General features: G+C 39.8%; 2 protein-coding genes across 2 annotated transcripts; one reads left to right on the forward strand and one right to left on the reverse strand.

The window, feature by feature from the left end:
- Nucleotides 1-15,174: 15,174 nt before the first annotated feature.
- zic4 (zic family member 4) lies at nucleotides 15,175-19,766 on the reverse strand. The gene is made up of 2 exons (XM_030756638.1): nucleotides 18,596-19,766; nucleotides 15,175-16,509 (listed from the first exon to the last, which is right to left on the reverse strand). Exons 1-2 carry the CDS (start codon nucleotides 19,749-19,751, stop codon nucleotides 16,070-16,072), a joined length of 1,596 nt encoding a protein of 531 aa, XP_030612498.1. The 5' UTR covers nucleotides 19,752-19,766; the 3' UTR covers nucleotides 15,175-16,069.
- A 3,715-nt stretch (nucleotides 19,767-23,481) lies between these two features.
- Nucleotides 23,482-50,124, forward strand: zic1 (zic family member 1 (odd-paired homolog, Drosophila)). The gene is made up of 4 exons (XM_030757172.1): nucleotides 23,482-24,722; nucleotides 25,185-25,348; nucleotides 25,809-25,996; nucleotides 49,643-50,124. Exons 1-4 carry the CDS (start codon nucleotides 23,762-23,764, stop codon nucleotides 49,722-49,724), a joined length of 1,395 nt encoding a protein of 464 aa, XP_030613032.1. The 5' UTR covers nucleotides 23,482-23,761; the 3' UTR covers nucleotides 49,725-50,124.
- Nucleotides 50,125-72,089: the final 21,965 nt, after the last annotated feature.

Genomic DNA, 72,089 nt, shown 5'->3' on the forward strand with positions numbered 1-72,089 from the left:
GCCTCTTACAGACCAGGGAGCAGACCACCCTGTGCTGGTCAGCAACCCCTGCTTACACCTGCCATAAAACTTAAAAGCTATAGTCTCATCCCCCAGCTTTGAAGTGTTCAAAGCATAGTTTAGTGACCTTTGATGCGACTTTGGGTGCAACACATGTTTTGCACCCATGTATAAATGCAGGCCTCTCAGTAGACAAGGCAGGATTGTTTACCTACATGTGTGAAATGTAAGGGCCAATGCATGGCAACCATGCATGGAGCCTCTATTCCCCATGGTGGAAAACAGACAAGTCAAACCGGACACTGCCTTGAGCGAACCTATTCAAGCAGCATGTGTTCAGCATTACTTATAACCATCTTCTCTTGCACTCATAGTCCTCTTTAGACACAGTATTCTAAGACAGACACATGGAGTAGTTGACTAACTTGGACATTATGTGGCACATTCAGGGGCAAAAATAACCAAACATATTTCCTTCTCTATACTTTTGATTACTTTCAGTCAGTAATCAAACTTAGATTCTTGAGTCTAATATTCACTGTTTCAAATAACAATTTCACTCATTTTAGAGTCCTTTTCTTATTATTAAGGTTTGTGTTTGATTGCTTGCATATTGTTAGTATTTAACAGCGGTGGAATATGTAGCAAAAACATATCGTTAAAAAAAAGATAAATGTTTAAAATCCTTGCACTGAAAGTATAAGCCATTACCAAGATATACAAAAGTAAAAGTACCCTATATGGGTTAATCTTGAAGCAACATTTTACAGTTGCAGTTGTTCTAAGTGGGTATTTTTCAGTGATTTACATAAGAATTAGTAGTTTTGTCTATAGCAATACATCATTTTTTTATAGGCATCTTTCATGTTCATTGCAAAATTGTAATTTGTAATGTGCAGTAGTTACTGCAGCTGTCAAATGAATGTAGTGAAGCAGAAAGTACATTATTCCCTCTGAACTGTTCTCCTCAAATTACAACACTTTGGTAAACGTTCACAGTTACATTGTAAGTGCTGCATTTAATGGTTGAAACTTCTCATCACAGTTTTGATATTAGTAGTACTGAAAAAATAAGTGTCGTACTGACATTGTATCAAAAGAATATCCAGTGTTACTATACTCCCCTTTATATAATTAAGGTAACTGGACTTCATTTTGTTCAAATATTTTCTAAATGTGAAACTTAATATTTCTAGATCACTTGAATTAAAGCGCTGTGTTCTTTCAACTTTACGTCTGCACGGGAAAATAATGGTTCCTTTACCGATTAAAAAAAAAGTACATTAAAAACACAATACACTGATAAAATATACTGTAAAACAACAGATCCAGAAGGATCAGAAACAGTACACATACAGGAAATCATGAAGCTGTAACAGAACTGTATCGCATAACATGTTCTTTTGAGTTATTGTAAACTATATTGCAACAACTGAAGCTCTAACAGTGTTTGTTTTTTTTGTTTTTTTTTCTTTAATCTGGATTGCTGCTTTTTTTAAAAAGACACAGAGTATTTCTCCCACCACTCTGTGGACTATATGATTTTCAAATTCAATCACAGCAGCACCAGACTACAAACCCGTGTAAACGATACAAAATTGTGCTTTCTTTATATAAGTGCAGCATGCTTTGTTCCGCTGACTGCTGTAATGTATGGCTGTTGTTTTTTTGACTCCAAACTTAAGTGTTATGAGTTATTGGTGTCTGCTGGCATCTCAAGCACATACATAGAAACAATTATAATCATGTTTGCTGTGCATTTGTCAGGGATTATATTTTACCCTCTGCCTCTTTCTCTTCTACGTATAGCACTGCACTATTCACTGTACATTATACATAGCTGGCTGTTTTACAAGGCATTAAATATCTGACAGAACAGTAAGCTCATAATTGCACAAGACCATTTCTGCGTATAAATGTCAAACAAAGCAGGCTGATATATAGCCAGCTATGGGGTTTACATGCTTCACATGCTAGTGTCTGAATGACAAGGCTCATGATGTAATTATACCACAAGAGGCTGTGCAGAGTTAAGATAGCCTACACTTGAGTCTGAAATAACCTAGTAGCAAAAAACAGAGTCCCCTTTATTTACACAATGTGTGTGACACCCGTTGTATGCAGTTAAAGAGCAGCATCAATGGATCTCAGTTACACTTCAGCTGGAGCACACAGAATAAACTGAAACATAATCGGGCAGTGATTTCCGAAACAAGTTCCCTTCAGGGATTATTAAAGGTTTTCTGATTCGGATTCACTGGCTGAACTAATCAGAGAGCTGACTCTGCTGATGTCAGTTGTGTCCCTGCTCAGTGGAGCCAGAGGAGCTGGCCTTTTGCTAACTATAGACTGAAAAATCCCGAGCGCATTTCTTTTTGGCCTCAGGGCGGCTGTGCGGCCCACACAAATGTTGATGAGGATGAAACGGCTCGGCTGTGTGGTGTCTGCTCCGTGACCTATGGAATGTGCCTTCAAAGAGGATTCTCAGGCTGCGTGGATTTCTCAGAGGCTTTTTGGTCCCATGGTACTATGTAAAACCAGCATTTTTTTTTTTCATGTGTTTCTACCCTAGAATTTGCACTTGATCAGTGCTGCTTGATGCTTGATTCCCAGATCCAGTATCACTATCCCTTCACTGTCTACTGAGCCTCTCCCAGTCATCACTGACAGAACCACAGCCTGCCAACTAAAAGTCATTTCAAGTATTTGCTTTGAAAATGGAAACTTTTACACAGACAGGAAGTCAAACACGGCCAGCACTTAAACCATAATGCTCTTCAGTCCAAAATGCCACGGTGTGTACACAGTACAGTTGGTGCCATGACACCAACGTTAAAACAGTACGAGCCAGAAGCTGTCAAGTACGGCTGTCAACACCTCTATTTCAGCAGACATGACAGGCCCCTTAAACCTTGATGAGTATAAATCAGGAGGCCATTCTGAAACAACAGGGTCATATTCAATCCTTGTTGAAAGTGTGTGTGTCCACATAAACCCTGCCAGCATGGGATTCCCCCCGAGGACACACTTGCCTCTCATTCCCTTCTCTGCCAGGCCACACATCCACACATTTTGTCTAATTCTTCTAATAATTGCATCCAATAATACCAGGTAGTTCATATTTACAAAGGCTAGCCTTTACGTATATACAGAAAAATTAATTATTAGGGAGAAATGGAGAAGGGATGAGGTTTTTTTTATAGTTCCCTGATACAAGTGACCCAATGGCAACCAGGCATTTTGATCAAATATGATGCTAAAATAAAATTCGATTCTCTGTATCTGTGCCAGACTGAACGGCTCACCCAGCTGTTTTCTGCTTATTAAAAAGTGAGTAAACTGACTTTAAGTGGGTTTATCCATCCACTCCATCCCTAGTTAGGAGGGGAAATCAAGCACAACAACATAACTTCCGTTCTTTCTCTAAACCTCCCGACCCTCTTTCAGAAATTTCTAGCCCCTTCATTCCTTTCACTCCAATGGGACTCTACGCAGAGCCTTTGTACTCCGCAAATCAGGCTGTGTCCACTACTCCCACTCTTTTCAATAGAGTGTAAGAGGACTGCTAAGGGCTGAAACGACAGTGTTACCCATGCAAGCAGAACATCCCTCTCTTTTTGTGCAGTGGGATGGTGAGGGGGCAGTGGGAAGGATGCGGTCAGTCTGCTCCGCGATAATAGAGGGCTGGGCAGCTGCCTTTGGTACAACAAAGGAACTAGTCTCCTGTTAGTCCTGTTTATTTTAGTATTTTTTTCTATACCGCCTGCGTGTCAGGCTACCTGAAAGGGCGTATGGATCAAATGTGTGTAGGCCTTACAATTGAGACATTTCAGCCATCAGCTTCCCGGGCCCTGCCGGTTTTTTATAGGCAGGAAAAATACAAGTGTAGGAAGTTTAACATGACTTTATTTGTATTCCAGGTGTGCTGCGGCTATTTTCGTACCACGGAGTCTGAGTATATAAAAAGAAAGCAGTATTTTTTTTTTTTTTCGGATAAAATGAACTACCAGTGCGTCACCGATGCTTGTCTCAGGTTTCTTTATTTTGTGTTTATGGGGAGCAGAGAATACGCCTATTCTGCTGTGGGAGTTTTAACCCATTTGTTTTCAATCTTGTGCATTTTTTGTTAAAATAATAAGTGAGAGGAAATTAGTAAAAAAAAAAAAATCGGTTTAAAAGTATTAATATCTGCTAAAAAAAAAAAAAAAAAAAATACCGGAGAAGATTTATACACATTGGAATATTTAATCGGTTTCTTTGCTATTAATAAATTGAAATGATTTAAACGGCTTCTGAGTCTACTTTTTGAGAGGCAAGCAGCGGAAAACGGCTCCCAAAAAATCTTGCCAACACTAAAAAGTCAACATCGTCTCTCTTTTCTTCACGCAAAAAGCCTTCTCAGCCGAGCCTTTGATCCCTTTGATTTCCCCTCCCTTTTTACGCCAGATCTGTTATGCGCAAAAAATTCTTTGGTTTTCCATAGAAACGCGTCCTTTCCTCCGGGATATTGATGTTTTTTTCCTCGCAGGGGTTATGATATGGTGAATCAGAATTTCAAAGCCGGGGACAATACTTTCATTCATGCTTGTTTTTTTGTGTGTGTGCGCCTTTGTCGGGTTTTGTCTCCTTGTTCAAATCCTCATTTCTCAAATGAATACAAATATTTATTCTGTGAATGTCTGAGCTCCAGTCACTTCGGATGCTTTTCAGCTATTAAAGTCTTTGTTGGAGCAGCAGGTTGTAACGCCAAGACGCTCCGATGTGGAGACGCAAGGACAGGTCTCTCTCTAAGTCTCTTATATGCACTGTCAGGTTTGACTTGACGCTCCTTTTAGCCCACTTTTAATACAGTTTAACGCTCATGGCAAAGTTCCTGAATTTATTAAGAAGGCTTTGTGAGCCAAATGTCTCCAACAAATGCGCACTGGACTTTGGGGTGTTTTTTTAAATAATAACTTTTAAATATTAATCGTTCCTAGACGCGCAGCACAGGTCCTTGCTGAAGAATTCTGAAGAAAAAAAATCACTTGGGCCAAGCTAAAAGCTTCAAATTCCTCCAGTTGGGGTATTAAACAGACACCCAGGCCTTTCTCAGCCTCTCCTCCCTCTCCTTTCTGCGTGCTGACATGTCTGATAGACCACGCTTTCTCTCTGCATTGTCACCCTGTCATCTTAACAATGTACATCTTCGGGACACCAATTTTAGAGGCCTTTGATCTGCAGACCGAAAGGAACAAAGTTATGGAGAGAAGAAGATGATAGAGAGGGGGTTTTCCCTCCCCAATCTGCACTTTGAAAAAGCAGAAATATATAAAGAATAAATGTCACATTTGCAAGGACTCCTCCCACTGTCACCCTGCATTAAAAACTGGATTAAAAAAAAACAAAAAAAAAACATCTTGTATATTTAATGCACAAACAATTTTATCACAGCACAACTGTAATAGTCTGTGTTTACAGTATACTACTGAGTGCAACAACATGATCCCTTTATTTCCATGTCTTATACCAGACTAATGTAATCTTGTAATCATAGTGCAAAGTGCGAAAATTTAGTTAAATATTACTGAGAACGTGTGGGACTCGAGCAGTAACTCAATTTGCAGGTCTTTCTGCAGACTAAATTGTAAGCATATGAAATTCCACACATTCCCTTTGTGCCCTGAAGGCCGCCGGAGTCTACATTTCAAATATGACAAAAACATTAATTATGATATTCTGCAAGTCTCGTGAGAGCCTTAACATTTGACACAGTCAAGTGGGTAATCCTTGTTTTCACCCTCTGATCATCACCTCTGAGCAACACTAAGAAGACACAGAAGTGAATACCGGGTGCAAAAGGTGGTACCCAGAAATGTGTTACTGGCTGCTCTTGTAGAGCTGAATCAATGTATGTATTAGTAACAGTTTACTGGTGCCAAAATATTCAAGCCTCACCTTTTGAAGGCTTTGCATTAGTGGCAGAAAGGTAGCACATCAGATAATTTGATACATCCAGGTTCTAAACCCCATAAGCTCATTAACTAAAAGTTCAAATATAACTCTGTACACTCATTAGACCAAAGGTTGATGACAGTGTGGAGGTAGTGAGTAACAGTGTATACACTGGAAGCAGAAAAATAGGAGTAAGATGTTTTGTGGTTTGCCTTTAGAGACAGTTTGCCATTGGTCCACTATATATGTTTAATATTTTGAGTTATAGACTGTATCTTATTAATAATGCTTAATAAGATACAGTCTAAAGAAGTCAAGTCAAGTCAAGAAGAACATATCCGACTGTCAGAAGAAAACATTTTTTTAATCTCGCACTCATTATCAGTTTCCGAAATTCCAAACGAAAGTTGTCTGAATTTCATTCATGTGCATTCTACACCTTTAAATCACAAAGGTAAAAATTACCAGGCCATACACTTAAACTAGATTATTTATGTAAATATATGTATCACCAACCCACGCCCCTCTCCAAAAAAAAAAAAAAAAAAGGGCAGTATCTCCAGCACAGCAGTGCAATCATCACCCCGGAGTCATTGAATGCTGCTTTATGTAGGTTTATGATAAAGAAAGGGGGGGCTCTGCTGTCTCTCTTTTCCATGTCATCTCACACGCTGCCACTCGTGATAAATGAACACATTCTTGCTCCCCTATAGGCTGAGAGCGACGCATTCATGTCCCCTCTGCCATAAACAGCGGTCGTTTACTGACTCCGTTAGTATTTCTATCACTCCCAAGCAACTGCCCCGCAGTTTACTGAGTGCCGAGAGTAACTGCAACAGGGATGAACATAGAAATAAAGATACTGTGAAAACTGACAACTAGGGTATTACAACGTGTCAAAAGCCCGTTGGAAAGAGGGTCAGAACTACTGTGCTGTTAGTGGGTGGGTGTTGTTGGGGAGCTGAATGTGTCAAAAATAATTCTTTTAGTGATGCCACATATATCTGTGCGCCTGTATCACTGATCTTGCCGAAAGTATCTTGACCCACATTTTTGAATCAATCTTGCGTTGTAAAGTCCGGCAACTTGCTCTACGCACGTGCGCCCGCTTGGCGTTATAATCGCGGAGTTAAGAAAGTTGTTAATAGTTAATCCACTGCATTTTTTTTTTTCATTTCTAAATGATAAAAACTCAGAATTCTGTGGGAGCTAATCAGCGGTCAGAACTGAATTATGTTAATAAAATCAGCTTTATTTAGAAGGACTAAGGAACATTTTGTTTTAAAACTATACTTCTAAATACTGCCAATTGTAAATAGTCGCCTGGATGGAATCCACCCATGTAAAACTGTATGTAAACCAGTGTTTGTTTACAGCTAAGTCGTGGGAAGAAAAATGACAGGGACCTAGAGGAATCCACCTCTGAGAGCTCCACTGACCCGTATGTCCATCCAGCAGAGATGTAGGTAGACCTATGCGGTGACATGAATGGTAACAAGTTTATCCCTCCTGCAATATGAAGCACGTGCGCGTAGACTCTTCACAGGGGTCCCTAAATGCGTTTTAAACATGTTTACAGCGGGCACGAGCGAGAAATTAATCACCTATGGTCTAGTCATTTATCCACGGTGCATTTTAACAGTTTTCACCGGAGTCACTTTTTTTTTTTTGTATGTTTGTTTCCTTTTTTTTTCCACTAGAAAAAGTTTAAAAATACCTATGAGCCACTGAGGTCCCATCCGCTTTGTGCGCCTGCGAGCACCCATCCGCTCAATAGGACGTGTCACGGCTGCGCATGTCCGCGCACAAAAGACAATTGTGATTTAGACAAACATTGGGGAAAACATAAAGGCAAAGGTCAAGTCCTCTTTCAGTTCAAGTGTGCTCCGATTCACCTAAAACACAACGGGGACAAAGAAGTTGCAGCTACCTCCGTTTCTAAAGGGGCATGCGATTATCCGCCTTATGGAAGAGGAGGAAGATGTTGATTCTATACCTGATTCAGATGATAATAAGGAGAAGGAGATCCACAAATCAGAAACAAATAAGACAGCAGATTCTTCTCACAAAAAAAAGACATACACTAAACGTATATAATAATAATAATAATATTTGGGGCGAAATAAAAAAAATCTTAGACATTTAGTCGTGGCTGTTTTTCCTGCAAGTTCAATTATTTCTAGTACAGAGGGATTAGAGGAATAAGTAGTGTTAATTGCGCGGCAGGTATAACGAGCAGGTCTAATCCTTCTTCCCCCCTCTTTGTATTGAGTTTTTGTGGGCTTAATGAGTGGCAGGTAGGGCTGCTTCCTGCTTTCTCACATGCTCAAATAGGCCTCTCACTGCTTGCAGTCCTGGACCCTGGCTGTGTACAGGAAACAATTGATTTTGAGCATAAAGTTAATTATGGCTAGAAATTAGACAGCCTTAACGTCGGATAAGGACTCAGAGGTTGATTTCCTGACAGCTCTTAACACACTCTTACATATCATTCACGCATGTGCGTTTCTTTACTATAGACGGTGCCACAATGTGAGGGAAAACGCCACTTACCTCATCTGCTCCTGAACTGTTTATGCTTATTTTGTCCTTTTATACTCCTTAGAATAAAAGTAAGGAGGGAAAAAAGTGTAGATATTTGTTGACTTTTGAGAAGTAAATGGGCAAAAATCCTTGTGGGCTTGGTTCTGTTCTGGTCTGAGTAGTTTCCTAGGCTACACAAATCAGTATATGGAGATAGCTAAGGCTCAAAGAATGTCGCAGTGGTGGGTTTATTATTGAAACCAAGAAAAAAAAAATCTTATTGAAACTTTTTTTTTTTTTTTTTTTTGGTGAATTCGCTCATGGACAATGAGGATAAGCCTCGCATGGCGTCGTTTGAGCTTAAGTACGATTAGTAATGTAATAAAAGAACTCCTTTATGTTTCTACGGGCAGAATCAAGTTCGTTTAAATCACCAAGTTGCACAAAAAAATTCGTTTATGGAACATAAATTATTATTATTATTATTATTATTATTATTATTATTATTGTTATTATTATTGCTGACATGAACGATGCAATAAAGTTTTTGCGGACGGATAAAGCTCCGCTGTGAAGAGGACTTTAGTCCGGTTTAATGCGTCAAACTGAAATTGCCTGCCGCTGAAAGGGTTTTTTCTTTAATTCTATTACCGGACGTGGGCTTGCTTTGTTTCACTATACTGTCGTATCAAAATGATTGACAAAGTAATAAACGCGTCATGCTGCTGCATCTGATTATGCCGCGGCATTTGCATTGGACATTGAGGGGAATATGACAACCTTGACACACTGGGGATTTGCTCTGTCAAATAAACACGTCTCCAAGGATCTATATTGTTGTGCTGACAATACCTCCCCATTCAGTGCGTTTCAAAGTATTTCAAGCTCGTGTATCGCGTAGATCAGCGTAGGTTTTACTGTGTGCTGATGTGGGGCGTTAGCAAAGGTTGGGTCATAGAAAGAGGGGGAAAAATAATAATATGAACGAATGAATAAATGAAGGCTTGGCCAGAGCGGAAATGAACTCTACACGGGCGACACTCTTCCTTAATTAATATCTCCCCCGCCTTTCCACCTCCTCTTCCTGTGTTTCTCTTTCTTCGTTTCACAGGTTCAGTCCTCCAAGTGCCTCTTGACGTCGTACTGGTCACGCAAGCTGCGCGCACTGCAAAAAAAGTGCCTATTTTAACAAACCATGCATGGCAAAGCGCCTTGGTTTCCTAAAATGATAAGAATAAGAATATCTTAGAGGGGTGATTCTTACTATTAGCAGAATTTGCACAAAAATAAAACGCATATTTATATCTACTATTAAGAAAAGCCAAAACACAATATTAACATGTTTTTGTAAACTTTGAGGCAATGTGACGCTCGCAGAAAAATTTAACACTTAAAATGCACTTTTTTAAAAAAAATAACTGGCGTGAATTTAATACTTTGAAAGAGCCACACTGGCGTTCTGGATGGAGGTCATTTGTATCCCACGGCGTGCCCACCTACAGCAGGTGATCCTGGTGTCGTAACGTGTCAGCGGTGGCCTGACATAAGTATAATAATAGTTAATAGAGCGTGATAGCGAGAATGGCATTAAACGTAACAAAGATGTGTCAAAAGCCAAAAACTATGTCTTCATTAGCTTGATCTCCAAGGACCGTCGAACATTTCATTAGTGTGTAATTTATGAATGTTTGACAAATATTAAAGAGTATGTAAATATGAGAGGCATAATGTCTTTCCTGCGGGAGATGGCGAAATGACCCAAAGTCTTCGATACTGCTAGAGTGATCACATGCATTATGTTTCTTCTCAAACTGTGCATTTGCTTGTCTGTTTGGAACATATTTCCCATCTGACGTGTGAAATAGTGCAGATAAACCAATGATTCATAATGCTGGCAGCATTTGCATCTCCTAATACTCTGTGTTATTTTGATATATGATGATATACTATCTTTTTTATCGAGTGCATAAACGCACTTTTGCCATTATGGCTTTGGCTAAATCAGTAGGAGGGTTTTTTTGTCCTAAAACGGCCCATTTCCTTGTTTGTGAACCACTTCCAGCGCAGTGGCAGGAAAAATCGTTATTTTATTGTTATTTCTGCAGCACTGGCTATCTTAACTTCTCGAGCTGGGAGTCGCTTTGTTCAGAGCAGGATCTTCCCAAAAGTTGATGAATAAGGCCTCTGGGTCCTTAAAATTTAGGAGGATTTTGTGTGTGTGTGTGTGTGTGTGTGTGTGTGTGTGTGTGTGTGTGTGTGTGTGTGTGTGTGTGTGTGTGTGTGTGTGTGTGTGTGTGTGTGTGTGTGTGCGTGCGTGCGCGCGTTCACTTTCTATTTAATTTACACTAAACCTAACACATTTGTTTGCCATGACTAGTGACACTAAAATCTGACAAAATCAAACAGTGGGCTCACACGCACATAGATATGATAAATTGCTGCATGTATGTCAGATCGATTTATTCGCCAAAGGGTAAGTCTTCAAATTCATAATCACTTATGCAGCATGATGCATGGCCCTCTTTCATGAAAGTGAAGCTCGCAAATGTACAGCACAATTTCGATACGTGACTGCTGAACGCGTAATATTTGCATTCATCTTAGGTTTACAAATACTTGTCTTTACTTTAAAAAAAATTACTTCTGAAAACGGCCTATGTAAGCCTTTTAGAGATCATTATAAAGAGAATGTTTAATACGTGTCTGCAAGTGTAAAAAAAAAAAAAAGAACCCCAAGGTTTAATTTAATTCCCAATATGTTTTTCTTCCTCTTGCACGCAAAGTATCTGCACGAACTCCAACAATATCATCATATCCCAAATGATTGCTCACGTTACAGCAACAAGTTTGCACGCGTATATGAAACTCCATTAACAATAGAAGTCATCATAGCTCTCGCATGCTAATAGTCTCTGGTTCAAATTGCAAGATCAAATGAGAGAAGATCTTACATCAAAAGGAGACCAAACAAGCGGGTCGCTGATTCATTCGTGCAGCTGCATTGAGTCCAAGGCCAACAGGCGTATCATACATTGAAAGGGAGCTGCTATTCAGAGTGCAGGTGTGAAGTATGTGGCACATTCTGCCATATAATGTGGAGGTTGTTAGAAATCCGTGTTCGGCCCTATAGGCTACTGGGGGGGCTGATTCGCATTGGAAGAAGTAAGCTCATCTATGGAAGTAAAATAACTTAGTTTCCTGAAATCTGTGGATGACGGTAATCCCAAAACCTGGGGAGAGAGTGGAGAGGGGCCGGGAGGGGGGTCTTATTGGCACAGATCTTTTTTTTTTTTTTTCTTCAGGTTCTGTGGATTGTGACTTATGTTCAGTTTGCCTGCTATATACAAAAGCTACCGCAGGGGTGTAGCCTTAAACCTGCCTCGGCTCTGCTTGTACACCTCTTTATATGCGGAATACAGTTAATTTAGCTTTAAAGGCTGTCATAAATCTTTATGACGGAAGCTCGTGGTAGCCTATATATCACGGCCACGTGATCTTGTAAATCCCCTCGGAAAACTAACCTTGGATGGTATCGGAATAAAATATTCAATATTCATGACAGGCTTTATGGTTGTAGTTAACTTGTGGGTGTGCATAGTTTGCCTTTTGACCTCCCTTCTCCACACTTGATCAAAGTCCAAGAAATAAAGCGTAATGGTCCTTTACGAGGAAAAGCAGTGGAATATTCTTATAATAATATTATACAACAATAAAAGAGCAATGTTGTGGCCATTTTGACACATCAAAATATATATCTATAAAAATATACTTTTTATATATAAGAAATGATTAAATCAAACCATCTTTTCCTCAAATCAGTGTGTCCGGACTGGCAGCCTTATTGTAACAACTCTGTCCAGCTTTTCCGGTCTGTTTCTGGTTGGTCTATAGCACCTGTCTTTCTGTCTTTTTTTTTTTTTTTTTCATGCCAATTTCAGCCTCTTCATTCTTGATAATTATGACCTGGTTGGTGTTAGAGGTGATGATGGTGGAGTTGAAGCGTGAGGTGGGCGTGGAGGAAAGGGGGAGTGATGAGGGTGGTGTAGATGGGGGAAAGGGGGGTGGGGTGGGGGGGTAGTGAGCCTTTTACTCCAAGACTGCTAATCCCCCTATTAAAGGAGCTTTGTTCAATAATGCCGGACAGTTTCCGGAAGTAGGATTACCGCCTCCATTATTTTACAAAGAAATAATATTTCACACTCAAATGAGCCTTAGGATGCAGCCGTGATAGTGAGAGGGGCTTGTAAGAAATGAAATAGATTCATTTTCTTTTTTCTTTTCCTTTGTAGTGATTTGGAAGTTCAAAACCTCCCCCTTCTTTTCTCTTTAACCGTCTATTCTGTAATTAACGTGAATTTGTATTATCTGTTAAACTGCAGCGTCGCCAACAGTATCCTGTTTGGCTTCTTCAGCGGGCTTGCAATCATGTAGTGTTGCTGCTCAAGTGAAGACTCTCTCTCTCTCTCTCTCTCCCTCTTCTACATGTCCATCCCCCCATGCGCGCACACACAAATCACACACACACACACACACACACACACACACACACACACACACACACACACACACACACACACACACACACACACCTGTTCTTGATTCTTGACCCTAGAGATGATATCAGATCAGAGGTTGTCACTCAGCTGAAGGTGGGAAGCCCCCGATGAGTGAACCCAACGGGATCGGTTGTTAAAGAACTCTTAGAGTTCCAACTGCCTCTTTTATTCAGTGTCTGCACGCCTGGAATTTACCTTTTACAGTAAAAGCAAACAGTTTTCATATTTTATCTCTGCTATGGTAACTGTATGCGCGCCGGTTAAAACATTTTGCGCAAAGTCTTTGGATCCAAGCTGCTTCGCAGCCAAACCCGCACAAATTCTGACAAAGGACAGGATCCTTGTATTTGGTCAACATCATAAATTGTTTCGCATAAAGATTACTAAACTGCTGTGCAGCAGACTTGTACAGTCCTGCGGCACTTGGCTACGATCTTATTTTAATATACGACTTCGAAATTAATCCAGTTGCATATTTTTTCTTTCTAACGTGCCTGCAGTGAAGATCAGTTTCAGAAAAAAAAAAAGACTTAGAAATGCATAGTTGGCCACATGTAACCGAGACACGGACCCCATGTTTATAGTTCGTCTTTCCTTGCTCATTTTCTAATCAAACAACTTTCTGAATGTTGCTCGTCACTCTCTTTTTGCGTTGAATGGAACACGTTTTTTACGCGACTCAGTTAGTTTCTTGTCCATTTTGACGGCTGGAACTAAAAGCTTTAGTAGCCCCAATAGAGAGGAGCCCAACAAATCGGTGACAAAAGACATTCCGTTTCATCAACGTCGTTCAGACGACCTAAAAGAATCCCTCTGATATTAACTTCCACTTCAAAGACTCTCTCTTTCAATTGAGATCCAACTATCTTGTTTTTTTTTTTTTCTTCCCTTCCTTTCTTTTCACCCCCCGCACTTATTAGACCTGGTGCCAAAAGAGGCATGATCATCTTATTCTATTAGTGTTTTTCTTTGCTTTTAGTTGAGCCTGTATCACAGAGCAAACTCTATAAACGCAGAGAGAGTTGTAGCTGCGTGCTTTCCACCCACTTTTGCCTTAGTCAGCGCCAGAGTAAAATTTACTTCTCAGCCTGAAGTTGTCCCACTACAGCCAAGATCTTCAGGCTTTTAGTTAGCTGCAAATTTCCACTTTTTAATTACGCCGTTGGAAAGATTTCTGCCTGGGAAAAAAAAAAAAAAGGGGGGGGGGGTCTACAAAGTCTCAAATAATTAATTTGCATGTCTACCATTGAAACAGTTATCATTAAAAGACAGACTCTCTCTTATAGTTTTATGCATTTCGTGTGTAGAGTCTAAAATATGATTATGGTTACATTTATCCATTGAGCAGTTAGGCCCTTCAGTGGAAGTCTATTATGGTGTGGGACAACTGTGTTTTAGCGGCTTCTCCTTTGATTGTCGTAAAGTAGGGCCGGAGCAAAAGAATATATTTCTCTTCTTTATACTGCCCCAGTCTGCAGTATAAAGGACATAGATTACCGTTTCCTACCCCATGGGAAGCAAATATTACATTATTTAGAGCAGGCTTTTGAGTCCACGGACTTGGCCCCATATCATTTGAGTTTGACTTGGCTATTGCTATAGAAATCTTAATTCACCATGAGGATTCACCGTCGTGAAAAAATGGCTCTTTGTACGAAATGTTCTTTGAAGTCTGGATCAGAATATTGTAGCCTTTCATCAAACTCTGCCCCACGTCTGCATCAAGCCACAGCTCAGCTGAGTAAGTGAGATTTAACACAAGTGGAGCACATTTTAGACCGCCCCTTTCACTGGGGAAAAAAAAAAAAACTTTCGAAGATAAAAATTATAACTGCAATTTTCAGAAGACCTTTCCTTTGATTTTTACTTTGGAATTTGAAAAGCATTTTCTTGTGTGAGCGCAGGAAATGTTAGTGGAGCTGACCATCAAGCTATGCAGCAACAGATTGTTTAAGGAAAAAAAAAAAACATACAGGCATGTTAAGTGACAAAAAATCCTGTATATATCCCACCAAAAGTGATCATTTTCAAGATACCTCATAAATTCCATAGACCCGAACAGCGCAGGGGTTTAACTTTTGTCATACAAGATTTATTCAAAATACTCACAAATTACAAGGCAATTCGGTACGCATTTTGTGCCGCTGGATTTCAGATGTTCAAAAAGAAAAAAAGACAACAATGATACAAAAAATAAAGTTAAATTAAAAAAAAAATCACAAAATGCCCACTTTGATAAAACATTTATAATTTCACGGTCGTATATCAAATACTGCAGGCATATGAAACAGCTTAATTACTGACCCTCTGCACAAATGGGGGTAAAGAAATGATGTAAACATAAAATGTTTGTACAAATAGCCGCAGTATTCAGTGAGAAACTGCTCCGAGACAGATCCTTACAAAACTAACATCAACACATCGAAACTTACAAAATTTACAAATGTACATTTTTTTTTCCTCCTTTCCCCCCCTTTTTTTCCTTTGTTCTAATTCAAACATGCACTTTGGTTCGATAATACAAAATCCTTCAATATCAGATTGAAAAATAAATAAAAACATATTGAAGTCAAAACTCGAATTTACAAAATCATTTTACACCAACATGCCTACCCTACAATAATGTACCACATTGTCTAACAGATTTACAAGACTCTCTCCAGAAGTGGACCAGTGGGCCGTCAGGGCGTGTAGGCACGGAGCCAACCATTTTGAACAACTGAGTTCTGAAAATATATTCTTTTATTATGCCAGGAAATTAGCACGTCTTCAAGGTTTGCACATTTTGCTTCCAATGTAGTAAAACGCGTCTTTTGATTCTGGGTGTCTTTTTGGTGGCACTCAGAACCCCCACCCCACACACACACACACACACACACACACACACACACACACACACACACACACACACACACACACACACACACACAGAAAAAAGAAGGGTACCAGTGGTGCTGAACAGGCACATAGGCACCAAAGCCAAACCGCTTCTAAATAGTTAAACTTGTGGAAATGTGTTCTGTCACTGCTGGCACCTGTGTACGAGCTTAGCCGCGTTAAAAAGCGTCCCTCGGTTCCGGGTTTCTGTAAGGTGGCTCGTCTGTGGGGTCCGGTGTGGAGTGCCCGCTGGGTGGTGTTTGGGCGCCGCTGGCACCTGAACTGTGGCACACATACCATTCACTTAAATTCGCCGGCTGGGAGGCTCCCACCGGCTCTGAAAGGACCGAGGAGCCGCCTGGTTCCCGGCCCAAGTCTGAGGAAGGGGAGACCAGGGAGGGGGTTGACGACTCGTAGCCTGAACTGGGCGGAGGGGACTTGCAGTGCACCTTCATATGTTTCCTCAGGGAGCTGGGGTGTGTGTAGGACTTATCACAGCCTCTCACTTTGCAGTTGTAGGGCTTATCGCTGGTGTGGACGTGCGAGTGCTTTTTCCGGTCACTGCTGTTGGCGAAGCGTCTGTCGCAGCCGTCAAATTCACATTTGAAGGGTTTTTCACCTGTTTTTGAGACAAGATCGAATGCAAATGAGCGAATAAAGAATTTCAAATGTAACGTGATACTCACCCCGAGGCTCTAAGCTGCCTTTTTTATTAACATATGTATTTTTCTGCACGTCTTCACTCTTACATGAAATGCACAAACAATCTGGTTAAACTGAGCTTCTGGATGCATGAGTTGAAAATAAACTATCAAGTAAAACTGCATAAATGAGGCCAAAACCTGTTTGCTATTTAAGATGCCCAAGTGTATTATTTACACGTTTATCTTTATAATGCCATTTTATTTTTATTTTGTAGATTTACACTCCCCTCCCACTTGCACTGTAAAAAGTTTGACTGCTTGGACAGACCTGCCACAAGTCCCACTCTGCTGTATCCAGGAGGGTTGAACCCCCTCTGTCATGAGTCTATACCTAGTATATGCATGCATCGAGGCATCAGTCAAAACAGACAAGCTATGAGCACAGACATAGCAGGCCTAAAATGCCAGCTCAAAATAATGATGAATCAAAGTATTGCCACCGCCAGGCTTCACCTACTGTGTGATAACGCAGCCTGTATGTAATTTGAATCCTGCAAACGGTTGTGGACTGGCTCTAATTTTGCGCTTTAATAACAAGTATTTCTACCTGATTATGACAAGGCAAAAAAAAAAAAAAAAAAAAAAAAAGACAATCTGAATAAATTACACGGAAATCATCCACTGCTGATTTTTCTCCCCCGATTAAAGCTTTTGAGAATATGTAATTGCCTCTGTCTAATTACACTTGCGGGCTGAATATCAATTTGACCTTCAGCTGTTGGGTTGAGAGAGCCAATCAAGGATATTAGTGTAGTACAAGAAACCGTCGAGGAGCAGACCCCAGGGGCAGCCCCAGTCATAACTACACTTTCGGATAGGTTTTAAACATGATACCAAAGACCAGGCCCCTTGGGAGTCAACACACAGAAATAATTTAACAGATTTGTACTTAGGTAATGTGAGCAAATTATATGAATAATACATGGGGTGCAGAAATGAAACAGAGAGGTATTGCCATGCAACCAGCGATGAAAACAAAAGTAAAATAAAAATAAAAAGGAATCTAGTCATTGTACTAATTTACAAGTCTGACTCGACATTGTGAGGCTTCCTTTCTCTCCTACTTCCACAGCACGTCACTGGGTGGCAAGCAGCCATACTGCACCAGTATTTGTTTTTGCAGTTTAATCAGAGATGCTTGAAACTGCATTGCATGCACACCAATCATTATGCAGGTAGCCAGTCAGCTGTGCAAACGTGCCTGTTAGTAAACTGCTTTAGCCATCTCCACTTGTCAACTTGTTGATTGAGCTAAAGGCTGCAAAGGCTTGATCATGCAGAATACACCATTTCTGTGTGAACAGGTTACAGGCACAATAGTTTGCTGGAAAATACAGCTTCATGTATCCTACATAATTTTTTTTAAATAACAGCCACAACTGAAAGAATGACAAAAATCAAACATAATAATAATAATAATAATAATAATAATAATAATAATAATAATAATAATAATAATAATAATAATAATAATAATAATAATAATAATGAGGAAGTGCGTTTCATCATATCAGTTACTAAAAGTGAAGATGCACCTTTCCAGCTTTGTTGCCAGTCATGTCTAACATGCACTGAACTATTTGGACAGGACCTGACGTGGGCCTCAGTCTTTGTTCTGTAGTGTAAACAAGAGGTTGAACCGTCAAACGCCTGAGTGAGCTGTACCATAATCCCTAAACCCAACCTTTGTGAATCTTGCGAGCACTGATGCAACTCATAACAAACAGGTGGCCAGTAGCTGTTGCGTCCTGCTGTAGGCTATCAGCAGCAGCACGGACTGATTAATTGCCATGGGTCATAAGAGTGCGTTCAAATGCGTAAAATAAAATTACATTTTTAAAAAAAGAAAATTAAGGGGAAAAAAAATCACCTAACTTGCAAGTATAAACTGTGCAATCTCCCCAGCTGAATTTCAACATGCGACTTGATAGTTCTATTTCACCATTTAAAGTGCATTTCCACAATCACAACATTTCTTTTTAAGAATAATAAGCTACTGACCTGTGTGCGTCCTTTTGTGAATCTTTAGATTTTCGGATCTTGCAAACACTTTCCCACAGCCAGGGAACGGGCATGGAAACGGTTTCTCCCCGGTGTGCACTCGAATGTGATTTACAAGTTTGTATTTTGCTTTAAATGGTTTGCCTTCCCTGGGACACTCTTCCCAAAAACATATATGGTTCGCTTGCTCTGGTCCTCCAACGTGCTCTACCGTCACATGCGTTACGAGTTCGTGCATGGTGCTATAAGTTTTGGAGCAAAGTTTCTTCGGCGAGTGCTCCGGCTCCAGCCACTTGCAGATCAGCTCTTGCTTTATCGGCTGCCTCATGTAGCGGAAAAAGGCACCGGCTCCGTGGTGGTGATGAGCGCTGAGATTCATGTTCAGATTCAGACCACCGTAGCCATGCAAAGGCGAGGCAGAGAACGGATCAGCCCTGGAGCTTGCCACTTGACTCAAGTGATCAGACCTAACGTACATTTCTCCAGGTAGTCCTAACCTTATTTGTCCATTCAGTGTTTGGCCACCCGGTGATCCGCTAGAAGGCTGCTCGTGGTGGAGTCCGGAGAAGAGGGTATGGTTCCCAGCGTCAGGGTGATGACCATAGTGTCCGGGATAGCTACCTGTTGTTGAGACAAACATTCCGTGGTGAGAGGCTGAACCAGCAGTCTGGTCAGTCAGTACTGGCATGGCTTGAGCTGTCAGATCTCTCCGGATGAGGAAATCCCTACCTGCAGATAAAGCCTGGGCCGTGTGAGACATAGAATAGGGGACCGATGTCGCCTGAACCGGGCCAAAAGCTCCCGTTTGACTGGAGACCACTTCACTGTGGCCTGCCATATGATGATTGTGGTGGTGGTGATGGTGGTGGGGATAATGATGGGCTGGGCTGATTTTGAGGGCCGCGGAGTGCCCCATGTGTTCTGGCCCGAATGGACTCGGCCCCAGGCGGGGTTCCGCAGTAATCTCCCCAGGGTGCGAGTGAGCCATTGAGTGTGGATGGCTGCTGAACCCCGGGAAGCCTGTCACGCTCTGAGGGGTATGGTGGTGATGATGGTGATGGTGGTGAGCCCCTGCCAAGTCAACTAATCTCAGCGCCGTGTTCCGTTTGGAAAACGTAGGGTCCATCACGGGGCTTCCCAATGCATCCACGCTCATTACTTCCTAATTTTAGAATAACTTGACAGCAGGCAAAATAATAATGATGATGACAAATATATTTTAATCGCAATGAAAAAATAAAGAAAAAAAACTTTATAAAGTTAAGTCTATCTGCAGACTACATGGAATCCCATTCGGTTGAGAGGCAGCAGCAGGACGCTTTGATACTGAATAGAGATTCATGGTAGGCGCTGCAGCCCGTGGAGCTAAACAATCACCCTGCGCTCTAATTGGTCAGAGCTCTGTGATTGACGTCACCAGTGACAGTTTCCAACGTGAAGAAAAATGTCTTAGTGACAGCAAGTAGCCATCGCGCATGCGCAGTTCCTCGGGCAACGCTTGAAAAAAGAATAGTTATTATGCAAAGGTTATTGTACAATAAAACTCCTAAAAAGTTGATCCAGATATACAGTCGCCTTTCTTTTGTTGCTGCACACAAAGGCTGTGAGGCTATGAAATAGCAATTTCCCCACTTTGATTATGCCGTTACAAAACAGAGTGCTTCGCAAGAGTATGCATATTGTCACTATAAAAAGTTGTAAGGATCATAAATAATGCAGTGATATCTTTATTCTGCACTGCAGCGTATCAAGGACAAATTTACGCACAGATTACGCATAACTTTACGCACGTAAAAGATCGGTGTCAGCGGAGGAAAACTTGTGCAAAGGACAACTCCACGTGGGAGTTTAAAATAGTCCGGAGTACATTCCATTAATATTCGCTTTGATAAATGCACATATTTACATATCCAGCCGTTTGCCCTTCAGCGCATACTACAGAGCTGACTCCATGCTTTGCCTGGTGGGATCCGTGAGTGTAGGATGTGTGAATAGGGCGAGCTGCGGCCATTGTCCCGAGGAAAAAAAATGTAATGGACGGGACCTGTTGTTATGATCCGGGGTAATTTTGCTTTAGACCCAGGACGGCAGCAGATGAGGGTCACAGGAGGTGGTGCCGTTGCAGACTTAAGTTCAAAATAAAACGTTTCTTTAGCCTACTGTAAGTATCGATACAATCTTTAATCAGCAAAGGATTAAAGTCTTCATGCTTTTGTTTAAATGCTTAAGAGAAAGACATTAATAGCTATAGATCATAGCAAAATGCCGCACCGTTCTATAAATTGTCTTCCACTGAGATGGTTATTTTTTTTAATGGATTTTGTCTTTTTTTAAACCGTAAGCGGACTTAAAAAAAATCAAATGGTTAGTTATTAGAATGCTGACTAGTGTGTTTATATAACTGCACGCGGACTATAATTTTCAGCATGGTTGACTTTTCGGTGTAACAATTCTGCATGGCCGACACTGTAATAATTGTCGGGCATTATCGTAACTATGGAAGTTCGATTTGATTTTTTTTACCTTGTAACGTTTCCATTACTTAGACCTTTACTTATTTTTTTTTACATTTTTGTGTGTGTGTGTGTGTGTGTGTGTGTGTGTGTGTGGAGGGGTGTGTATTATATAGTGCAATTCGAAATGTATGGAGTATTTTTGACTGAACTTTTTCATCTGTAGTTGCAGAAAAAATGGTGAAAGTCACAAAGTACTGATCGATTTGATGTCAGATATGAAGTGTTTTAAAAGGTGTTTGTTTTCCACGCAGTTCATAAGTAATTTGTGTAGTTATGCATAACCCAAAAATTATTGTCAGAGTCGCTGGTCAGTATTTTCGTTGATGAGAAAAACAAGTGCACATGATATGAAGTTGTGTTTCGCGGTGACTGATTCATCATTTTTACATGTAGTAATTGAAATAAAGCCATTAACTGAATATTAACTGGCATTTAATTTTGCAAACCTTCTTTATGAGAAAACAAGTTGTAAACCTTTATCATTCTAGGTTATTTCTATGGATTGACTTGTCAAAACCTTTGCTGACAGCGTCACATCCAGCACATTAGAAACTGAGTCAATATTTTGAGACGTGGCGGATCCAAAAGATGTTTATTAAATGGCCTTTACGCATGTGGCTCATGAGGCTCACAGCTGCAGCCTTCAGAGGCATCACAGCTCCAGCGTAATGCAAAACTTTGAAGTGCTATTTCTGGTCCAAGTTGTGCATGCACTCACTCACTCACTCTTGGAGACAAGTAAGCTGGGGAGCTGTACGAGATCCCAAACCAAAGCTGAATAATGCAGCGAGGTCTCATAAAACGTCGCATTTGCTGCTTTGGCTTTCACTTTAAATCCTAAACAGCTCCTGGTTGTAATTTCAATTCTGTACATGTAGCAGAATATGGCATTTGAGCATTAGAACAAAATATGTTCACTTCATTTTGAGGCACGCAAGAATTTTGAATGCGCTACAATGTTATGTATTATTACAACAACTCTAATTTATCTTTGCTTGTTTGAGGTTTGTGTAGATTACCCCTTAATTTAGACTCTCATTTTTCAGTGGTATGTCAGCCTTACCGTTTCCCACCTGTTGAAAGATCCCTCCAAATTTTGTATAGCAGAATATGGTGACACCTAAAAAGGCGGATCAAGTCGTAGTGCTACTTGTTAAGTTGAGAACAACAAAACTTCCTCTCTTTCCTTGGTCTCCTAAGACTGACTGTGAGAATGGCTTGCAGAAACCAGTCTAGTAGCCAAGAAGATATTTTAATGGTTTGCATGGCACGTCTGTGCGTGTGGCTTTGAACTCTAGCAGCCGGAGGTTCCTGCAGAGAGCGCCGCAAATCCCACTTGATAACTTCGACAACCCACAACGTTTTACACACAGGTTATGCATTGCTGGCCTGCAAAGAAAAAAAAAATGAGTGAGTTGCACAAGCTCAGCCAAACCCTGATGGATACATTAGGCATAGTTGTAGATCCAAGTTAAATACTGGCCTATATATTCAAGGTAACCTTTGTGAACGTGGGGTGCTGGTGAGCATGATGTGGAAATCTAAAGCACAGATTTTCCACTCGTGTGCGCGCCAGTGGACGCTGAAACACAGTAGTGAAATGAGACAGAACTACAAAACTCAGAGTGCGCACACGAGGAAGAAAACAAAACGTTATGTGGACTCCTTTGAAGTGAAACGGATGAATTGATAATCCCGTGCCGTTTAAAAGAGAGATACCTGTGGGTGGACTTCAGACAGTTTTCGAATGAAATACATTAAAACCGTCTCTCTACACCTGTACCTGCCACAGGTAATGATGGTCCAGGTCAGAATGCTGTAAGGTCTCATGCTGCCCTGACAGCTGTCAGTGCATCCCAAGTGCAATAAATGAGAGAGGTGTCGGATAAAAATCGCTGAAAACAGACAAACGGATTAAAGTATCCGTCAGCCTGAACGCTTAATTGTACAAAACGTTACCAATTACACTACAAAAGGGCGTGCTTGGTAATCTGATGACCATGGTAACAAAGGCAGTATTTGGTTTATAACCTTACTGCACTTTGTGGCTGCAAAACGGGCTTTGACTTACTTTCTACGAGGCCAATTGCTGTCTTGTGTTTCCCAACTTTTGTTATGCTGTTATTCAGCCTTTTAACCAAATTCGCAGTCAGCATTCTCACAATATCTGGGATTGATGATGCAAAGAGGCCAATAGAAGTGAGGGCCCTGCACCGTGGATTGTTATTTGGTGAGTGGATGTTATTGGGGGGATAGGGGCTCAGCCAATAAACGAGCAGCTGCGGGGCCACGTGACTACCCCCCTCCTCTCCCATTCATCAGGGCTGGACTGTGTTGTCTTTTCAATTCATTTATCTGCAGGAATGATTGCGACTATCAGTCTAGAGCTCACCGCCTGACTGAGGAGGTGAAAGTTGCGCCACAGGAAGATAAACCGCAAAAGACAATATTGCATGTATACACGATTTTGCGTGTGCATCGGATGAGCGGTATAGGGGAATTCCTCGCGTCTTAAAAAGTAAACAGAAATTCGGTGGATTTGAGTTTGCTCAGTGTAGAGGTCCAACAGATACAGAGAGGGGGAGGAAGAATATCTGTGCGTGGTTTTTTGATTTCTGCTCTCAGTCGTCTCAGCGAGTCTAGACTGAAGATGCTCTTGGACGCAGGACCGCAGTATCCCACCATAGGAGTCACTACTTTCGGCTCCTCACGGCATCACTCAACAGGCGAAGTCACAGAGAGAGAAGTGGCGTTGGGGATAAATCCGTTCGCGGATGGGATGGGCGCCTTCAAAATAAACCACAGCTCCCACGATATTGGCTCCGGACAGACGGCGTTTTCCTCCCAGGCGCCCGGCTACGCAGCAGCTGCCTTGGGACACCATCACCACCCGACTCACGTTGGCTCTTACTCCACGGCGGCTTTCAACTCCACCAGGGACTTTCTCTTCAGAAATCGGGGTTTTGGGGATGCCACCGGGGCGCAGCACAGTCTGTTCGCCTCCGGAAGTTTCGCAGGGCCACATGGACACTCAGATGCAGCGGGGCACCTGCTCTTCCCAGGGCTCCACGAGCAAGCAGCAAGCCATGCATCTTCCAACGTGGTCAACAGCCAGATGCGGCTGGGCTTCTCGGGGGACATGTACGGACGGGCCGACCAGTATGGCCACGTTACGAGCCCAAGGTCTGACCACTATGCTTCAACCCAGTTGCACGGCTATGGCCCCATGAACATGAATATGGCCGCACACCACGGAGCAGGGGCCTTCTTTCGATACATGAGGCAGCCGATCAAACAAGAGCTTATCTGCAAGTGGATCGAACCGGAGCAACTAACGAATCCCAAAAAGTCGTGCAACAAAACTTTTAGCACGATGCACGAGCTTGTGACCCATCTAACGGTGGAGCATGTGGGGGGACCAGAGCAGACGAACCACATTTGCTTCTGGGAGGACTGCGCCAGAGAAGGAAAGCCATTCAAAGCCAAATACAAACTTGTAAATCATATCAGAGTACACACCGGTGAAAAACCCTTTCCGTGTCCGTTCCCCGGCTGTGGCAAAGTATTTGCTCGATCGGAAAATCTAAAAATTCACAAAAGGACTCACACCGGTAAGATCCGCACAGATTGACCGATTTTTTTTAGTGCCAAATCAGTGCTGAGAATGCCTCATCCAAAATATGCATGCAATCAGGGTTATTATTTATTAGGCAGCTGCAGTATCTTCACTGACATGTGATTCAGTGCAGCTGTCGACAGGAAATATTTTATAGGATTTTTTTTGTTTTGCTATTTCATATTAAATATAACCCATATTTAAAATGAATTTCCTCTGTATTTTACTGTAAATGAGCAGACTCAATTTTATTTAGACAAATCCTGTATGTCAAGAATAAAAACGAAAACAATTTAAAAACCAAACGACTTTTTTTTTAAATTATTCTTTACTGCGATCAAGTCATTCTATTACATGTTAAATTATTTAAACTAAAAAAGAAAAGAAAATGCATAATATTCATTTTAAAGCCCCACCGGTGTCAAATACTGCATTGTATTTTTCTTGCTTTATTTAGGTGAGAAGCCTTTTAAGTGTGAGTTTGAAGGCTGCGACAGGCGGTTCGCAAACAGCAGTGACCGCAAGAAACACATGCACGTCCACACATCGGACAAGCCCTATCTCTGCAAAATGTGCGACAAGTCATACACACACCCCAGCTCCCTCCGAAAACACATGAAGGTAAAAACCCGTTTTTTTGTCTTTTTTTTTTGTTTTGTTGTGTGTGTGTGTGTTTTTCTGGCTGCAACTGCAATACAGATGGCTTTTGCTGCTTGCAATTTTGACTGGAAACGAGGATAAAAATATTTCTGTTTTGTATGATATATTGTAACAAGATGTCCCAGTTTTAACCCCCCCCCCCCCCCCCCCCCCTTTTTTTTTTCCATGTAGTAACAGAAACACAAGTTAATTTGTCTTGACACTTTCTTTCTTTAACCGACAAATCAGATTAAGATCTTAATGGGAATAATTATGTTTTGGGTATGCTTTGTTTTAGAATTCTACACATGTCCAAAACAGTCAGATTAGGACTTTTAATTTGTTTTGATGAAATTCTTATGTCCTGTGTTTGAACAAAAACAAAACGAAGACAAACACCCTGTGCAGCACGATTCTCAAAACATGTTTCTCATCATTGCAGGTCCACGAATCCACTAATCCGGCACCGCAGCCATCTCCAGCGGCCAGTTCAGGGTACGAGTCCTCCACACCTCCCACCATAGTATCACCGTCCACAGAGAACCAGAGCAGCAGCTCCATATCACCAGCAGCCTCAGCAGTACACCACACAACCAGCCACAGCACGCTGTCGTCAAATTTCAATGAATGGTACGTGTAAATATTTTTGAGAAAAAAAGAAAGAAAGAAAGAAAGAAAAAAGACTGCAGAAATAATAATTAAAAAAAAGAACTGCTTGGAGTCAAAGACTTTATCAAGTCAGCCAGTGAAACGAGGACTGAGAAAACATGGGAGGCCCAAACGATCAATAAAAGGCTGCCTTAATGTCAGTGAAAGAGAATGCATGGACAAAAAGGAGGCGAGGACAGCCAGCGACTTAAACTTTTTTCCCCCTAAATATTTCTTTGAGTCTTTATTTTTACTGAGAGACTGCTCAAAAGAGATCTCAAAAAGCATGCTATCTGCGGGTAGAGGCCTGAATTTTTGTACATAAGGATTTCACCAAGTTGGAAAAAAAATGTAATATTTTATTTTGTAAATAGTTCTATCACAGTTTAAGGGAATTTGTGAAAATGTGGTCCCTAGATATATGGAAAAATGAGATGGTTTTAAGAATACTGCGATGAATAGACTTCATTGAAAAGAATGTTATAGTTGTGTACCAAATGTGAATTATTCAGTATTACTACAGTCTACACGTCGACCTAACCGACTCTTAGTATTAATGTGCTTTTGTAGCCTATTCAGTGCAACATTTTCGTCCAAGGTCCAGTTTGAGTAGCACAGTATCATTGTTGTTATTTAATGTCATGTCGATAAATCGTGTAGTGAAAGCCTGAAATTCCGTGTCAATCTGTTTATGTAGTGATAATTATAAAATCTCTGTCAATTGCTTTGTCTGAAAGGAAGTATTATGTAAGTAGCTCAATTTTCCATATTTATCCGCATGTAAAGGACCGGTAACATGTTAGAAATGATCGGTATTTATGGAGAAATGCGCTCGTATGTAAAATTTAGTTTACACAAAAATGTTTGGATACATTTCGTACTATATTAAAGGATTAAAAATACAATAATGCAATGCGTTGGAGGTTATTGGTTTCATTAGTGTTTGAGGTTGATCTCAACATGAGTGCTGTGTGAAACTAATGGGTTCTTTTTATAGGATGCATCACCAAAAAAAAACAGACCTTTTTCCACCATGATAATCCATTTAGTACAGTTTCGATGGAAGAATAATTGCACGGTTAGTTGCACAAATAATTTTAACTCCTTGGTGTGTGTGGGTGCTTTTGCAAGCGCGTGTGTGTACGTGTGTGTGAGGCACCAGCTCGTTTTGAACCTAAAGGTTTGCCGTGGTTTAAACACGCTGTCACAACTTCCCTGGCAGTCGATAATAAGTAAATTCACTCCCCAGTCTGCATCTTCTGTTTATCCAAAATTAACATCCAACACTTTGCCCTCCAGTAATGTGCAAATTAAATCGATTAATCACGGCGGTTGTTCCTCGGTGTAAACCGGAATATTTTTGCGTTACTTAATTGTTCGGGAATCTAATTTTCAAATCTAATTTTTCTTTTCTGCGTTTGTCGGATTTCATAGATTTAGGGAGCGCTGGTGTGTTAGTCTGGCCCCTCATTGTTCCTGGCTGCAGCTTGCTTGACCGCCCCATTAGGCAGAGATCACATCAGCAGCCGCCACTGATCATGGTTAACACTGCCAGTGTGCACGGAGCCACGATCTGTCAGTCTGCAGCCTTGTAAAGCCTGCCGCACATGCCCCGAAAAAGAGCCACATAGCAAATTTAACTTTAAAAATGTACACATAGCAAGCAGAGGAGGCGCGTGCGTGCGCGCGCGCGTGCGTCACACGTCTATATCAGCAAAAATAAAAAATAAAATCGACTCCCACCATCTTAGATGATTTGTTGAAATGTATTGAAATGTATTCATATTTTCTTTTCACGGACTATTAGATTTGGAGATAAATGAAGGATGGTAATAAAATGACTTTTTCGACTCTATTTAACACTATCTATCTGGTCCCAGTGCAGATGCTGCACTCATGCACCGCTATAGAAAAAGACGCACTCCACGCCCGTGCAGTGAATTCGTTTGCAGCTTTATAGAAAAATGTTCACATGCAACTTGAAATATAAATAGTTTAAAGTGGATGTGTTAAAACTGGCTCCTGTGGTTTCTGGGCTGGCAGATAGTCCACACGTGCATTTTATTTAAATATAAAGTTGATGCCAAATTGACAAATGTTTGAGATTAAAGCTCAATACCCCCCCCCCCCCAAAAAAAAAGAAACAAAAAGAAAAAAAAATGTTTATTTATCATTTGAGGGAAAAGCCTTTAAATATGAAATTATGTTTTGAGTCCAGACTAATAATAATGGAAAATGCTCATCGTGGAATAGATTTGAGCTTAGATTGGATTCACAGTTTTTGCCTCCTAACGGCCACAGGCTTGAGTTTACCCCCCGTCTTTTTTTTTTTTTAACATTTCTCTACAGATGCTTTCAGTGAAGAGTGAAACAAAAAAACCTTTGAGAAAAAAAGAAAGACAAAAAAACAGACGTTGGCTCTTTACTCTGCCAGTACAACTGAATGCAAAGCATGGGACTGTACTATTTAATTTTTACTTCATGGTTCTGTCGTATTACTTTACACTGAACCTACACACGGTGTCGAAAATGAAATGCTCGTAAAAGAAGAGTCGACGAGAGGCTGCAGGCGACTTCTATCAGGCTATAGGGCTGATGGTGACTCCAGATCAAATAGGAGCGTAGGAAAAACATCCACTTTAAATGTATTTACGCGCGAGTCTGGAAATGACAAACAGATATCTGGAAAGCGCAGGCGCCAGCGTCATGAATATTTATTACCCGTACTTGTGGCCAGTAAACCGAGCCTGACGTTTGTGTTACCAAGGTAGACCCGCTGCAGCTTATCTGCGCATCAGATATCAAACAGGACGGCCGTCCATCCTTTCTTTTTTTAAATGCATGTGCATTTAAAAACACGTTCCCATTTTGTAAGTTGTGGCTGCTCTTAATGACTTTTTGAACCTTTCTTTACTTTTTTAAAACAAAAGTTCCGAATTTTTTCCTTTTTTAAATTAAAAAAAAAAATTTAACAAGCAATTCACATTTCCAGATACATGCAGCTTACTCGGGAACTCTGCACCGACACGTGGAGTATAGTCCACTATTAGAAGAAAGCTATAATCCATGCTCCTTGATGGATGAGGTGCCCATGCTTCTGCCAGCGCTCTGATGTGCATGCCCAGCTGCCGTCACTCAATGAGAACTAAATCAATAAGTTAAACATTTGCAGTGGGGGTTTAACTATTAGGTTTCCGGTAGAGATTGACAAGTGATATAAATTTTTTTTTTTTTTTTACTGCTACAGAGTTTAAAAACTTAGGAGGCTACGCCCCAAGTTGCAAGTCGTGAAGTAACTTGCGACAACGGTATCCTACAGCCCCCATCTGCTGGGCTTAAGGGTTCTAATACAAAAAGGTCAAATTCAAGTCAAGGCCACTTTAGTCTACTGGCATGCAGACATTTCGAAACCTCCAAGAAACCCTGTCTTATTTGCAGCCATAAAACGACTTCAGTGCCAGAGTCTGGGTAATGGAGCAATCCATCCACACTGAACATTTAAGTTTGCACACAAACACAATCCAGACCTTGATTTACAGAAAAATTACAGTAAGTTATTTTTAATCTTCATGCATATTAAGTGTTTGGACGCTATACAGAGAGACAGTCGTTTATTTTGGTTTTATTTTTTGTGGGGTCGTGCCCTTTTGAAACTTGATGGTATAATTTATTATCGTTATTGTTATTCTTCTTATCCTTACTGGCTTTAGACAGAAGTTCGCTACCAAGAGAGAAAATGAAAACTGCGTTCATGTAAACATTTAATTTAGCATAGATGTTTGGCATTATCATCCCACAGCACAGTTTTAAACGCATTTGAATTCAAAAAGCTACCATCAGAACCTCGTTAAAAGCTGAATTTTGATTGGTTTGGTTGATTTGATTGGGGTGCTGAATCACTGTTGGATACTCTTGCTAAATCCTTGTTTCTTACAAAAAGCAGCTCTTACAAGTACTTTAAGCTGAGCTTCCACATGTGTAATCTGCTGGGACCAACGCTGCACTGGAGCAGCTCGCCGGTTTGTCCGTGACAGGCAGAGGAAATCTATCTTTACAAATGGAATGTCCAGCTGTTGTGAAAAGATGCCATATTCTAGACAAAAAACACAAATTTATATATATTTCCCCCCCCCCCCCCCTTTTGTGTAGTTGTTGTTTGGCTGTCTTGTGATAATCCAGACTGGAGCTCATATAGTTCGCAGCTCTTTTTTATTTAACCACATCACTGATTGGGACATTAATCTCCGCTTTGCCACCACAGTTCCCGCGTCGGGGTTGGAAAAGGTTCGTTATAGTGAAACATAGGCTCACGGTGACCCCTATTGCATCAGTTGTGATGTCTGACATGCTATTAAGTTTAGACCGTGCAGGAGATTTGTGGAGGCGCTGACACCGTGTTGTCGCGTCCCCTTTGACGTGCTGCTAAATGAGGCCACCCCAATTAGCGCTTTGCGGCGGGGTGAGACTGCTGCACACCTCAGCCTTCAGAAAAAAAAAAAAATACAAACAAAAAAGAAAAAACAAATAGTCACCGTCTGATGCCCCTTTTACTTTTTATTTATTTATTTTTTTGTTGTAAAAAGTCAAGTGAACGCGCCTCATTCACACATGCGCATATCAAATAGCCTGCTATTTGCTTGGCGATTGTGGATTTTTGTGGTAGTGCTCAAGGGCACTTCGGTGGTAGTAGTTAAGTGAATGTAGACCGCCTCTTTAATTCAGCAAACAGAACTGCAACTCGACAAAGTTCCGGTTCCAAAGCATCGCTTATTTAACCCTTCCTGAGTCGCAGAAGCAGTTAAAGGACCATTTCACTTTTTAAACGATTTACTTTATTTATAGCATGTTCCATGTCTTTTCTTTTAATTCTTAAATATGGGCATATTTTCCTCGTCTTCACAAATATTTGACAAGCATTTGTAAATCCTCTCAATCATCTCATTGCTGACATAACTCATATTTTGATTTTATGTGGCTGAAACAAAACCATTGGTACATATGGTACATCACTGCATTGTTCAGTGGAGAGGCCTTCTCACTTACAGGGCAGCTTGTCAACATCTGTTTATCTGATGAGTCTGATATTGACTCCTTATTTTGCAGTGTGGATTGACCAGCCAAAGATAATCACTGACAGCTTTCTCTCAATCCACTGCACATCACAGTGTTTGTACAAAAGTGCATCATAAGGTGGCCTGCAAAGAAAACATGGCTGTGAAATCATACCACTCCAAGGACTTAATAGTTTCTTGAAATATTAAATCTGATATGAACAGATGTTTTGGTTTCATCCTTTTGCATGCTCTTTTGTACTCCCCAGACTTTAACAATGGGTCCAAATTAACCCATTAGCTATTATTCTGAGTACATAGCATGTGGTGTCCTCCTGTTAACTGGTAACAGACCAGATACAGTATATTTGTTGCCATTTGGACATTAGGATGAAACCCCCCTTTCTGAGTTGTGAACATATTCTGTACAAATTATCTGTTGGATTACAGCTTTGTTGTGGGAACTTGATTTTCTAGCCTTTTAGCAGATTTCTTAATGTGCTTTTTTCCAGCAAATAAAAATCTTTCTAACATGTGCTCATAGCAAGTGAAAGGTCATAATGCGTGCTTTCAAAGTCCTCACAACGCACACAACGTAATGGAAGCTTGTGATACAAACGGCAGTCACAATTTAACAAGAACACAAAGATTAATTTTTAAAAATTGAATACCAACCAGGATTTGTTCTCATTAACGCCACCTCAGTGAATCCAGCAATCACACCACCCTCTGCACAACCACTTAATCTTTGGGTTGCCTGAAATTCTTTGTCGTTTTCCTGTTGGGCTGCTGCCTAAAACCTTCAAATATTTTTCAGAGACAAGGAGCAATAAATATAAGTTGTTTTGCTTGCCTGGTGTTTTGAGTGCAGATATTTTAAATAAAAATGGATCCCCCTTTCCCCCCCTCCTCCGAGTAAATCATTCCAAAGGAAAAGAAAAAAATGTGTGTGTGCAATGAAACAAACTGGAATCATAATTTCCCTGGTTAGTTGGCTTGTGCTTGCAGAATTGCTGCTATTTCCAATGCTATGTTAATATCAACCCTTTTTTTTTTTTTTTTTCAAACATTTGGTGCTTTGTAATTGTTCTGGCTCACTGTTGTTCAGTTTGATTCTGATAATGGAAGGACATCCATCATTAGAGTCCAGTGCACACTGTGGCTGTATATGTGTTTGCCATGAGAGCGTGTGCATCTGTAGACATTTTGCATTCATTATTATTCAAGCGTTTCTGACATCAAGCCTATTCAGAATGGCATAAAAATGCAGCAGTGTCATCAAGCCAAAACTCTAATCCCTGCATTAAAATGTTGCGACTCACAGGAAACAGAGCGATAAAAACATATTTTCATAGCACATTCGCGCTGACCTTAACAAAGACATTTAAGCCATTCTGGTATCTTCTCGTAGCCAGTTTCCAGAAGGCATCAACAGAACAATGCAGTCTAACAGCAGATTAACATCATCCTGTTGAAATGTGCTGATTGATGCAACACATCAGTCCTATTCCACCTCTCGGCACTGCATTCATTTATAATTATAGTAGCAACACAGAAAGAGAGTGATTAAAAGTAAAAATTGGCAAACAAAAATGTGGTATGTAAGGTATCATCATAACAGTGCGGCTGGCATGGAATATTTTTCACCAGCTGCCTCAGCAGGACACAGGTGGAAATGAAACTTGACTGGTGATGGGAGCCAAGAAAGACCTGGAAGCTGAATGTGTCTGTCTGTGTGGGAGTGTTTGTATGATGGTGTGCACGCACACACACACACACACACATATATATATATACACACCAAGTGCTGAACTCAAGAACGCAGGATATTAGCTGTCTAATGCTGTCAGAAGACAGAAAAAGAGGGCTGCACTATATGTGAGAAGGAATCCAGAGAACAGGCCACATGCTGCATGTTACTGAAACACATGATCAGACATGGAAACAAAAAGAACTCGAGTTATTTGAACAATAGCAAACCTGTTTAAAATTAAATGCAATGTTTTACTGAAAAAAAAAAAAAAGACATTAAGTGAGGTGTGCCAAATTCTTTCCTACAATTCCCTCAGTATAGGACCAACCTGTGCGCAGCACCTGGGGCCCGCAAGTATCTCACAGTTCGATTTTATGTCTGTGACTCCAGTGTTCCATGATGTCACACTTAACCGGATGGTACAATGTGGTTTAGGTGAGAATAGATGAAAAATCTGCGACGTTCAGTGTCACATTGCTTGCTGAAGCTACAGTGACCTCTGCGCTCTTTCGACAGGGATGTGAAGAAATGGTGAGAAAGCGCCTCTGATGATATTGAATACATCCAGGGCTTTTCTAATTATTTTAAGTCGGCATGGAGAGTTTAGCATGCAAAAGGGCGCCACCGAAAGGTAACACAATCAACATGTAACTGAAAACATGACATAATAAGTGAGAAGGAGGTTGAGTAAAGGGTTATTCTGTAAAACATCAAGTTTAAAGCTTGCTTTCATTTTTATGACGCCGAGTATAAGGGATCTGAAAAACAAACACAATTCTCTCTTTGTCTGTGGCAGCACAGCTCGGCCACAGTGTGGATTACTTCGTTTTATATAAACATGGTGGCAGGCAACAAATCCATTTATATCTAAGTGAGTGACCAACCGTTTGACAGGTGCAACTGTGATAATTCAATTTGTCTGCTAATAATAATTTCTAAATAAAATGTTACACAGTATAAGGCATGTGTATCCCATTTATTCCAGTTCGGTGTTGCTCACTCATGGTTTGATTGATAATGATTGGCCCAAATTTGCGTGGTCCAGGTGTTTGCCATTTATTATTTTTCCACCCCCTCCAATTAATCACTAATTGGTCTTTCCACCTGCAATGGAAAATATACCGCAACTGTGGCCAAAAACCTCACACTGCCACTTCCTGATGAAAATGTACTGAAATATTTTTTGGGTAAATGCTAAAGGTTTCAAGGTAAAAAACAAACAAACAAAAGAACACATTAAAACAACAATACTTCTTATGACTTCATTTCTGCAGTATTTGCATTTGTTTTATTTTTTATCTTTGCTGCCCCTGACACAGCCTGTGTTTAAAGGTTCAGATATTTTGACTAGCGACTGCTTCTGATTTTAATGTTTGCAGTGTCAGGATAGTCCTGTCTTGGCTGAGGTAAGGTCATTGTGTAAAATGTGGCATAACTGTATTTTATGTCTACATATGGAAACTCAGAGTGAAATGTATTTTAATCATGTTGCATCAATAAAGATTTTTTTTTTAAATCACAAAATGTGTCACAGTGAGAAAGTAATGTACTGTGTTTGTAGCAGCTCTGACTTACCTGGATGCTTTCTAATATCAAGACTACCTGTATTGCTTTAAACACCATGTACACTTCTGCCTTACACAGGTATGGCAAAACCACTCCAGTGAAAGGGCAAATAAAATGTTAGCACTCATGAAAGGTCAAGTCCCTCAGCGAGATCAAGTTCTGAAAAACAGCTAAGCTTTAAACGACTGACAACATCTAAATTTTTAGATGAAAGTTGTGGAGCGGAGAGGAAAGCGGCATCGCAGCTAAATGCGAGCCCACATCAGAGCAAAAAATGCTTGTATTGCACAAGTAATGTTGCATTGTGGGTTTGGAGCTTACTGAGAACTTTTCAGCAGCCTTTGCAACTAAGAAAAAAACCACGAATGATCGGGCTTTGCATGCACCGCAAATGCTCAAGATGGATCACCCATAGCAACATGACAATCCAGATGGTAATATCTTAATGCTTTCATTACAGCTAGTCTATGTTGTATATGGATTTTTTTTAAAGAAAGGGTCTATTTGCTCACATCAAAGCAAATAGCATGAACAGTGTTTAAGTGTCACATTCATTGCATGACTTGTCTGCAGCCACTTCAACCACTTTTTCAACTTTATGTTTTCTTTCTTTTTTATTTATTTATTTATTTATTTTAGTGTATGACAGCCCCCTGCCCGGCATCCACACTCAGCTATTTGTTATAAAGCCATGCACAGCAGTGGTTTGTGTCTAATGGAGACGTGTTGATAAGTCCTTTAAAAAAAGCATCCAGCTGAACTTCTCACTAAAGGTTGTTTCCAAACTTATATGATGTAAGTATCCATCTGTCATCACTCCACAGAAAACTGGAGCCCCGTCATCAAACAGATAAATGGCTGCATGTAGCTACCTAATGGTGAGTGCAGTGATTGTTTGAAAGCGGCCATTTCTGCAAATCATTTTAATATATTTTTTTTTATTTTAAATCACTCCTTATTTTGTTTGGATTTTCTTCTCTGAAAATAATTGGTTTACACTTAAAACCGCAATCTGTAATTGAGTGTCACTGTGGAGACTCTTACTGATGCACCACTGGCTTTGTTTATGTTTTTTTTTTTTTGTATTTATGTGATTTAACTTTTTTTTTAATATGACAAATTATGGCCTGAATGAGGTGCTGAACCGCAGTGAAACTTTTACAGTCTTTGCTTACTTTAAGTTTTATAACAATATTCTGGGTTTCAAGATAAATAAGTCATTTGCTGGCCTCGTAACTGAATGTTAAATTTGAACTTGAATCCAAACCATTAAAGATCAAATTCTGTTTCCATGAAAGCATTCAAGTCATAATAGCTTGTAATATTGAACTGATAATAAAAAGTATGAAGTACAAAAAGAGTGAGCACAAATAGCACTCAGGTGCTTTCTTTTTTCCCCTCCTCTTTGTGCTTTACACAGGAAGAGAGAGCGAATGAGGATTAGAGTCCTTAAAAATACATCTTTAAAATAGTGTTAGCTTCAAGCACTGCAAGTTAATTGCAACCAAAGGGAGTGTGTGTGTGTGTGTGGGGGGGGGGATTAGTGTTTTGATCCCTAGCCCTGTTAAACAAAATGGTGACGTACTGTAAGGTCTGAACAGTTTATCCCACCGGGTTGCAGGTTGATTCTCTGTACAAGTGCACTGCAGCTTCTGAGCCTTCAAGAGCAGAAAACATATCACATATCTGCTTTGTGAATCAGTGTTAAGTGTTATATTAATATGGAGAGGATTTAAAAAAAAAAAAGGGGTGGGGGGGTGCTGTGTTTTAGACTTTATAATTAAACTTCACCTTTGACCTAAACTGAAATGACAAATTGAGCTGAATGTTTTGACATGTGCACTTGTACAATAAGACATACAAAAGCAGAAAAGGGACATTTAGGATTATTTTCATGCCTACTTTTGGAGACCTATGACTGATGATCCATCACAGACTGTAAATAAATTTAAAGTTACATCACTTGGTGGCTTTGTACTGCCTCTGCTAGAACCCAACCCAACCCAACCATGGCTGCGTGCAGCGTTTCAGTAAATCACTCATTCCTGACACATTTGCTGATGGTGTTTGACTAATCTCAAACATCCATTAGAAAACTTTTTTTTTTTCCTTCCAAGCATATGTCTCAGAACATCCAAAATTAAATAATTTCTTGTATTTTCCACTTCTTAAAAGTGTTTTTCCCTTTGTCTGCAATTAAGTTTATTCAAGTTGAGTATTGTTGCATGTGCAGATGGTTTGGAGAAGCATCAATCTCTGTCAGCAGTGTAATAATGCAGACATTCCATACTGGGACACTTCATGAGCAGAGGAGGCTCATGAGAGGGGGAGTTCCCTAAATCAAATAAAGGCTTGTGTTCTGGCTGAAGTCTGAGAACCAGCACCCCAGTGAGGATGCAGTGGGAATGAAATTATATGTAGCCCCCTGGTTACACTGTCTGCATTTTTATATATTACAGTTCTAGAAATGCTGTTATGGTTTATCAAATAACTCTGCATGTAACATTTAATAAAATGCTAATCTGTGCAGTGTGAAGCTCTGACCTTGTTCGTGAATTAGAATCATAACGTACATAGGAAATGATTTAATTTTAACACTGAGCCCATTTTTTTACAAATACCTCTTATCCCGGTCAGATGTTCCTTGAATGTGCAGTAAGAATTTTATGCAATATGAATGCTATGAGAAAAAGGTGTTTTAAGTTTCACAAATCTTGCCAATCGTAGCCAAGCTGGTCTCACAAGCATTGAGATACATCTCGATTTATTCCATTTAAAGAGCTTTCTGGCGTCTATCTCTTACAGCAATCTTTCATCCATCTGAACATGGATTCCAAAGCCATAAAATGTTGGCAGCACTTCTGATTCAACTCCCAGTACCTCCCTTGACTTTGTGTCCTGGCTTGATGTTGACATCACATGTAGAAAATTCTTGGGCACACACTGGAATAACACATGGAAAGTGCTGGGGCTGTAAGGAGACATGGGATGGAGAATGATAAGACTGGATGCCCTTCATCTTTCTCTCTGAATACAGGCCTAAGTCAATTTTACTCTCAGCGTGAGACTTTCTCCAGCCCAAGTTTTGAGTAAATCCAATCAGCTGTCCACAGGATTGAGATGTAGCATGTCACTGATGACAGAGTTTGCTGTATGGCGAAGATGCAGTCTAGCAATTTTAATAAGACATTGCTCTATAAGCTCATCCTCAAGTAATAATTATCATTTAATAGGAATTATGCTTTAAGACTTTATGTAAATCTGCTAAAGTTTACTTTTGGTCTACACGGTTTGCTTTCCTAGAACAAAACTGGCAGGCAGCTGGTTATAAATTTCCATTTTGTATACCATTAATATTCCAGTATAATAAAATAAATCAAATCATGTCAAACCCTTTACCAAAATGTCATAACACCAAGCCAACAACGCAAACTTAAAGTTGTCTGAGACACGTTTAAATTGAATGCAGTTACTCTTAAAAAAAAAAAAAAAAAAGCTAATATTTATGGTTCCTCTTTCATGTTGTGTGGCAACCAGAGAAATAAGCTCTGAGTTCAGCATGGCATTGCTTGAGTGCTTTGGCATAGGAGCATAGCATGAAATCCCTCAGTCTGCCAGGTGCAAGCTCCCAAATTATACTTTCCCCAAATGCGCATCAACAGTTTTGACAGGCGGACTGTACAGTGGTATTCTACACTCAACAGTACTGCTGTTCCAGGAAGATGGAGCACACATACATCACATATGCACACAGCCCACCCCACACGTTTAACTTGATTTTTTTTTTTTGTGAGCACCTTCTCCTCTCCACCACTCACTTTTTTTCTCTTCTCTCTTTTTTTTTTTTTTTTGGATTGGCTTGATTCCATGCTCATTAGCATGTCCCATTATCTTTTGGAATATTCAGGGGAATGTTTCCAGTTGCTGCCATTCCAATTATTATAATATACAACATGGTTCATGACTTTCAAGTTTCTGGAAGTGCTTCAGCTTTTTGTCAAGGTCCTCAGTCACACGTGAGGGCTGTAGATTTTTCAAGGGCATCTGTTCCAAGCTGGCCCAGAAGAGAGACAACACAGCAAAGAGGGGGGGTGGGGAGGGGGCTCGGAGCAAGCTGGAATGATCCACCTAGAATTTGTTGAATCAAATCCTTGCACCTGGATATAATTGTCTTGCTGCTGTGCTGGGAGTTGCTACTGCCACAATGAGACCAAATTAGTGGCCTGAAAATGGCGACCTGTCAAGACACGGAGCCTCACCTGGTATCATATTTTACCAAGACAAAACACTTTCCTCACATTGCTGGTTAATGATTATTTTGTATATGAGCTTGGATAACTACACAACTCTGATTTTTATTTTTATTTTTTTCATTTATTTGAGCCTAGATGAAGTGCATAAAATCAAGCTGCACAACACCGAATAACACAGCGCAGTGTCACAGCTTCTCAAAGTGCTAAATGAATCATTTACATGTGCACAAAATCAAACGCAAATGGCGTTTTGAAGTATTTAAATCCTTTTTCTTTGTCTCGATTTAAGTTGTTTTTTTTTGTTTTGTTTTGTTTTGTTTTGTTTTTTTGGTTTATGTGCCTTTTAGAGAAAAGATCTATTGTGCAGCTCAGATTAGCCAACATCTGGTTTCATGGTGAACTGATGCACATGTATCATCTCTCTATTTCACCATATGGATACATGATAAATAAAGGATTTACATAAATACTCTATCATTTAAGAAATTAAGACATTGTAATAGCATACCAGGCTATTGCAACCACACTCTAATCACTTCTTACTTTAGGTCAGGGGAGTCATTTCATTTGTATTCATTCAAATCAATAACTTAGGCACACAATTACATGTGCAAACTCACTTAAGTGCAACTGTCTTGGGTCAGCCTGGAGCCTCTCTGATTGTGTGAAGGGAACAGAATTACATCTTCTCAACTAAATTATGCAGTTTACTGAGATGGCAAGGATAAAGAATTACAGCCATGGGGGGTCTGGACAATAACTACTAACACTGATGAATCTCGTGGAAGATAACACAAGGCCTAAGCATTCCTCTAAGAATATTAATAGTACGCCCTCTATTTATATTCCTGCATAAATTCTAGCTGTATATGAAGTTTATGGTATTCATTTTCCACTGTGACGAATTAATATTGTTAGATTATTAAAAAAAAAAAAAAAGCTTCCCGTGCATTTTTTAATTTCATTTTTAATCTTGGCAAGTTTTCAACTAAAGAAAAAAAAAAACATCATTTATTACAGTTTGCATTATAATCCAGGGATCTGCTAGTTTAAATCTTGTATGGATAAAAGATTACACAAGGCTTTAAACAAATTTTGATTCTTACATACTGTAATTAAAATCAGACTTGAAATTAAAAATGGTTCTGGTGTTTAGTTTTATGGATTGGAGCAGAGAAAGCATTTTATATTATGTTTCTTTGATTCATCAGTGAAGCGCTATTTTGGCTCGGACCTTGCAGCGTTTTAAAGCGATGTGGTCGGAGCTTAGTCATGTGTCTAATGGTTGCAGGGTGAAGCGATTTAAGCAATGCAGCAGCGTCATGGCCCCTGAATGTTTTCTGAAGGATGCGCTGTTGAGGCTTTGGATTGGAGACGATGCTAGAGATAAAATTCATAATCATGAAATAATGTTTCAACCAGTATAAAGACATTTTAGTCAGCTCATTGAACTCCAGTGTGTGCCCCCTAGTTAAAAACATTCCTAGAACCATTTAGTGTACCATGAAAACAAGACTTTTCTGTAACGCATGGAAAATACGCATCCAGTCGGCTCATTTACACACGATAAAAGAGTTTTTTGTGAGGAAGCAATTGCTAAATCTGGAGTAATCCATCACAGTTTTTCTGTTTCTGCACCTGCATGGTGAGGGAAATCCTCAGGGGTTTGGGGCCATAGACAGTGTGGTTCATAGTGTAATGGTTGGACCAGCTGGCAGGTGTGCCCCAGAAGTTTTTCTGCCACCTGCGTGCCGGACAGTCCATAAATGGTGTAACTGTTGTATTGCTTAGCTGGACAGAGAGATACACCTGAGCCAGAATGAATTAAATGCTTAATGGTTCTGTCTTTTTCTGCTAGAGAGAAGGAGAAAAATCATCCAATGGATCTCTGGAATCTCATTTTTTTCCCCAAGCCTCACATCGTACTTGATAAAGATGTAATAACATGAGGAAAATAGCTTGATTAAATCAATTTGTCACCTTGCTGTTTATAACTTAACTATAAACATTTTTTTTTATTTGTCTCCAGTATGGTTGGCAAGGACAACCTTGATAACATCTGGATCAAATGGATGGGCAAAAGAAGAACAGCAGAAGGCATAAATTACATTAACCGATGAGACACAAAGGATTTCACAATAGTCAGATATATATGTATATAAGAGTTTACACATTAAAACCATTGTAATAAATGAACTCGTCAAAGAACAATACAACATGTCAAATGCTGCCTTTTTGTCAGATGCTGAGTGCAGCTCCAAATTAGCCCAAAGGTGTCCTTTGGCAGAGAGTTATCAAACCTCCCTTTAAGAGCTACCAAGTCCATGTTAGGAGGTTGAATTGGTGGCCGTGGAGTAAGTTTGTCAGGTAGAAACTTTATTTTCACTACTTTTCACTTTTGAGTTCTCTTAATAGTTAATTTAGGCACCATCAACTACTTAGGAAAAGCCAGGAAAAAATCCTGGTTGGGTTAAAATAAGACCCTACACAGCATTATCCTTGCACTTTTAGAAACTAACACTTGTGCAATGCTTTTATGGGGGGGGCAAGGGGCCTTTCCAAGCGTCTAATTTATATGTGACTAGATTGGAGTGACAGACAGGTGCATCAAGGGACTCCAAAAGAATTTGTAGTTTGGAGTCACCAGTGGTATTTGAAACCTCAGGGATCAGAACAGGATGGATGTGCAGTTACATTTTAAAATCAAGTTACCTAAGTTGGTCATGGCCATGAGTAAAATGTACACTGGTGTTGTCATCTTTCAGTGTGGTAGACCTCAGAACCACGGTAACCTTAAAAAAAATGGACCTTTTGTTTAACACTGTAAAACGGTCTATTTTTTTTATACACCAATCTTTTCTCATAAGCATTAGCATCTAAATTTAACCAAACAGTATTGCTGGATAAACTTAACTGAGTGAGCAAAAAAGAAAGCTTAAATGATCCCACAAACACTTAAAGTTACTCTCCTGATTCAATCGATGTACCTCCAAAGCCAGACTTTGCAGCTCTTTCAAACTGAAAACTATCTTATGTGGCATTTTGGGAACGCTTACAATCAACCTCATACAGAGGACTTGTTAACCATTTAACACTGCTGGTGTCACTTGTAGCTAAGTTTGTAGGCTACTTTTAAGATGATGCTGTTATTTACAAAGTGCTTAGCATGAACAGTGGTGTGTGTGATCAGTTTTTGGTTTTGTTTTGGGGGGGGGGGGGGGGGGGGGGGGGGGGGGGGGGGGGGGGGGGGGGGGTTGGCATATTGTCCAGCACTGAAACTGCAGGTCATACAGTTTTGGAGAATTAATAAAGCGGACAAACTTGCTCAAATAACGTTATTGGTGCACAATACAAGACATTTTACTATGAAATGAATGTATTACTTCAGAACATGGTTCATTCTCATGCCTCCACGAAAGTGAATACTAAACGTTCAGTATTTACAATAATTACAGTTTAATAATTGCAGTAATCACGATTCATTATAAATGGCATTGTTGTAATTTGTTCATCATTTTCAACTTAATAGCCTTGTGATAAATGTCAGATTCAACAGTCACAGAGGTTTACATTTTTCTGTTGACAAACACTACTAATCTAGTATTAACCTAGTTAATCTCATCAGTAAAGTTGGCATTGTACAATATGTCACAACTGATTGTTTCTGCGTTTAAGTAGAAACTGTTTTGCTTCCAGTCTTGTCCCTAAATGTGTGCGATTAGTGCTCTTTGAACTATTTGTCATGTCACAGAAGAGATGTGTGATTTAAGCCAAAAGAGACGTTGGAAAAGAGGAAAGACTACAGTGTTACTGGGAGCTAGTGTACACAAAAAGATTTGATGTTTATCTCCCTGATGATATCAAATGCAACTACTCCGAGTTCATTTTCTTATCTTAAAAAAACAAAAAAAAAACAAAACAGTTTTTGCTTTCCACACAGAGCTTCCAAGCCAGCCGAAGCTCCCAAGTGTACTCTTTGCGTGGGCCCGTCTGCAGCGGTTTAATTTCTACTTCTTGAGATTTAAACTGTGGCAGCAACACATAGTATAACAGCTCCCCGGAGAGAACCAGTGATAGCACTCCAGTGCATGAGGTGATATTATGTTTAATGTGTCGGTTTATCCCTTGAGGGGTTCCCAACATCTGGTGTGCTTTTAATTCCTTGAATGCTCCCACTTCCATGTTTTTCAGTTCTCCTGAGTATCACTGGATATAGATATTGCTAAGACTGAATGGGCCTTTTTTTTTTTTTTCACATATATATTGCAGTTGTCAGTGTGGAGGTCATTAAAAATTAGGCAGTGTTCCTTAAGTATCCCTCTTCTGTTTCATTTTCCAGTTCCTGCCCTTGCATTGTCAATTTTGGATTGATTTTTTTATGTTTTGGCAGGTTAATCTTTATAGGTTTCAGCGCTACCTGAAATTGCAGGTACCTAAGGCAGTGCTCTGAAGACCTCTGCAGCTATCCTGTAGTTAGCTGTCCCATATTAGAGGCCAGCTCTGTGCAGTAAAAGACCCTGCCGGAAACTGGGTTTGATTTGTTGATGTGAGTGCGCTGAGGGCAGAGTGGGGGCCAAGCATTAATGGGATCGAGACAATAGGCCATCACTAATCAGAGACCTCAAGGTTGCCATGAGGTTAATTGTAATGCAGGTGGCACTAGGGGAGGGGGCGAATAAGAAATGTTGACTCCTTTACTGCCTTGGCGGCCATTGTGTTGCAACATTAAGCCCTGGGGCTAGGATTTGGCTTTCTCTCTCACTCTTTCCCCTGTGCCCTCTTTACCTTTTAATTTCTTATTATCCGCTGATTCCCATTCAACCTCCATGGTTTAAAGAAAACCTTTTGCCACATGTCAAAGGAAATGTTAATATTGAGCCTGTTCTTACTGTTGTGATGCATGGCAAACTATTGTGAGGCTCCACTGGTGATTCAACAGTGCATTTCACATTCACTGGAAGCACTCCCGTTGCATCATTATTTGTTTAAACTGACAGAAACAGTAGTCCTTGCTTGCTTTTGTGTCAGTGAAAGACCATATCAAAACAAGAGCTTAGTCATGAATACACAATAGAAGCAGTATGTGTTTTAGGTTTTGCTGTTTCTTTTGACCATTTCTTCAGAGGCTGAACTGAGCTGCATTTACCATTCTCATGTTTTCAGAGTGTTTGAAGGAAATAGCACCGAAAGCTTATACACCGTTCACATAAAGCTACACACGCAGGCGTCGGGTTTTTGCTGAGAAAATACACCTATAAAAACAATTAAACTCACTTTTTTACGCAAAAATAATGAGAACATTTCTTAACACACAAGATAAGTGTACAAAATGTGTAAAAATATGTAAAAGATAATACATTTTTACCCCTATAATGCTAACAGTAAAGAAAAGAAATAATCACAATAATTAAAGCATGATTCAACGTTTTCATGGCAACATCAAGATTCTTTTAGCACTTGTTAAAGTAAAATTTTTCTGGGAAGATGGCAAGTCATATTTACACCAAAGCCATCATGTGAGCAGCACGTCTGAAGCTTCTCTATTGTTAAGGCACAGAAATGACCTGCATATCACCAGTGCTTTGACTGAAACACACATTTTCCTTTATAAAAGACAGCAAATAGAGTTAAAGCATAAAAAAAGACCTTGTGTCATATTGATAGGTATGTAGCATAGGTAAAATGCCAGCAGTTACATAGCCAGAGCGAGATGGAACAAATGAAAAGGGTCCTGAAATCTTTCTTGTAGATGAGAAGATTGATGACACTTTCAAGACCGTCCAGTAAATATGAGTTTACCGCCAGCAACAATACTACTGAGGGATACAGCAAGCCAGAAAAGACACTTCTTGGAATCTGTTTCCTAGTAAGAAAAATGCAACAAATGACAAATAAAATAAAATTGCCATTTTTACACTAATAATTTAACCCATCAATTACTGAGCTTCTCATGTAGGTGGATTTTGTAACTGTGGACAAATTTAAGGCAGATGTCAAAACCCGTTTCTGGTCGTTCTGCTAATATAGGCTAATCAATTTGGGTGCAGTAGCTACTTTAAGACTGGGTAAAAAGTGAAGAAAAAACAGAAATATAACACACTATAACACACAAATGTGATTAATTTAAACAAAAACCCAAACTGAATTCACCAAAATCAACCACACAGGACTCAGGACACTAACCTTGATCTTTGGTGCTGAAGGTCCTGTATATGTAGCATCCACTCCGACCACTTCAGTGCAATCTTTGTGCAAGATAAACACGTAGAATTTCATTCCTTTAAGATTGGTCATTATCCAGGCAGCAATTACTGGCAAAAGAAATTAGTAGTAAATGCATGTAACCTCCAGAGGAGGTTAGCATTTGAGGATATGATTATGATAAAACATTGAGATTTGTTATTGATGTGTAATTGGTTGATTAACTTAATTATCAATATGTATGTCTCATTTTAATGTGAGACTCACTTTAAAGATATGATTTGTTTTAACTCTGATTAATCATACAAAACTATCAGTCTCATCCAAACTGATTTAATCCCTTTGATATAATGTCCTTTCTCTACTTCTGCATTGGTCACCTCACAACTTTATATTTGGCCTTGACAGGTCAAACATTATACTCCATATATACAGCCAATTGGTTTCCACAATGAGCTGAGAAACAGCGGCACGTTGATTTGTGCGATAATAAGCTCTCGCCGACTCTTCACCTTTATGTTTGAGAGAGAAGGGGTGAACTGGAACAAAGGGAGGGAGATAGATTGCTCTGAAAGACAAACATCTCAGTGTCTGCCAACCTGCAAATGGCCCTTGTGTTTATTCAGCTGAGGTTTGGACAGTTGCCAGAGCATCACCGTAACAGACTCCTTCTTCCACACTATATTTGAGGGGAATACATTGAAGTGTGCATTTGATACATGACAAATGAGATTGTGCTGAATAGTGGTGTAGCTGGATAAGGTACAGCTGGTATGGTGCAGAATAAGAGGAGGGATGTGGGATGTTTCTGCCAAGATCTTTCTTTGTTGTATTTACTGATATGTCATGAAAATGTGCCACAAAAATACAAAGCAGGAGACTTGAACAACTACTATATGGTTCATGGGACATATATTAGGCCAAAGCTGGAACGGCCACGCTTTAACTGTATTATTGTTGATCTGATCTTTGATTGACCAAAGGCTAGATCACTACACTTGTCTTCTCTGATCACAGTCGAAATTGCTAATTAGCCACAAAGCAGCAGCTTCTCGTTTAGAAAGATTTTACATCTCGCATGCAAAAATATGCATTCCGCATTTCAGCTTTATTTTTAATCCAAGAGTTACAAACTCCATCCAAATAGTATTAACCTGGTGATTATACAGTACACTGGCTTTAAAAATTTCAAATATTATATACACCTTTCATCTTTCACCCACTTCATATGACCAAGACCTTGGTCTGACAAAAGCAGATAAAGTGGCATTATTTCATCTATGGGTTGATATTTACCACATTCATCCGGATATGTGACATTGAGAGGGACAAGCAGAACCAGCAGGGCGATTAAGGCCCTATTATCACCTGTGCCTCCAAGACATCCGTGACTTCGCCGCATATCCACATGGGCAGGAAATCTGTCTGGGTGCAGACTAGTAGTGACTTTGAAATCAACCTCTTATGATGAGTTGCAATGTAAAGCACTTTGAAAAGCAAGATGGTGCTTACCTGAGCAGATCATCTGTTGTCACTACACGTCTTTGGGGGTTGGTTGATCACCTCAGTCAAAGTGTTTAGCAAGTGTACGCATCAAGCGGAACATTCTTTCATCTTACTTAAGGAGTGCAGCATTTACACCTCCAGCTAAGCTCTGAACTGACACCTCTGTCCCGATCGGTTGGCCTTAACTGAGACGTGATCAGCAGCTCTCACATTCAATCAGAGTGGAACCTCTTGTCAGTGTCGGAGCAGGTTTTTAATCCATACCGTTTCACTACAACGTCACATCTCAGTGATGTTCTTTCAGACTAGAATCAAGAAGCGGGTGAAGGAAATTAATCTGGATAATGAAACTGTATTTTGGATTTCTTAATGGAAAGTTACCTTCTAGTAATTTATCATTTAAAATGACTAATACCATGTCTATTTATTTTACTGTGAAATAAATTCTGTCTTAGACACATATAATAAAATAAAGTAGAAAATACATAGCAGTTGTGGACTTGCTTGTAATACTTTCCAAGAATATAATGCCTTTTTTATAATTGCATCTTTGTGTTTGATGGAATCTACAGGGATGTGTGAGGGATATCCTCAGGGATCACTTGCAATGTCAGTGGATATGAAGGCCTAGATAAAATGGTAGGTGACAGTCTGATATATAATTTTTCAGTGTCTGGAGAATCTGGTAAGGAAACCAGGAACAGTACAGTGTACCCCAGCCCTGAATGACCCACAGGCTGCGTCCGGCCCTTTGGTTGTCCCTGACCAGCCCAGATGAGGTCAAATGGAAATTAGAATTCAAACATAATAAGTGTACATTGTGCAGTGTGTCCCATTTCAGCCACCAAACACTCTGTCATAAACTCCCCATCAGAAAACAGGTTACTGTTTTTTTTTTTGCTATTTTGTGGGAAATTACAATACAGTTTGCTTTTTCGGACGTATGTGTGCACAAGCAAATGCAGTTTCACCAGAAATTAATTGAAACGGATGTTTATGAAAGATTGAGTTTGATAGCCCCGAATGATGTCAGCTCACATTAAAAAAATAAAAAGCAAAAATTTAAAAGGCTGATGCAGAATGTAGAGTTTTTTGTACAATATGTATCACCGTTATGAGACTAAACGCACAGAGAATTACTTGACTGCTGTTTCTCAGATTTGTAGTGGACATATTATTTATTAATATGATTTGCACTACTCTTTTGCACAATATTAGTTTTATTTTTTATTTTTCTTTAACATAATTTTTTACTATCTTTATTTTCATAACTATTGCATATTTAAACTTATATTTAAACTTTATTATAAGATCAGCACTTCAAGGCCTTAATAATGCTGTAATTTGCCTTGTGGGATCACTAAAGTATCTATCTATGCAGACAGAAGCAGACATCTGAACCTTTTCTAGCAAGGCTGCAAAAGTAACAAGGACTTTTTCTTTATTTTATTATTATTTATTATTAACCAAGCTTTGGTTAAAGAATGTTTGGTAGGTTCTGCTATGCTAATATGCCCTGAGGGAATTTTTTTAACTTTTTCTTCTTGGCTCTGGACAAGAGCTGTGATGTCCATGACGCAGCCCAGTTATTCATCTTTGTATGTGGGATAACAAAAGAGTTAGAGGTTGCAAAAGAGCTGGCAGCAACGCACTCAGTGCAAGGGACTAGAATGGGAAGTGAGTCATAGTCCCTTTTATTGTGTGCATGCTTGGATAGGCTGGGGTGAGATAGGACAAAATGGGAATGTTGATTAAATAGTGATTTCATTGCCCAATTGTAACATCTTCTTTTACCAGTAGCAGTTTTTAAAGAGATGAAATTGAGTTCCGCTCATTGGTGTGGCTCTCCACAACAGTCCCATTTTTTCATGTGGCCTCTTGGGAAAATGAATTGCCCACCCCGGTCTACCCCGCAAAACACCATCACATCTTTATCGCTCATCTTAAATATGGCACCTGTTGGGAGGTGTGGGCTCTCTTAAATGTGGAATCTTTTAGGCTCAGTGATAGAAAATGTGCCTAAATTCCCAAGCTGACGCTCAGCTTCTGGCACCTCTGCTACTCTGGGATTCAACGTCTTTGAGTAAACGGGACATTACAGGCTATGAACCGGCTGTCTTGTAGTTACTGGAGCATGAGCACAAACACGCCTTCATTAGGAGATGTTTCCATTTTAGGTATACAGTCTGACTATAATATGTGATCAACTGTCCCTTAATAGCATTGATTATAGAGTGTTAAATACAAGCAAGGAAATGTAGGTGGATAATTATGTGCTTAGTGGATAAATGAAGTTGTAAAAGCCATCTGGCACATTTCACAGTAAAATTAAGTAGCATGGATGCCTGTTTTTGCTACCATTCACCTAAATATGAGGAAAATGTTTCCCAATTATTTGTACTGAGGTGGAAGAAAAAAATATTCATATATGTATGTATATAGTGTGTGTGTGTGTGTGGGGTAAGCATTATTTTAGTCATTATGTGCACTTGCAGTGGCCTAAATTAAACTATATAAATGGCACTGTGAGGGGTAGGGGGAAAAAAAGAAACTTCACACTCACTGCTCACTCTCCACAAACGGACCAACTGGGACGGTTTAATGCCATAATTTGATTTGTATTTTTACATTTGCTTTACATATGATTATGTTGTTACATGTTTTCAGTTCACAATCACAATCAGGCTGCATTACAGGGTTAGATGTAATCCCAAAGTAATACAAATAGAGCTCACCGTTAATGATATTCATGAGGTGCAGCGTGCCCCAGTGCTCTGACTATAGCTTGTACCTATTGTTAAGCCCTCATATCTTCCCTTGAGGTATAGGCTAGTGGCAACATTTAAGGAATTGACATAATCTGGACTCATGCATGGCATGCCAACTCCATCAACTTCAATAAAAATATTCTAGGTTTCAACTGTCTGAGGAATCAAATTTAACTCTTTAATTCATGATTAGTGGGCGTGTTTGACGTTTTCTGTGTGGCTGTAAACTTAGACTTATGAGATATGAAAAGCGCTCTCGTTTCCTTTTGAAACATCACAGCATCTTAGTCTGTTGTTATCCTGCTTGTCATTATAAGGAGCTTTTCCAGAGGGCATGAAAACTTGTAGCCTCCACCTATGTCGCTGCCTGCCATTTAACATAAGACAATAACCTCCTTAAGTACGAGGCTTAGCTCCGACTGCATTATGCAAAAAAGGCTTGTGTAATTAGTCGTGCACTATAAATCAAGTAGTGTGAATTTATTTCGCCATGCCCTAATTGAAAGTGCTTTTTTTTTTTTTTTTTTCAGTGCTGTAGTTGGACACAGAGCTCCATCGGATGGTGATAGATGTGGAATCCAGCACAAACAGTTTGAACCAGTCAGACCATGATTGATCAGTACCCTCTGGGATGTCAGGTGGATCTTTCTCCTTCAACCAGAAGATAAAAGCCTTAACGACTCTCTAGTCTTGTTGTACCTCCCAATTGTGTGTTTGTGTGTGTGTCTCTCTGTGTGTCAGTGTTTTATTATTTCGCAGTGTTTGACCTTGAAGGTTCTGTGTGCATTTGGGCTGTGATGTCTCAATGATTTCTCTTTTAAGTGCCAAAATGCTCCTTTTATGTGCTTTTGATGCTGCTATACACACACTACATAAATGCCCCATGAAGGAGGTCATTTGCATGAAAATTTAGTTGATTTATGACTGGATTCTATAGCATTTTCTATAATCACCCTGCACATTTTTGCAGGGGCTTAGTAGTGGCCGTAGTGATGCCACAGTACAGTGCTGTAACCCAACTTCAAAGACCGTTTTGTTCACACGCACCCTCACAAAAACACAGGGTGACTTCACTGGCTTGCAGTGGCAAAGGTGGACCAGCTGGGTTGTTTTGTTCTCCACTTGTGTTTTTTTTTCCCGTTCTTTCTGTTTCCCCTCCTCTTCATCTTCCCCAGTTCTTCTCCAATCCTTTTTATTTTTCTCTCAACATTTGCCCCAAAGATTTACACTTGCTGTTGTTTATAGAATTTAAAAAAAAAAAAAGAAAGAAAGAAAAAAACCTGCAAGCAGGATAGCGGGCGATGCTGGTAATTCAGGTCTGGTGTGTGGTATTTCAATGAGTTTGAGGCTGATTGTCCTATCGTGGCAATGGATGTGGCTTTTGGAAGCGGAGATGCATCAGAGGGGATCACTCGGCATCTGGCCCAACACTCTTGTGTCACTGTGACCCTCCTGTCGGGGAGGCAGTGAGGGCCTCAGTAGGGGGGCTCACTGAAAAGCAACATAAATTTCAGAGGGTGAATCAATAGACTGTGAGAATTGTAAGAGATGCATTGGTTTGGACTCTCTGACTGTGACCCTGGTCCTCTGCTATATGGAAGGCAGTAAGGACACACCTAAAATCTGCAACAACAACAAGGAAAAAAAAAAACAGAACGTTGATGACCGTTGTTTTTTTAATCTCTTTTAATTACCACAGCAACTTCTACAGCCAATTCTGTATCAGGGGATAGCCTCAGCACAAAAAAAGGAGGAGAAAAAGTCTGTTACGTGGGGGAAACCTATTCTCCCACAAGATGTATAAATAGCCGCAGCCATGGCTGTCTGTGTCAAAGTTAGGACACTCAGTGGGGTGCAGACTTCAAAGCAACCAGGGAATTCTCCAAAACAACTGCTGGCAATTTCAAATCAGCATTCTCTCTGAAAGCAGTGTAACCTTTCACCTGTATTCTGGCATGAGAATAAAATGTCAAATTCTGAATGTACAGTGCAACACGTGTCGCAAGAAAATGAGGGAAATCATTTGTTCAAGATCTTCAATTTAAAGAAACTTCTGTAACCTATAATTTCAAATAGCTTTGAGAATTACATGTATTATGTGTCATATGTAAACAGAAGAAAATGAGGAGTGAACTTTTGCAGCATCTTTCACCTTGAGAAACCACAGAAGCAGCTGATGAGGCTTCAAAAGACTCCTTATTTGTTACTTGGTGGGAAATGAAAATGACCGAGAAGGGTCAAAGGTCAAAAAACATGCCTAAAATTTTCCCAGAATATTTTTAAAGAGGCAACAGAGCAGCAAATCATTTGTGCGCTGTATTTGTTTTGGCCTTCAAACCAGATATCCAAATTGTAAGTGTTGTAAGCAACTGTATTGTAAGCAGAGAGAGAGAGAGAGAGAGAGAGAGAGAGACATACCCTTAAGCCTTTTCAATGAAGACATGGGGTGAACATGGTATTGTGTCTTTGATGGAGTCGGCCTGTGGTGCATTGTGGGTATTGGGGTGCTCTCTGGCCACAGCAGGATACTGACGGCTCTGTCCAGTTTTCAGGTGCTGTCGCTTTCTCCTCAGTCATATTAATTATGGGATAAAAAAACTCTAATCCCCGAGCCTTTGAAGCATCAGGCCACTTTTCAAGGCTACACTTTGGAGGAGACCTACAATATCTCTCCTACACACACCAGCACATCGGACACAATGTATACAACTTCAGAATTTAAAAGATAGCAAATGCTTCTTCCATTCTGCTTTAGAAGCGTGTAGGGCTCTGATTTAGTAATTTTTCCTTTTTTTAACCCCCCCTTTTTTGCTGATGACGATCTTCATGTGACATTTTATAGCTGCTAAAACGCTAAGGATTATAGCTTCTTCTTTATCAACGTGATTAAACCTATGCACCATCTAATTTTCTCCTGGGATTACTTTCCTTTGCTGTTAGTCATAAAGCATTTGGCTTCTGTAACATTTTCAAGCTATGAGTAAAGATAATATTGATGTTTAAGTTGTTTTTTTTGTTGTTTTTTTTTACAGTATCAAGTATTTATGCCTCATCTCCCTCATCGCAGGTGGGTGTGTGACAGAGTGCAAAACTCATGCACAAAAAGCTATGCAATGAACATTTCTCGAAATTTACATTTTTCCACTCATTACCCGTAATCTTCTTCTTACTAATCTTCTCAAAGAATAATCTCTGCATAGCAAAGGAGACATGAGGACATCTTATTCCTTTTTCTCTTCTATTAATTTGCTAATACTGTTTGTTATTATGTCTGAAAACACATTCATGCAGATGGAAAGTCCTCTCTTCAGAGATCAAAGTGGAGTCCCTGCTGAACGGTTATACAAGACTGTCACCCTTTTTCTTGCAGCAGACTGTGGTCCAGCTTTCTCTCTGTAATCAGATCTCAGGCCTGTGCTTTATAGGAGAAAACAGCCACTGGAGATTGGCAGCCTACAACAGGTTTTATGGCTGTTGTTTCAGGTGGGAGGCAAGTTAGTCGGATGGATGACTGTCAGAGATTTTACACTGCCCTCTTGTGCTCTGACACATACTGTACTCCCTCTCCCCTGTTCATGCTGACTAATTTTTACTGCTTTATGTCCCTGCTGCTGAGACGGCACAGCAGCAAACAACAAAAGAGGCAACACTGCAGTTAAATATTATGTAAATATCCTTCAAAAATCCTGAGGGAACATGACTTGTTATGAGTGCCTATTTGTTTTTGATGTGTGCAGTCATATGGTTCATTTTTTTGGAAGCTGTAGGTTATAAAACATGAGGCACAACCTCTGTGTAAGTGGCATGCATTCCTGGTTTTAATACTCTGCCTGTGTGCCTGTGAATTCACCTACTTAGCCCTCACACAAAGGGATTAGGGCATATTGCTTTTGCACAACAGTTTTAAATCTCTGCTTACATTTAACAATGCTGCTTGTGTAAGCAATTGATTCTTTTTTTTTCTGTCATGATTTGTTCGCATCGTAAGAAACAAAAGGCTGACCTTTTACTTCAAAAGATGTCCATATTCTCCATCTTGGGTAAAAAAATTTTTTTTTAAGTTTTCATTTTAATCCAAAGAAAAAATGATATTTGTTTTAAAAATATAAGCTAGAGAAAGACACGTCTATTAGAACTGATTAAACATGCTAGATATTCTGAGCTGCACTCTTCCAGCTTTGCCACATGTCAAAAGGATAGAGAAGAGGGTGAGGAGGAATAATTGTTTGATCTGTCCTTTTGCCTGTCGCTGCCCTAATCACTCAAGACTGATTCAGAAAATGCAGGCTTGAATGTCAGAGGGCCTCCTGTGGAGAGGTGGAGCATTTCACTGGCTTTGGACAGCCGTGCCCCAGTAATCACCACTCTCAACCTGGCCGGGCACTCCAGCACTCCCCTGATTGAGCACCTCAATCTAACAAGGTGCTATTGCTGCAGCCAGAGATTCTGCCAGGTTTTGACAAACCAGTGGATTGTCCCCCGATCATCATGGGACATTGCTTTTTCGCAGCTCAGCCGTGCATGCTGCAGGCAGCCTCAGTCAGGCACACCTGCCAGTGCGCAGAGCACGAGTGCTGCACAGGAAATTAAAAGGGAGCTTGGAGGTTGCTCTCCTTTAAAAAAAAAAAAGATAATTCCACACCATTTGAAGGTTACATCAGCAAAAATCAGCTTGTTTCATGTCATGTTGTGCTGTGGTGTCATTTGGTTGAATATAGCTTACATTTCCCCTGTGATTTGTCACTGCTATCATGATTCCTCTGACCTTGTTTGAGTCTCTGACATTAGGGCTTGCCCTAAGGGAATAGGCAACCTGATCCTAACTAGATAGCAGCATGTTTACAATTACCTTTAACCTTTACTTTTTACCTCTAGAGACATAACTGAGTAACAAGCTGCAGTCCTTCAGTCTGTGAACTGTGATATTGCCTTGATTAAAGATAACTAGGGCTAAAACAATAATTAGTTAATTTTAAATCTGCTATATGTAAATTTAAGAAAAAGAAAATCATGTGCATGACAGTTACCCAGAGCTTATGTCTGACCAAAACTATTAAAAATATTATCAATATATAAAAAAGAAAGCAGCAGACTGCAGGACCCTTACTCAGCAACCAATTGGGATTTAAAAAAAAAAAATAAAAGCGAGAGAGAGAGATTGAGAAACTCTTAATTGAATATCAAAATAGCTGCAGATTAATGCTTTCTGATTAAGACATGCTGATTAATCAGTTACCCTTTTCAGCTCTAATGTCAACACCATGAGTCTTGGACAGTGTTTTTAGTGACACATTTCTGCTCCTCTCGAAATGAATGCAAATAATATTCTATAGACCAAAATAACTATGGCAGCAATTATATAAAAACGAGCACTGCCATAGAGCAAAACCCAACAGACTGACACTAAGCACGTATACATAACAAAATGTTCTCTACAAAGCGCAAAAAAAATCAGCCAGTTACTCTCCACACTGAGTATGCACCACACCTCATCACTACAACCTGACTAATATTAGCTTCTTGGTTCATAGTAGAAATGGTAATTCATAAAGAATTCATGTATTTTACTTCAACAGTGTTGGACAGTCCAATGAATATTTATGCAAGTGAACAACTCTCAAAGCAACAGTAGATGTAAAACTTAAAATGACTGGTAACTGATTTCACACTCCCATGACTTTTGAGTTTCAACAGTCAAATGAGGTTCTGCTTCAAAAATCTGCCGGGTCCTGAGAGAGGCTGCAGCTATTACTCCAGATTAGCAAAGCAGTAAGGGATCAGCAGGTTGAATTTACAGTCAAAGTTTGGTATTTTATTTAAAATGCAAAGGAAGTGTCAAATAGATTATGTGTTTTATGTTAACACAGCATATGTGAAATCCGTATTTAAAAGCAGAAAGTCAGGAAAGACTGTAGAGTTACAATAGGACAGTTTAAGTGGTTCTTCCTGAAAAAGAAAGAATCAGTCTTCTTAAACATTTATTATACAATCCTACACATAGTATTTTAATACATCATAACACATCCGCAGGAAAAAAAAAAGACTAATGCTTTTGAAGGGTTCAAATGCGTTTGGAGTAAGTACCAGCTTTAGGACTTTAGGTACTGCATTCAGAAATTATGATCAATTGTAGTTTTTATAAAGCTGAATTTAAAGTGTCATAAAAGTCCCCATTCACTGGGAAATAATAGCCTTGTACAGCCTTGTGAGAGGTGAAATTCATTGTTGCCTTGCCTCCAGTTCTTTAACCTCTCATCTGTTTTCAGCTTAATATAATATTGTTGATTTATCTGTGATGTATTCGGAGCTGCGGGCATTTTTTCGGCTCCTATTCTGAAATGAATAGATGGTCTTCAAGGATGTGGACGGGTGTTTCATTATTCTGGTTGCACTTGACTGTGAATTGTGGCAAGAACATGACGGTCACTCTATCAAAAGGAATTATGTTCAGTTTCTCTCAAAGACATTTGTCATACAGGACAGGAGGTATTAGAGCAATGAAAGACTCTTAACTCCTGTTAAATCAGCACCTTGGACTTCTTGCGACAGGAGCCGAGGGAACACAGTCACTTGGTCTCCAGCGTTCCTAGTGGCATTTTCAACATAGATCCTCATAACTTGATGTTGAAAAGTTGATTAATAGTACATTTAGCACAAGTTACAGCCTTCTTCTTGGTAATAAATTAGGGTCATTAATCAATAAAGAGCACAGCAATTCTAGGAGACAGGGGACATGCTGGTTTCTAATAGAAAGAGAGAGGAGTGACGCTCAGGCCTTGCCCACCATTGACCACCCTGACTGAGGTGCTCATTGTGCACCTGCCTAAATCCAATTAAATGACATAATTAATGAACATCTTTTTTCCGCAATAAAGGCCTTGTCACTATAAAAATCAATCGGCTTGCAGAGTGTGAAACCCAATAGCTAGTCTCTATCACTTCCTAGAATATATGGATTAAAAGTAATGTAATATTTTGGATATATAGATATATTTTTATAAAGCAGTTGAAGCATTTCTTTCCTTAAGAATCAGAGATCTTCCTTATCCTTAGATGTTTTGCTGAAAAGTAAATGTTTTAAAAGGCTTGCTGCTTAGTGGATAGCAGCAGGGATTTGATGGCTGGTGCAGATGGTATTGAACAGTAAAAACTGGTCCCACAGTGGACCTGAAAAGAACTTTATTAGAAGACAGGTGAAGTGCTTGAATAGCAGATGAATGGCTCTCAGGTTTGCCTCACTACCTACCTACCTTGAGAAAGCACCTTCCCCATCTAATGCTGTCCAAAGCTGTCACATTGCCTCGGCTTCATTCAGCTTGATTAATGATAAGCTGTGGGGCACAGCTAGAAGGTCTAGTCTCAATTATGAAAAAAGGCAGTAACTAGTCCATTGTGCTGATGTCTTTATTCCACCGACAGTGCTGAAAAATAGCAATATTTCTAATCAGAGTTTAATCATTTATCACTCATTTATTGGCTTTCTTTGATTCCCAGCCTCATCCATCCAATCTCGATCCATCCTTTAAGCCATTGGAGCTATGTGATATACACCCTCCTCATCTTTTCTCAGTCATTCCTGTGTGGAAACTACTACTCAGTGTAAATGTTTATAGGAAATGTTCTTTCTAATAAGAAAATACTAGAGAGAGATGGTTTTTGCATTTCAGATGCATTTGCCTGTTAAAATTTTGTATTTTAAATATATTTACCAGAGAAGGGAAAACAATCAACTTTCCCTATTTTATCATTAAATTCACAACGCCTAGAGTTTATAGGGGAAGATAAGTGAGTTTAATATGCACTGGAGGGTAAAGAAAATATTCTATTACTGCATGTAGTGCTGAAATTACCCCATAAAGAAACTAATATGGCAATTTGGGGAGCAATTTTTAATATGATTTTTATGATGCACGGTTCTACTTATGGTAATGAAGTTGTCATTGTACTTGTTCACTGCTGCTAATGCTGAGACCATCTTTCAATTTGTACGAATTAGACTAAACTGTTACGAATGAACTTCATTAATGCCGGAATGAGAAAAAACATGTTATTGCATTTCTGGACCACTGGCTCTGGGATTGTGTGTTTTATATTGTTTTGATCTAATTTTGGAGTTTGAGAGAAAACGCTCTCTTAGGTATATAGGACTGCTCTAAAATACAAACAAACAGCAGGGGATCGTTATCCCATTTTCAAATGGATACTAGACCAAAGTCTCATTGAGAAGAGGAATGATGCGGTTTACGATCGCTACAGAACTAACAGTTTATCTGTTCTAATCGTCGTACATTTTGTGTCACATCGACATCAATATGGTATAACAAGGTGTCGGTCTCATCATTTCTTAGTCTACATAAAAACAATTTAATGTGGTAGATTCTTAGCATTAAGAAAGAGAGAGAAAGATCAAACAAACCTAAACCCATTCAGGATCAGTATTTACTTCAGTTATTCAGGTATTAATCTTTTATTAGCCAAATATTGTGCATGTCAAGCAATTGGTCTAGCCATTTTCAGAAACTCAATCAGTGTGTGAGGATTTGAAATGTTTCCTGCAAAATATTGCTAGATGCAGGAAGCACCCCATGCCTTGGATTTTGCACATCATTGCCCCTGGTGATAAATTATGTCTTTTTGGGTTGTTTTCCACGACACATAAAACATGTAGTTGGCCAATACTTGGCTTAAAGCTTGAACTAAATAACAGTGCGCATAAAATTATTGCAAGTTTACAAAACCACATTTTCCTTCTTCTGCTCCTTCTGGTTTTTTTTTTTAGTGGTAGTATTTTGTAACTTATTGCAAAATAAAGTCATTAGAAGTAAAAACATAAAGTAGAATAATTACACCACATTTTGATTAGCATGTCAAAGTCATTATGAAATCACTCTACCCCCCTCTTGCTACCTCTGGACGTGCTGTAGAAATCAAATCCATACATGAAGTAGAATTGCATTACTTTCCAGGAGTCTGTTTTCATATTACTTCATATCATTATAAATGTTGAGAGGTTTGTCGCTGTAGCCTCTGAATGAGCACCTCGTTTTGGATGCAAAACTGTTCAGCGTTCCCGCACAACAAAACAAAACTAAGCAATCTTACTCTTCTCTGGTGAGTAGAAAAATCAATGTCCAGTGTCAGAATCAGGTGGAGTAATTACCTGTTTGTCTTCATTCATTTCAAAGTGAACACTGAGCTTGGCTCAATGAGTACAATCCCTTAATCGTATTCTTTTCGCTGATTGAGAAACCCGGAAACATTCTAATGTGAGTGGACAGATGTTGGGAATCAGGTTTGATTCTTTTAATTACTTTGTTCTTTTCAGACACGGTTCTCCACTGCTTTTATTCCACTTTAACAAACAGATAACACAGAAATTTCCTTTCAAATATTCTGGCGGACAGTGGTGCAGTTCATTATTTCAGTAGAAAAATAACAATTGATGAGAACTGCTGTTGACCAAGCAGTCATCAGATCCAAAAAAGCATTTAATGCTCTTTACCCCTCTGAGTGTTGATACGATTACATCACTGTCTTACAGTGTTGCTCCATTAAAAATAGGTTTTGCTCATGCTTTCTTCACTTGGATGTTCACTCTTAAAACTGTGGTGCTTTCTCATTCATCTTTGTGTTTACTTCAAGTTTTCTTGTTGGTAGGTTTTCTGTATGGGCATGCATTTATAGCCTATGCATTTGGTCATGTTTTTGTGATGTCACAGCATCTGCTAGTGCTCTCCAAATAAATCACACTTCTACAACACGTCTCAGAGAGTGTTCTGGATAGATGAGACAATAGGTAAACTTTTTTGGGGGGAAATGGGCTTCACACCAACGCCAAAACCTCCTCCCAAATGAAGCACTGTGGAGGGAACATCGTAGTTTGGGTATATACTAGTGCCTCGGTGCCTTGGATTGTTTCAGCTGTCTACCTGTGTCATCTGGAAATCAGAACATGCTTCTGTATTAATGTCATAAAGATGACTCTCTTAAATTGGGACAAATTACAGATACTGAAACTAGGAGCGGCACATCGAAAAAAACAAAAACAAAAGAAAACCGCCAAAGCCTACTCTGCACTGGTATTTTCACTGTATATGAAAATTTTGCCCATTCAGATGGTAGAATTGTTGTTGCTGGGTTTCACCAGCTCGTCTTGATAATGACTAAATACTAAAAGAAAGATTTTGTGTATGTCATTCTTATTAGGACAGGGATTTGTTGTGATGTTTGGGTATGCAATGCATGCCAATAGATGTTGTGTAGATTACTATAATAATTTATTTCCCTACAAAAAAGTAAGTAATGTATTACTTACAAATAAGTCCTACATGTACTGTGCAGTACAATAGAGTAAAGATGCTATAACTAGTTATAAACATACTAATCAACATTATCTTTTTGGAAACTTGTCCAAATAAATTCCACCAAAACTCTCCAGAAAAACTCCCAAAGCACTCTTGATCTAAATCGTGTGATCTACATCTAGTTTACGCAAATAATAGGCAATTACACTTGATGGGACGTGATTAACAATATCAATCAACCTCTCATAAATGTTAAACATAATGAAACATGCTGGCAGTTGTGCTGTACGAGTGAGTGCATCTTTGGAAGGCACTGGGTTACAATCAGTTTTCTTCTTACTCTCTTTTTTGACTTCTCTCAGTCTTTATCTGACACTTTTGAAATAAGGGTATTCCAACTTGTCTGTGAATCCTGTGACATCTGCTATTACGCATTTCAGAGGGTTGTCTTTAGCGATTTATTTGCAGGTTTGGAAAATGAATTTAACATCACCGGATTAGAAAGCATAGGATTTATTATATCCATCACCATAGCAGTGACTGACACTAAGCTGTCTTTCAAGCATCCAAATGATACTCTCAAATTTAATGAAATCTTAAGCCCTGCCAACATATAATTAAAAACGTTGACACAGAGAAATAAGAATGCAAAGATGTCTCCCAGGACTATGCAGTGATCTTCAAGCCAATACGCTTTCCAAGTACTGTTTAACAAACATATAAAAAGATGAATTACAATATGAGGGTATTCATTATTTACTGCCACTTTCAGTATGTTTGGAGAGGTCTTTATTTCTACTCTGCTGTTAAGAGTTGACATGCCTTTTATCTAGCCCAAGCCTCTTTGTTCATCCCTGGGCTGTTTTATATATTAATTAGCTGTCAATGCATGAACTCAACAACTCAAATGTTTTTTTGTTTGTTTGTTTTTTTGAGGAGAGTGGAGGGGGGGGGGTCTTTAGTTTAATATATATTGGGATGTAGCTTATATGTGTAAATGTTATGAAGACTTAAACCAAACATGCAAAAAAAAAAAAAAAATCAAAGTTAACACAATATGCACTTTTCTCTATTTAAAATCATTTCCTGCTTCTGTCAGAAACTCTAACGCAGTGGCATTTTCCTGAAAGCCGTCTGCTCCCAGCAGGTGAGGGTGATGACAGGGTCTGGTGGCAGGCCAAAGCCTGGCTGGCATGCGTTATGCCTTCGCCCAGTCGCTTCCTGCCATCACGAGCATATGGGCGGAGACATTGCTTATCCATTGGCTTTTTACCAACAATCGACCTTTGCCCACAAGACTACATTGGACTGAAAAGTAAATCCATCTGTAAGTGTTTTGTTTGGTCATTTTGGCATAGTTCAGCCCTATTATTACAACCCCTGATGCACAGTAACACTGTAGATATGATGTGTATATCTTTTTAAAAAAAAAAAAAGGTTTCTGCTTTCTTTGGCATTCACATAAGTTAAACTGTGCATTTGTGTTGTGCGGAAACTTCAGCGGGTTGTCCAACTTGTGAAGTTGCTTTCAGGAAATGATTAATTAGAGTCCTTGAACTTGGACGATGATCATGCAAACAGATCTTTCCGGTCTCTCAATGCCATGTTTTCTCACTTACCCTTGCAGTGAGGAAGCAACGATACACCAATTTTGGCTTGGAGTCTTTGCACGTGTCGCCCTGGATATTTGTTATGGCCCAAACTGCAAAAACAGCATATGGTGTAGGCATTTATACAGTATTTACCATACAAAGTGGTAGGAATGCTGTTGTAGCTGTAGCTCTGCTGTAGCTCTGCTTGTGCAAAGCCTTTCACCTTTGTGCTATAGCTGATTAAACCCAGATAATAATAGAAGCAAGAAGTGGAAAAAACCAACCCCCAACCCAGAAGCCCTTGCTGGACTTGCAGTCTCTCTTACACTTTCAGAAGCTGTCGCTTTGAATCGGCAAAAGGCAGCCAGGCTGAAGATTTCCCACTGACTGGAGAGGAGTCGTTGGCCAGGCTTTCCTTGTCACTGGGAGTTAAGGCAGTCACTGATCCTAATGCTTACACTGTTGTTGCAGCATTCCAATTTTTAATCACTGCATGACTTGTCAGACTTAATGAGGGCAGTCGGGTAAGAATGATCAACATACCAATAATGAGAACATCATAGACTGACAATGATGCCCCCTTTTAAATATATATCCTGGACGATATGAAGCCAAAAATGAAGAAAAATACAGTGAGTGAGCTGAAAGCAAAGGTGCAGCATGTTTCCTTCAGGATGATTTGTTGCTAAGGTGACTGCGGACACCGTGGCCATCTTATGCAATCATAGCTCTTTATATCAGCCTTGCCAATAAAAACTCTTGGCTCACCTTTTTTTTTTTTCCACAAATTTTACAGAAGCGAAGAAGAAAACAGCACTGAAGTGTCAAATCTGAGCCAAAGTCTGACTAGATTTAAAATCTGCAGGTTTAGAAGAGATGTAGGTTATGTCTGTCTCGTGGACTTCTGCAGAAGTCTTAATACAAACTTTCTCTGCGCATAAATGTGCGTGTATGTGTGTGTGTGTGTGTGCGTGCGTGTGTGTGTGTGTGTGTACTCGTCTGTGTGTGTATATGTAAAGAAATCCTAGCCAAGGCTGAGTGTGGCTGGCGTGTGTTCTGTCAGAAGTCTCTCCCCTCTTTAATCCTTTGTGTGCAGGAGGGTCAAGAGGCGAGCAGACTCCTACTGTAGTAGCTGGGTGAAACACTGAAGACAAGAGACACCTCTGCACCTTTATTTGCCTTTAGTCGGTCTTCTCTAACACAGCACTTGGCTTTGAAAAACTTCAAGCTGGCATTAGAGAGGAAGGTCGAGCTTTTGTGATATTTTAAGGTATCCATCTCAGAGTTAGACATTTTATTAAGGCAGATTTTGACATTTTGTGAGATAATGTGCAAATCTTTTGCAGATTTTAATTTGTAAGTTGCCCATAAAACATTAGAAACCAATGTGAGTCCAGGGTAGCACCTTTAACTCAGTATTTTTCTGACCAGAAGTTGTAGATGTATCCAAAATATATTAAATTTAGACTAATAAATAAAATGTTTAAATATAATATAAACTGAAATTAAATCAGATGATCTACAGAGTGAGTGTAATCTGTACAGTATATTGTAGTTTACAGCATGTTCATTTACAATGTGTTTTTACTTTTCAAGCATTGGCTACACAAGGCAAAGGTTAAGCTCTCAGAGAAAGGAATGGCAAACACTAGCAATAACAATAGCAATTTTAGGGGACCCAGTAGGGGTTAAAGGTCAGCCAGGGCCAGCAGTGTGTTGCTGTCTCCTTTATTAATAAACAACATTCATTAAAGCAGGACTGGGGAGCACCCTAACTGAATATTGCCACATCTTTCCTTTCCTTTGTGTGATAAGAAGAACCCTGGTGATTCCTCACACAGCTCCAAAAGCTACAGGGGAATTTCTCTCAGAAGCTGCCCCTTCAGCTCAATTCCTCCCCACATTTCCGAAAGCTTTTCATTCGTATCCCCTGGAAACCGCTCCACATTCTTTAAACTCTCCTTCAAGAAAAAAAAAAAAAAAAGAAGAAGAAGAAGAGGAGGAAAAAAAAGGCCCTTACACGTTTTGTTATGCCCTTTGATCACACGTTTATCTTTAAAACAGATGGCTGACCACCGTCCTGTTTATATCAACACACGCTCATTTGAAAGAGGGGTCCAGAAATTGGGCTTAGCATCTCTTGAAATCCATGAATCCCAAATTATAGAAATAAAGGCTCATCTATTCTCACCAAAGCTGTTATGCTTTAAAGAAAGCCTAACTAGCTCCCATCCCCCCATAATATCCATGTCTGCTGCCAAGGGCTTTACTTGCTATTTCCAAGTCAGTTTTGAGTCCATACAAAAGAAAATCTACTAATGTGATTACTGTGCAATTACAGTTTCTATAAATCAGAGAATTATATGTACACACACAGTGGCAGGACTCATCTACAGTGAACTGCACCAGGTTGCAGGTGCTGAAAGGTGTGAAGAGCTTTATTAAGCAGTGAATAAAAGATGTGACATGTAACTGTATCTTAATAACGCAGCAAAGCAAAGCGAAGTGTGAACGTTTCAGATGAGGACCGTGTTTAATCTTTCAATCCATATCTATCTGAAGAGTCAAGGATGCTTCGCTAGGAGGCTACTGTACATCAAAAGGCCGTCAGATGTCCTCTGAGGCTTTCAAGTGAACTGACATGCTCTTTTATGTTCTGCGGTCATTCATGTTTTCAAAATTGCGTTACCTCTTGTCGGCGCTGGTGTCATTTTTAAATGCTGTTAAAGTTCAGAGAAGCTTAACCACATTCAATTAGTGATAGCGGGAGTTTTGACCCCTTGCATAGTGTTTTGTTGCATTTTAACTTTCTGTTTACTTTCATTTTTTTTTTAAGCATCACCATCAATTAGAAATCTTTTCATTTAAATAATCACAGGTCACTTTGTGAGCTGTTTTTTTCCCCCTCTGTCTCTCTTTAACTCCTGGAGACTGACACTGCAGTCAGTAACAACAGGTTAGCAACCCCTCATTAGTCGATGAGCCTGATGCATTTATGAGGTCATTTCTGTGGGACAGGAGGTTATGATGATGAATGGTAGCAAACCTCTGCCTAGACACTCTTTTCCCATGTCGCCGTGTGGTTGCTATGGTGGACGTGAGGGCAATTTAAGCGTCAACGTATCCACCAGGGGGGCGCCCTCTTGGGTAAGTGGCTTTGCGATAGAAAGCTGACGCCTGCCACTGCCATCAAGGTTGTTGTCACAGGCAGCTCTTTAAGCACCGAGTCGCCATGTTAAGAGATGAATGTTGCCGTGAAAGAGTGACGGCAAGGACAAGAATTACAGGGGGATAGGCGACAGGAAATGAGTTCTCAGAATGTTGCTTACATGAGAACATGTAGGAATATTACCTAATCAGTCAAATCCTCCCAAGCTGACACCTCTTGTGAGACACCCGATGATACCCCACTGAACTCCTGTGCCCCCCACCCGTAGCTCAGCCCTGAGGGAGCCCCCAAGAGAGAATCTGTGGTTTGGAGGTTCGGCTTGACAGACATTCTCAAAATTACTCTAATGGTTTTGCATACAGTGCAGTATCTATCTACCGGGGGCACTTTACCCTCAATTAAAAGTGTACCGATGAAGCTGCATATTTTGCATTTTGTAACAATGTACGTGTTAAACTGAAGGTGATCTTAATAGGATTTTCTGCGGTTGGGAACCAGAGATTAGGAGCTTTATATTGCAGAGCTTGAGTATCTGAACAGGAGAATGTTTTAATCTGAAATGGATTAAAAATGCCAGACTGAAAAGTTAAAGGACAACACATCAAAAAGAAATGCCCATTACCTCTCGGTTTTAAAAGGTGTGAGTTAGCACATTACATGTTAATATCTGCTGAAGCTCACAGTCTACATGTGCAGTATTGGCCAGTAAGCTTTCGTCCCTCCTAGTTCTTTTCCTGGTAGATCTCTACCGAAGCTTGGGATTCAGAACCACGGTCACTACTCATTCAGTAATCTTAACACTTTTTCCTCGGTGACAGAAGCTCTTACATTGTGAAAGTTTATTTCATTATCTAGTTTTTCTAGCATTTTTGAACTATTTTGTTACTATTATGATCACATAAAGCAATTTAACTTTCTCACAGAGATGCACACACACAGCACTTACATATATGCATAGATTTTATACTAACGACTGACCAGAAAACATAAACAGAAGGCGCAGGGATGTGGTCTACCTACAGCTGTTAAATATATAATCCATCTGTAATCAAATTTGACAGTTAATCAAGTGAGGCATTTGTAATGCAGACATTTGGACAGATATAACTAACTCCATCAGTGTTTGCATAATAAATGTATGATTTTAATGATGTTTCTATTAAGCATCCCCGCTCACTCTGAATGATTTGAGGTGTCTGCTGTTTATTTGTTTTTCAGGGAGCTATAGATTGTTGCTAGGAGCAATAATTAAGATGGGGTGTGAGGTGGTGGGGGTCAGCACAGAAGGAATTTAAGGGGGAAAAAAAATGTAATTACTTATAGCTTGGATGATTTTATTTCTAATGATATTCACTGGTTTTGCATGACAACTGCCAAAACCCATTCAAGAGTAGCGTAGAGTAAAGGAGTCTTTTTTTATAGCAGACAAAAGGGACTATCATTTACAGAAAGCGGGTTTCACCAAACCGAGAGGGGAGAGGGTGCAAGTGACACATCAACAAAACGTAGTGGGCTTCCTGTATGGGCTCCTGACATTCACAAAGCCTGGGACATGTGTTCCATCTCTTCAAGCTGAAAGAGAGAAGATCCAGTCTGTAAGAGCCAATTGTTCCTCCTACGTCTGCATCTGAGTGAGTATGACTAAAAACAAATTCAGTCCCTGTGTGCGTTTTAAGGTGCATATGCATCTTGTGTAAATGCGCACACGCTCATGGGTGAGTGTGCGCATTGAGTATGAGTATATATATATATATATATACTTTTGCCACATATGGCATTTCATTAGGACAACCTTGAGGTCACATTAATCTAGTGGCTGGGTACATGGTGAATGTTGTGAATATTATTTTAACCCAAACCATGAACCATGATCTTTTCCTAAACCTAACCATGTGCTGTTGGTCCGTCCACCTAACAACAAATCAAGTGAAAATAAAATGAAACAAAGTAAAATTTTAAACATCAAGCAAAAACAAAAAAGGGGAAATAACATAAAATGGAAAGTGAAAAAGAAGATAGTTGTTGTGCAACATTAAACAAATGCCCGCTTTTACATGTCTATGATGTAGCAGGAGTTAACAAGACTGAGTTTAAAAGAATGACAGTGATTGATATGTTGATCTTTGCAATAAAAAAACATTTATGTGCAGTATCACTTGTTCTTCAAGGACTTATAATGGATTTTTCATATTGCAGACATACAACATTGTGATTTAAATATTAAGGCAGATTTTCCTTTCTATTGTGGCCTTTAAACCCATTTTTGTCCTTTTTTTTTAAGGTCTCTTTGAAACCGTTCTTGGAAACCATACACTTTCACATCTCAAAATTATTATTATTTTAATGGGAAAAATTAGCAAATAATAAATAAGCAGGCAAGCACACATTTTTTTTCTGTTTATTCTCTCTATTGTGGCGTTCTCAAACCTTTAAATTCCACATATCTCTAGAGGTGACATTATATCTTGTTGTGTTTATTTAAAGGATTAAATTCTCAGCATATCCACACAGCCCTCCCAGACATGGATCACAGACCATTACACACTCATTCTTCCAGATGGATGTTCCTGTATGTGCCTGAATAGGAGTAGTGCCACAAAAGGTTGGCCAATTTAATTACGTGTGCGCACAATTGTCCCCTCCTTTCAAGGCCTAACACCTAATCATGATACTGGATGTGCGTCTTCATTTCCACTGTGTCTCCCTTGCTTTCCAGGAGGGTCAAGGGCTTCACCGGTTAACCGCTTTGACGAGGTACCCTATATTGTCTCTTGCCTGGGAGAAAGAACCCTTCGTCTCGTTTCAGTGTCAAACTTTAACCTTTCTCAACTTTAATTACACTAAGTAAGTTTGGAGTGTGCCACGGTGCTGTCTGGCCAACTCAGCTCCATCCCAGCGTTGATGGGAAGCCTGCATGTGTGCCGCAGCCCCCGCTGCCACTGACACACTGATGCTACACAGCACTGACGCTGATGCTGATGCTTGCTTTGGCCTGCTTCCTGACCATGCAAACACAGCCACTGCTGAAAATCTGCTAGTGTCCATAGAAGCTGCGCTCAAATAACATTTAGTGGATTTCCTCCTTCTATGTTTATTCTCAGCTCAACAAATCCATATAATATGTTTGTCTACATCGTGGGATGCCACTCAAGTCAATGTGTGGATACTTAGTTTTCATCAGTGTATATTTAATGCTAAAGACCTTATGAAAGCACTTAGATACAAAACAAGTGCTTAATTAAAGTCATACTTTAGCCACCCTGAAATATGGAAATACTTAATTCCTTCACCTTTTTTTATACAGAGTATCTGCACTGTGCCAAAAACGCCATTTGGTATTTCTGTGTGTGTGTGTGTGTGTGTGTGTGTGTGTGTGTGTGTGTGTGTGTGTGTGTGTGTGTGTGTGTGTGTGTGTGTGTGTGTGTGTGTGTGTGTGTGTTTTAGAGGGGAGAGAAGAGGAGAAGGTGAGATGGAGAGAGGCAGAGCTTGGGCATGTTTGCTCATTACTCATTCCTCTGCAGGGGTGAAATGGCTGTTTTTTCCTGTTACATTGTCAAAACGTCCACTTTGGTAATAAAGGGGATTTTCTCATAGAAGTTCGATTGCCCCTTAAGAAAAATACATCTGTGTATTAGCTATGTTTCTTTTAGTTCAGTAACATGATCTGCATCTGCACGTGAAACTGCCCATTCATCACTGGGCTACCATTGGAAAACTATTCTAAGCAACTAATCTATAACCTTATGAAATGAGAGAATTGACCCAGAAGAAAAAAAAAACCACTGCTCAGAAGCTGCTTTCAAAAAGCAGTTTTATAAGAAGCTCAGTAAAATACAGGACAATATATGAAAAACCAGTATATTCCCCTTGCACTTTGGCCTTATTTTTAACACACATGTTGAGAGCCTGACTCAGACAGTTCGATCGATTCGCAGGTAGTCGATTGTGCCACTCACATGTGCACTCTTATGATAATAGGCCCTTTTAGAGTCATCTGATTCTGATGATGAATTGGACTTCCATAGTAAACCAAAAAGGAGTTACTGTGGTAACCGCATGGCTTGTCAATCACTTGCAATCAGCCTTTTCTCTCTGTTCATTGCTTGATGCGTCAAGATTAGGACCTTCTCTGTGGGGGGCTTCAAAACACTCAGAGGAAATGAAGAACCGTGTGGAAGTTCTGCTGCTGATGTTTGGAAACTTTGCAGAATGTGACCCTTCGGCTTTGGCTTGCTCGCAGCCGAGAGGACCTGAAAACTTGACTTTGTAGTGACGCGGCGTTACCTCGAGCCAATTAATACCTCAAGCACAGACACAGATTTTTTTTTTTTTTTTTCTTGCAGCTGCAACAAAATCTGTTTTCAAAAATACGACCGTGCTCTAATGTTTTGTTTCAAATCTCTACAGTTTGTTCATCGGCCACAGCGACAGCATGTGTTTCTGACCACAGGCTTATAATGAAATGCCCACCTTAAGAATAGAAGGCCATTTAAATGCTAATGCTTTCCATTTATAAAGGCTAGGTAAGGGTTTGAAAATGTCCAACTGTATGCCTGTCGTTGTAGATAATGACACAATATTTAATGCAAACCATTAGAAGCTGCTTTTAATAAGTCAAAACAACACTACGTGTTATGTTTATGTTGATGGGTTACTCAAAGTTTGTTTTCCTGTCTTGTGGTTTTCTAGAATAAGTCTGGGCTTAAGCAACCACATGCTTTTTTAATTAGGTAACATTTTACCATAGCACACTGGCAGCAGTTAAACATTTAGGGGAAGTGCAACTAATTCGCTGGGCAGGACTATGAACTGTGGCATTACATTGTGGAAGAAAAGGGGAAAAGCCATATAACAGAAGCACACAGGCTCTAAAGATCTTAATTCCCCATTAGTTCCTTATTCTCTTCAGTGACAAAGACAGGGTCCTTTTAGTCTTGTGTTCCCTTGCATACCAAAGTCATTCAACAGAGGAGACCTTTAGCAAGAGCAATGCTCTATTCAAGCCATGTTAATTACAATTTTAAACCATTATTTGTTTCAACACCTGGTTAACCTATTCAGACCTGTTTAAATCCTCTTTATTATCCCAGGTGTGATGGGAAGGCACTAAGGAGTGAAAGGTTCCTGTGTGTACGAGGAACATAATCAAGCCAGCACTACATAGTGTTGAATAGCTTTTAGGATAAGATCAGATGTTACACACTCCAGTCCTCAAGTAAAATGGTGCTAGGTGGATTATGCTTGAAAAGAGGATTTTGTCAAGCATGTGTCCTCAACTTTTCTTTTTTGGCAGTAAAGCATTATGAATAGCACACTGCTTCTTCAGCAGCTGTATTAGAGCTAGAAAACTCAATGGAAGGCTTAAAAGCAATTGGCTTTGTTGTACATTTCTGTGCATATATTTGTGTTGCAGTTAGCGGCTTTGAGACTGAGAGGCCATGCTGCGTCATGAGGATGGATGGTGTTTCTATTAGCGGACGTGGTCACAGAAAGGTCTCATCTTCTAAGCTTCTTTTCTTCCTCCAGCTCTCACCTACTTTGAAGTTGTAGTTAGTAGTTACACCATAGTCCTCTCTCCATTATGATGTCATTAACAAGGCTTTACACAGGAACTTGACCCCTGCGGTGTCTTTGTTACCATGGCCACTCATGGCTTACCTGTCTTAGGTACTTGTTTGAGGATGATCCTATTTCAATAGGAAATATCAACAGAGTGGCATAATGGGACAACATGATGAGAATGGGTTAAAAAAAAACATGAAAAAGAGAATATTACACCATCATGAGTGCTTTTTTTTTCTGACTTCACTCAATGCCTTTTTCTAATTTCCTGGCCCAGCACCTACATCCACAATGGCTAGAGGCTGTTTGTATACACCTCCTACTGTGTGGTTCAAATACAGTGCAGACTTCAATATAGTAAAGGATAGCCACACCAAGTTCTGATTAACGAATTAACACCCTCTAATAACCCTTCACCATCCTCCCTTAAATGGATTAAAGCTCCTCTCTAACACTTTCTTTTGCTCAAAATTTAATTAAGATTTAGATTTGGTTAGAACATGCCAGGACAGATTCACACTGCATTCATGATGTACTTAAATTAAGGAGCAAAGCATCTTAAGCTGCTTCACCAATAATTAGACTATCTCCTTTTTTTTTTAAATGGTATCTAATTATGCATTATCCCTGTGTAATTCAATTCCTTTGTAATTTACAGCACGGATACTGAGACCATCTATTTACATTTTAAAGGTCATCTTCCCCCAGTTTTGGGCTTGGATTGAGTACAAACATTTTAAATTATAGATATCTAATACAACTGTAATTCATCTACAGTATAGAGCCAATTAGATGCCATTTTAATCCTCTGCCACCACTGACAAAGTGCTCTCAGTTAGCAGAGAATCAACAGCTACTTCTGAATAGATAGAACAAATAAAGCTTCATGGCAAGTGTTTACATACATGATGGATTTCCAAACAGTATATATTTTTTTCTTTTATGTCTACGTTGACATTTGGCCTCCTGAGGTAGTTGCCCATGTATTTGTATAGTGATTTAAAACAACAGAATGTCCTGCCCAGTGTTAATTTACTCAAAGCAGCAGGGGTTTCTGGCCTGGCCACTGACCATTACACAGTAGGACAGGGGTGTCCAGCTGACTGTCCTTTTAATCGACAACAGCAGGCCTAAGGAATTTAACAGCATGGGATTCACCATTTTTTTTTTTCCCCCAGCAAATAACATTTATGGAAGATTTACGAGTTACTGGAATTGTCTGGGCATTCCTTCCTTTCAGTAGATTCAATTAGCAGCTGTGAACATCTCGCTTAAAGTGGGTGATACGACAATTGAAACAGTCACCTAATTATTTTATCCTTGCACTATGTAAAACCTCTCCTGTGCTGGAATCCCCGGCCTTGGCTTGATGACATGAAGTAAATGGGTTAAAGCAGCAGGGGTGACAAAATAGGTGGCTCTCCTGTAGATGTTCCCCAACATCTTGCACCTTTAAAGTGAATCAAGGATCTGCAGGATTGTGAATCTATTTGATGAGAAAATATAGGCAGTAAGGTAAATCAAATGAACTATTTTATATGCACATTTATGAGTAGGCTGTATCTTGTAAGGTCAGATACTACACAGGATTCACTTTTGTATTCTCCATAGTCATTGCTGTTGAGAGCAGGCCAAAGGATACAAAGATATGGTAAAGAAATAACTGATTTCAGCCCATATGGAAGTTTCAAAAGCTTTACTTTACTCCAAGCTGGCCAAGAAACACTTTGACTGAGAAGTCATGTGCAGAATAGTAGCAGGAGGCCACAACCACAAAGTCTGTCCTGCAGCCAGGTTTTCCCCCCTTGTTTGTAAATTAGCTGTGAGTAATGAATTCTGGGAAACTGCCCTGCTGCACGGTTGCTCCCTCACTGCCTGTCCCACCCTTGCTTCCCTGTCGGGATTGCCTTCCCAAATCTGTCCTGATGTTCCTAGTCTGTCAGGAGCCGCCCCAGGGGGCAGCGATTGGCCTACCCCCTTCCCGTCTCTGGGTCCAAGCCAACTGAACCGTGTAAGTCCCTGCCATTGCAAACACAGTGACCCCAAATGGGATTGGCATATCGCAGACCGTGGATGCTAGGCCACCAGTCCAGTGACACCAGTTTCTACTGGTGGTAAAAAAAAAAAAACAGTTTGCACAATGTGGTCACATATCCTGTTTGGGGGTCTGCATTGATAATTACACACAGAAGGCCACTTGTGCAGGGACATAAGGAAAATCCAGGTTAATGTCTTTTGATGATGTGTAAACAACAGTTTAGCTAAAGGAAATGGTTTTAAAATCATTGCGAATGAACTCTGCACTGTATGGAAATCAAAGAACATGCTCAATTTCCCTGTCTCTTCTGTA

Source organism: Archocentrus centrarchus, chromosome 20, assembly GCF_007364275.1.
Source record: "Archocentrus centrarchus isolate MPI-CPG fArcCen1 chromosome 20, fArcCen1, whole genome shotgun sequence".
NCBI classification, from domain to species: Eukaryota; Metazoa; Chordata; class Actinopteri; order Cichliformes; family Cichlidae; genus Archocentrus; species Archocentrus centrarchus.

What these genes read in the sequence shown, in the direction of transcription:
- zic4 (XM_030756638.1), bottom strand. Translation starts at nt 19,751, where the DNA reads ATGAGCGTGGATGCATTGGGAAGCCCCGTGATGGACCCTACGTTTTCC. An exon ending in TCACAAAAGGACGCACACAG is followed by an intron (nt 16,510 to 18,595) that starts GTCAGTAGCTTA and finishes TCTCAAAAACAG; the next exon opens with GTGAAAAACCCTTCAAATGT.
- zic1 (XM_030757172.1), top strand. Translation starts at nt 23,762, where the DNA reads ATGCTCTTGGACGCAGGACCGCAGTATCCCACCATAGGAGTCACTACT. An exon ending in TCACAAAAGGACTCACACCG is followed by an intron (nt 24,723 to 25,184) that starts GTAAGATCCGCA and finishes TGCTTTATTTAG; the next exon opens with GTGAGAAGCCTTTTAAGTGT. An exon ending in CCCTCCGAAAACACATGAAG is followed by an intron (nt 25,349 to 25,808) that starts GTAAAAACCCGT and finishes TCATCATTGCAG; the next exon opens with GTCCACGAATCCACTAATCC.